Raw genomic sequence first — 71567 nt, forward strand, 5'->3', positions numbered from 1 at the left:
GCTGTCTGGTGATGGCCCAACATGTCATTTGTGTAGGCAATGCTTACAGCTGCTTTATTTGATACGTTATACTCTAATCAGAGCACTTTGGATTGTATGCATGTGAAAGGCACTATACAAATAAACTGACTTGACTGGACTTAAGACCAAACTGTTCTCGGATGCTTCCTGCTAACTAATCAAATGCATTTCCTGTCAAGATACCGTTTGTCTTTTAATTATTCTACTGTGTGTCTTTTAATGCTTTTTAGTTATTCTATTTCATGTACTTTATGTACACTTTAACTATTGTACTCTTATGATTTTTTTTACTTTTAATCGTAATCTTAACCTTAAATTTACTTTTTGTTTGTGTAAACCACATTGAATCACCCCTGTGTATGAAATGCGCTATATAAATACACTTACCTATCAACAAAGTTCTCACACAGCATGTGGCAAAAGTGTTAAATTAAACATAAAGGTTTACATAAATGTTTAAGGATATCGAGCCTACTTGGTACTTACACTTATACTTTATATACAGTACATATACTGATAGAAAAGTTTAAGTATACTGTTGTGCTTACAAAACTGCATGGCACATTCTCATTTAATTTCATTTTAGATTCTGATATTAGGGTACAACCAGAATGATTGAAATGGAGTGCAACGATAATAGGCAAACATCCTTTGGACAAAACATAGGGTATATTAGCCATCTATCAGCCAAAAAAAATCGATCAAAAATAAACCATGTTTGACGGTCAAAGTAAATTTCACGATTATTCTGTAGACCATTTAGTGCTTCTCACAAACCCAGATTTTCACATTGCATGCTTGTTTACAATTAATGCAAAATAGGCTAGGTAATGGCAAATGTTTATGCCTACAGCTGTTTCATTTGTCAAGATCAGGCAGTGAACCCCATGTTTTCTAAGTAAATGCACAAATATCTGTTTTATCCTATATTTTATGCAGGTGAGACTTTTTGAAAGATGTAATTATATTCGGGGCTAACATGGGGGTTTTGCCATGTTAACCTATGGAGACTGTCAGGCTGTGAGTCATAAAAGGCACTTATTGGACTGTGCATGGCCTAACCCACGTAAAAATAATTGTTCTAGATAAAAAAAAAAAAAAAAAAACAGCCATGATACATGATATTTCCATAAACGCGAGGCTACACACTTCACGATGACAACAATGAGTTGTTAACAGACAATCACTAAGATATATAACCAGAGTCCTTCTATTGAGGAGACACAGCACATCCTCTATAGCAATGCATGAGGTAAGTTTGTAACACCAATATGGCAGTTGTCTACACATATCCCGCCCCTTCCGCGGCAAAAAAGTCTACATGTGAATACATTGTGCCAATCATGTGGTGTGTTGTGAATACGCCGTGCTAATCATGTGTTATAATCTTGCCGCTGGAACAAGGTTGGTGTCGTGAAACCTTGCACATGTGCATTTCTGCTCAACATAGATCTCCGATAAGTGCCTATACAAAATGTTGAAATATGGCCACAAGTGGAGGGACTTGCCTACAAGGATGACCCAGCAGCAATCTATCTAAAATATCACCTATTTGAAGTACCATTCATGATATGTTGTTAAATATGGAAGTTGTGGAAAGTTTATATTATATGTTTTTTTTCATCCCCCATTTGTCCCAGACAGGTTTTGTTCAGACCTGAAAATGCAACTGTATTTGACAGAGGACAGATGTACTATAAATTCCTAGTAACACAACATTAGCTTTGTAGTGGGATGTCTTTACAGTATAAATGGCATTTAAATAAAAAACTTTAAGTATACCTTTTTTTGGTAAGGGTTACAGCCATTTTAACAGATTTGGGGGAAAGAATGCTGATATTTCCGCAGCTGATCGAAGTACACCCCTCCTTTTCTCTGATTGTGAAGCAGCATTTTGATTGCCTTAATTGGCTTATATTCATTTCCCCGTTCACTTTGCCAGGACTGGGCACAAACGCCAGACTTTTATTTATGAGCGTTCACACTGAGCAGAGAGCTAGAGGCACGTACAGTATATGGAAAATGTGCTTTTAGAGTCTATCACATTAGAATCGAAGATTGTCCCTTTAATGCAGGTGGTGGCTGGTTAACAGATAGAGTGGGCACTGGGCAGTGCTGTGTGTGTCGGGCCAGGCGGTGTCCTTGGGAATTGGCACCGAGCCGCGAGGTGGAGTGTGTCACACAGGATCCATGCTGCTATATTTCACATGTGAAGAGCTCCCTCTCTCTCTCTCTCTCTCTTGCCCTTCCTCCTCATTCAGGGCTCTGCTCCCTCTCTTCTTCATCCCTCTCCCTCATATACTATCCCCCCTTCACCTTTCTATTCATTACAGATAGAGGTATGTAGAGATACATTTTGCTTCTATCTTCTCTTCATGTCTCTAAATCTCATTCCTTCCCTCTTTTTCTTGCTTGTTTATACCATCCTCCTTCCTGCATGTCTTGTCTATGGGTCTTGTCCTACATCTCTCCTCCTCTTTGTCAGTCTCTGCCTCCCTGTTTCCCCCTGACCCTCTTGATTTTCGACTCTCTTGCTCTGTCTCAAATCTAGCGTTTCTTCCTCTCTTTCCCTTCCTCCCAACCTGTTCTCCCCTTTCGTTCTACTCCTCCCAACTCTGTGCTGCCCTCATTGTCTTTTTATCCCTCTCTCTCTCTCCTTCTCTTTCTCTCTTCATTTCCCTCCCTCTGTCCTCTTCCACTTTGCGTTTGAGCTTTTTAAATTAAAAAAAAGTTACTTCCCCCTCACTGCTCTCTTTCTATATCTCCTTTTCTCCTTCTCTCTCTCTGTCTTTCTCTCCCTCTCTCAATGCGCAGTCCTTCTCCCTTTGTTTTTTTTTTTCAGGCCAACTCTCTTCAACTGTTCCCTCTAGCCTAGTGTAAGCTCCAGTAATATTTGGCCAATACGTGTTAGTCTCAAGGCCAGGAATCAATTGTGTCTGTGCATGTGTATGTGTGTGTATATCTGTGTGTGTATCTCTGTGCGTGTTTGTGTGTGTGTGTGTGTGTGTGTGCGTGTGTGTGTGTGTGTGTGAGTTTGTGTGCTAAGGTGAGGGGGGGACACACATGGAAAAGGCTGATGACGCAAGAATTAAAGTGACAGTTAGGAGAAGTGCGGAGTCGCTTGCGCGCAGCTACCATAAACGGCACAATGCCCACCGCCACCACCACCACCATCACTCGCCCCAGAGCCACACACTCGTGTGTCCTGTCCTCCACTCCACGCTCTTCAGCACAGCCGAGTCCTCACACCAGCAGGAGGGACGACGGTGCGCAGATTGGGACAAATTAGGCCAAGAGGGAGGAGGGAGGGAGGGAGGGAGGGAGTGCATATATAAGAGAGAGGAAGAAAATATGGATAGATGGAAAATGCACAGTCTTCAGAAACCGTCCTGGATGATGTAACCATGTGTGCACCGATTTAAAGACAAAAAACATGATGCTTGATTTTTGAGAAGCGATAGTACAGTGCTCTTCTCTCTCCCTCCGACAGTCATACGCCAAAATGAAATGTTGATTTTGTTTGTTTCTTTCTCTTCCTTGCTTATTTATTTATTTGTGTTTCTGCAGAACCACAGTGATGTTACCCATTGTGCTCTGAATCCCCCGATGCCCCCCTCCCTCCCTCCCTCCCTCCCTCCCTCCCTCTCTCTCGCTCTCTTTCTAGCATTCAATGGTGAAGGACAGAGTACAAAAGTTGAAAACTTCATTTTTTTTCTCAGGAGGTTAGTGTATCAAATGTCATTCAATTTCCTTCTGAAAGAGATGCTTTAGTAAAGCTTTTTTTCTGCCTGTGGTAGTTGTACCAGCATGGGAAGAGGGGGTTAGGGAGAAAGGAAGGAGGGGGGGGGGGGGTGCTCAGTCTGATAAGTTTGTTGCTATGCAACCAGACGGTTCTGTATGAAAGCATTACCATCCTCGGCGTGCAGAAACCTGGGAGAGGCAAAGCACAGGGCGCTTCAGTGCTGAGATAACATGCACTCTGCCTGAATGCTGCGGCACTTCAGTGCGTAGTCGACATATTTCAAACAAGCCTCAATATCATCAAAACGGGAGGGTTTACAATTGTGTGGCATCCAAGTTACCCTGTATGTGTGTGTGTGTGTGTGTGTGTGTGTGTGTGTGTGTGTGTGTGCGTGTCAATGATACCTCGGGCAGAGAACAAAGGAAAGTGGACTAAAAAGGGTCTGTTGCAATGATCCACTTTTCCCATGGGAAATCCTCCACCAATAACAGAGTCATTCAGCAGCTCTCCCCTGCGTCCTCCACTGTCTTATCTTCTGTTTTCCCAATATCACATTTCAGTAGTTTAATATGTAATCTCTATACCCTCTCATAGCACAGCTTTGGTGTTATGTCACTTATATCACAGTTAAATAGGTGTGGTATGGTTCTTATTCTATATATTATATATTATATCTCTTTCAAATTTCATGAGAACATCATCAATTCATCACACTCGTCATTCGCGTCAATCATCTTCTCTTTCGTTTACTGTGCATGGGGGACTGTTTGTATTCAGCTTTCATACACATGATGACACACAGGAATATTCGTGTGCGCATTGGCAACAGAGAGCGCACACACACACACATAGGCAGTCAGACAGTCAGAGAGAGAGAGAGAAGGTGAGAGAGGGAGAGAGAGAGAGAGAGAGAGAGAGAGAAGCTGTACTATCATGATTCACCTGCCAAACTTCTCACCATCTCAGCAACCCCCTCCCTCCAGCCTATTAGCCATACCTTTTTGTACCAAGGACACAGACATGTCAACACATTGACCCATGGGTGCCAATCTGTGCTGGACATGTTATGTAACCATGCCATTTTCAATCTCTCTCTCCCTCTCTCTCCCCCCCCTCTCTCTCTCTCTCTCTCTCTCTGAATTTTCTCAAACGAAGCTTCTCCCTCATTCAGTGTGATAACACTGAACGTTCTGAACATAATTGAATGAAAAAAGCTTCAAGATAATTGGAATATCCAACACAACCAACATGGGTATCAAGCAGTTTATAAAATGGAGGATGTCTACTCGTTTCTCTCTGTGTGGTTAGAAAACAGGGTCACGTTTGTAATCCGCTTTGCATCTACTCCACCGTTTCACCATTTCCCTTTTTTTCGTCCTTATTTTAGAATTCGCAGTAATTGCAAACACTCTGTGGTATGCCTGCCCTCTTTTCAGAAATGCTGAAGCTGTATCTGTGCGTGAGAAAAGCAATAATGTAGAGGGATGCTTGCAGGTATGTGGGATTTGGCTGCAGGTATTATGCGAATCCAGTCTCTAAGAGTGCGGTTGAGGGGGATGGGGGAGTGGATGGCTAGGAGAGTGATGGCAAATGTGCCTGCTGACAAGGTCCATTCACACTGGGGACTGTGTGTTTGTATATTATTATTATTGCTGTCAAAGCACATACGCAGAACGCCCCAACACACACACGTACACACATACACACACGCACACAAATACACACACACATGTATACACACATGTACACACACAGACACACACACACCCACACACACAGAGGGCAGAGGCAGGCACATACAGGCAACAGCTCATCATGCATTAAATAGATAGTAGATACTGAGAAATACAATCAACACAGCTACAGAACAAACACACACACACACACACACACACACACACACACACACACACACACACACACACACACACACACACACACACACACACACACACACACACACACACACACACACACACACACACACACTCACACACATACCTACGAGACACAACCTCAGCCTAATAATGGTAGCAGTTCAGTTTTAATTAGCTTGTCCAGCGAGAGAGATTTACCATCTGTTGAGGGCCTTGCAATGAGATCGTGGAACACCTTCTCTCTCCAACTGAGTGTGTACTACAACAGCTAACCTCCTGGAAACGTGAAAAGGGACCAAAACGGACGGCTTGACCATGGAGACACTTAAGGAAGTGGTATGCGCATTTGTGCACGGCGAAGAGATGCGTGATTGCCGCGTGGTTACAATTGTTGGGGGGCACACGACCCCCCCACATACCACACCCCCCCCTCCCCCACCCCGCAAGCCGCGTTGATGATGCAATTCTCGGGGCACAGACACAGGACTTTACCAGGCCTATGAGAACAGCAGAAGCAGACAATCATTTGGCATGAGCAGTGCAGGCTATTCAAAAGAGCCAGTCTTCAGAACAGGCAGGCCAGGCTCTCAGTGGCCGTCTAGCATCGTAAAATATAGATTTGATTTGCCTATGGGACTCTGCCTGCCCCCTCTCATATCAGCCAATTCACCGGGACCCAGCCTTGCCTTGGTTGGTTGGTTGGTTGGGACGGCTATTGCAGAACTATATATTCTGCTCTAATAAAGTTTATCCCCAGGCAGTCTCTCAATATTATGAACTTTTTATTGGATCCTTTCCCGATGTACAGTATGCATCTGGAGGGTGATCCAAGCTTTTCTGCCCAATGGGAGTTCCTCTCGCTTGCCTGCAGTCATTTTTTCCTGGAAACAGGCAACACATTCTTGACAGGTACTTTACACAGTAGGCACACCGCGCAGTGCTTTTCCAGCCTTTCCATTATCTGACTGCACAAGGCCGGTCCTCTGCCAAGGCAGGGCAGAGAGTGAGTGACTCCCGTGTTATGGGTTGGCTGCATGTCAGCATTCATTCCGGGCCTAAGCCGAGGTGCTGCGGGTGCGTGAAAAGCAGTGTGTGTGTCTCTCTGTGTCACTTTGTGCGGCACACACGCCTCACAGAGATAGCGCAGCGCAACAGCGCACAGTGTGGCTGACCCGAAAGGTGTGAGTGGCCATTTTCATTTCCGGCCCTTTCTCAGCAAGGAGGCCTTAAAAAACACACCATACCCCAGTTCACTGAACCACAGGCAGGGAGAAGCGGTGAGAGTGGTGGATGGGGTGGGGTGGGGTGTGGTGGTGGTGGGTGAAGGTGGGTTGGCGGAGAATTTCCCCGCACTGGGTCCAAATTTACAACGATTCAGGCCACAGTGACAAGGTCGCCGGCAGCCCACTTCAGAGAGGAGTCGTTAATTTGAAATGATCGTGAGGTCGGAGGTAAAGTGCAGGTCGTCCCTCCCTCATCTACCCCCCCCCCCTGCTGCGTGACGGACTGATGCTTCTCCTCAAATGGATTGAACTTCGACCCGCCGCGAGGTGAATCTGTGGGTGCCGTGTGGACGTTTTACGGCCTGCCGCTGTGACTCACAGCTCCACACCACACCACACCATTGAACATCAAGTCAGTTTACTACTCCCTAAGCAATCAGCTCACACACCTCCTATTATTGGATGTATAGAGACATACACTGTACATTGTACTGGATATGATGGGTAACATATGGTGCAGCTGAAATCCGGCGCTCGACGGGGACCTTGCAGCAAGGTAACAAAATCCCATTCGCAATCCAATCTAATGAAATTAAGTCAGCGCATGGGGGTCTCTGTGTCCTCTGGATCCCATTCCGGTGATCTAGGGTGAAAGGTCACGTAACGTGGCGATGAATCCAATAGCATTCGGCTCACTAACGTAGCGCTTTGTGAGAGCCATAAACCTTTTAGAGGGGCTGCAATAAATCCTGCTCGCCTGTATTCACAACGACAGTTAGCGCACACCTGAGAGAAAGCTTTACCTCGATGGCACCAGGAAATCATGAGACAGCAAGTATGGTGAGCCCCCCCCCCCACCACTTATGACACCCTCCCACACACACATGCATGCACACGCACACACACAAACATACATACATTTACACTCACACACTCCTTTGCAAATGATTTTCTTCATTATTTATCACAAGAGGAAAAATCCTGAAAGCATGGAGACCACTCACTTACCCCGCATGCATAATTTAGCACTGGCCGGAGCAAGAGACATCCCGCATCCTGTCCCCACGGTGGGAGATGAGCGTAATCTGACGCGCAGGGCTAGGCTGCGGTGAGTGACCCACTCCCAGACTGACGTGGGCCATTACACTGTCCCGTTGCTGCACTTCTCCTAATGGAGAAGCAATATTAATGATTAGCCTCTCAGAATAAATTGCACTCCACTTTTTAACGTGATTGAAACCGGGAGAACATAAATCGATGACAATTTTACATGACATACATTAAGAATCTACTTTGTCAGATGCCCCGGCAGAGAAAGAAAGAGCGACAGGGGTTTTTTTTCTTTTCTTTCTTTGCGCTCTTTTGAAGGGTAAATTAAGAATGCCCTCTAACTGACGCAGGAATAAAGCCAGTCATTTCACTCTGCAATTCATCAAACTGATTTGTATAGCTCTCTGGTTCATGTGCATGTATCAATCAAGAGACACACGGCATATGAACTTTACCGCATCAAACTTGAACATTCATGCAAGGGCATATAAATTACATTAATTAAGAGCATCTATCATGCTGTACGCGCATCATAAATAATTTTTTAGTTTTAGTTTTAGTTTCTATGCCTTCCAGGTGTTGTCGCTGGTCTGACTGTTTGACTGTTTTCCAATTTGTCGTCAGTTAACAAAAAAGGTCAGGACTGCAAAAGTGGCCATCAATATAACAGAGTATCAGTGTAGGGGAGTACACAAATAATGGCCCTAATACAGCTGACTAGGATCATTAAACCTGTTTCAGTGAGGCGAGGTAAGCAATCTAAGCATCTGTCTACCAGGACCGACTGTTCTGGACACTGTAATCACACAGGGGTTGGATGAGCTGGCCAGAGATCTGCCACTTTTAACAAACGCACTGCGGGGCAATAACTGTCCTGAACACAGTATGAACTTCCCTGGCTCCCTGTATGCCCCCCTGTCAGCGTGCCCTCAATCATCTCCGCAGATCTCCGCAGCGCCGACGGGACACACGGAGCCATGAAGCCAGCGAGGGGAGTCGTGTGTCAAATGAAAAGACTGGCGACGCGGACCAAACTCTTCAACCCTCACCGCCCAGGGCACATGACATTTCCATGGTATTTGTGATGGCCGAGCTGGTGGTTGGTTTGGACATGCAGACAAATGTCAGCAGATGAGAAATGTCAATGAGATGGATATGGTTCTTCCCACATTTATCGATATGTGTGAGGAAACAACAAGCCTGTCCACACACCATTCCACATCTTGAAGGACGCAATTACAGTGCCCCACTCTACGTTATAGAAACACCTTCACTTCCGCGCAATTTCCTAAATTGTAGGGCCAAAAAATAACAGGGGAGGTGACAATGGGCAGGGGACTGCAAAACTAGCCTTATCTTGACTTCAAAAATGGTAGACGCAGGTTCCATAGAGGACTTTTAAGTAGTGCAGACAAGCGTGTGCCTAAAAATAGGTGTTTGCGAGTCAGGGAACCAGTCCCAGGGAAGAGCGATTGGCAACAGTTGAGGACGGCTCAAACTGGGACACTGTCAGACAGCAGGCCACACAGAGCAGCCAGTTGGGCCCCTGTGCTCAGGACACTGTGCATTGTGCACAAAACCAAACAACTGTGCTCGTCGTGAGCGGAGATGGATGAGATGGAGTGGGAGCACAAGCTCTGCGTTTTACATCTGAGGGTGATATCGATTCCGCTGTGTAGTCCTGAGGCCCTGGTAGTGCCAAGAAAACAGAGGCAAAGACAGGTTTGTCTGAGCGATCCTCAAATGACAAAGGCTGAAATATCAGCAAACGTTATTTTGCTTACCATATCTAAACATTAGTTATTATGTTGTATATTGATGCATGATTTTTCTCTCGCTCTCTTTCTCTCTCTCTCTCTCTCTCTCTTTCCTCTCCTCCACTCCTGTTCTCTCTCTTTAAGCTGACTCACTGGTCCTGTTTAGTTCTGCTTTCATGGGTCTGTCAGGTGCAGAGCAGCTTGTGGAGTCTCTCTCATGGCCTGTTCATTAATCTGCTCTGCCAGACTCTCTCTCCCTCTCTCTCTCTCTCTCTTTCTCTGTTCCTCTCTCTCCCCCTCCATCTCCCTTGCTGTTGTGATTAGACTTCTGCTCTCCTTTCTAACATCATCCCTGGAAAATGGAACTGGGGACAAAAAAAAACAAAAAAACTCTCAGTCAAGTTAGTTAAGGACACCGTGCAGCACTAGTGTCCAATCAGCTATGAGATGGCATACTAAGCATTTCCCTACCCCAGTCTCGTAACCCCAGTCTGGTTCAGTGACCAGGGTAACTAGCGCTGACCCAACTCCTCTCTCTGCACAGATGAGGTGACGGAAATAGACTATTACACACAGACCTTGAGAGGCATAAAGAACAACGATCATATCTCTTGGGATTTCTTATAGTTTGCTTTTGTTGTTGTTCTCCCCCCCCCCCCCCCCCCCTCTCTCTCTCTCTCTTTCTCTCTCTCCCTCTGCGTGTGTAGGGTTTTTTAACTGCTGATAAGGAGCAAAGCAATGAGTGCTCTGACTACACAGAAATTCCTCAAGTCATTCACCTCAAAGTAATGCCATATGGCATAGCCTTTAAGTGCAGCCAATTCTGGTGACATTCAACAGTGAGGAAGACATCTTGATTTTGCCATTTAAAAGATCTGTGATACACACAATGGACACTTGCCATTCATCCATATTATCATTATCATCCGTTGTAATGATGTTCCTGCACATCAAAAAAAGCAGCAAGGATAGAAAAAATAATAATCAAAAGATCCGTCTCCACATAGTGGTATCAGTGATTCAGCTGTTGCATTTTAAATGTCACAGAAGAGAGAGCATTTACCCCTTGGACAGCTTTGAGAGGCTGTGAGTAGTGGAGTGTGTGATGAAAAATATATGTCCCCACCCTTATTTGCCACCATGGCCCACACAATTTTGAGTAGACTGAGGTGTTTTGTTTTTTTGGGGAGGGTTTGGGGTGTGTGGCGCTAGTTGTTTATTTACAGTTAGTTTTCAGAACCGCTTCCCAGAAAATGGCAAAGGGGCTGCTGATACTGTGGAAAGGTCTGAGTCACCCCCAGGGCCACGGCTGTCTCCCGTCAGAGCCCAGCCCAGTCACTGGCAGAGCACAAGCTGAGGAGCCGGTGGAGGAGGAGGAGGAGGGTGACTGAAGTCACGATATCCCAGAACATTGACACATGAAAAGAAAAGATGAGGACAAGAGGGGACTTAAAGGTGCATATTACAGCTCTGCAACAAAATGAAGAGATATTTTTCTGATCTCATCCTACAGTTTCTGAGTGACATTCGAATGAGCTGATGTTTATATTCAAAACCAAGAGACCACTGCAAATCTGAATATGACCGCCAACTCATTCGAATGTCACTCAGCAACCGTAGGATAACCTCAGATAAATGTGCAGTGGTCTCTTAATTTTTTTCTAGAGCTGTGTGTGTGTATGTAGGCTATACAATAATAACAATATGCTTAGACTCTAGGCTGAGGCCCTGCCGTGAAAACTCAAGATTTTTTCTGAATACTTTTTTGGTTGCATATTTTTGGACTCTGCATAAACAGTTGCAATAACAATTCTCTCTGTTTGTAGTATTTCATGCTAGTCTTTCCTCAAGGAATTACTACACTTAGCTCTAACCCTAATCCTACAACAATTACAAGATGATGCTCCAAACAAAATACAAATACATAGCATGATTTTACATGCATGTTGCCAACAGTTGACAAAACACAGTAAGGCCAAATGAGAATGGTACTACATATACCAACCATGGAATTAATCAAATTATCGGGATGAAGAATTGTGTTGCTTTGTCCATGACAACCACCTAGTGGAGAACAGAATTCCGAATCGCTTTATTTCTCGAGTGTTTTGGCCCTTACGAAGAACCGTATCCCAAGCGTCCTTGGCAGCACAGTCCATGATGGCAACGAAAGAAAACGTAGCATGTAAAGTTAATCTGTTGGCTTGTTAATTGGCTAACGTTATATCAACTCTTTTGACGGCAAAAAATATGGTGCCGGTTATAGGATTTCATTTGTAGTTATAAAAGGAAACATTTGACTATTTTCTTGCATCGTTGGAAATGGCATCAAGCAACCCGTCTGTATTTCTTCTGATGATCAACGGGCAAATAGAGGGAGCCAATGTAAGCACTGGCTAATTTGGTCAGGTTAGCTTTTTGGATAAGACGTTAAAGGGCTTTGTGCTTAACGATCTAAGAGTCCAACTTAATTGCCTTTGTTCATTTTGTGGTGTATAATAATGAAACATGCCCTTGAAAATCACTGTTGCTAGTTGTATTGTGTGGCGTGAGTGGTTAACTTACAGCGCATATTAGCCAACCTGGATGCTTGCTAATTAACGTGTCTGCCTAACATAGTTAGTCCTCACAAACTGTAGATTTGCCCCTTTTGCTCGTGTAGTGGTAGAAATTAATTTCGATACAGTAAATTACCTGTTAGCTTTGTTTGTAAGAAACATAACGTTAGTCCTTTTCTTTAGTTTCCAGAGTACGACGACCTGTATTGCAAGTTTTGTTTTGTGTATGGTCACGACTGGGCTCCCACGTCGGTGAGTTATCGGCTTGGAAATGTACTATAACGTTAATGCAGTTCACTGCTTGATGGATGGACTGTCACTTATCGTTTCATTCCCTCAGGGTTTGGAGGAGGGCATCTCTCAGATAACATGCAAAAGCAGAGAATCACATAAGCTGATCTGGAACTTCCCCCTGGATATCACCTTTAAGAGCACCAATCCCTTTGGATGTGAGTTTGTCAAAACATCATAATATGTTTTAATAAATATGAAGCACACGGTTACTGGGAAATGTAGCCTACTCAACTTACCTTTCCCAACAATGAAGAGAAATGTCCTCACCTTCTCTTTGGTGAAGTGGCCAAATAGACTCACTTTATTGGTCAATTCTCACAGGGCCACAGATTGTGGTGAGTGTCTATGGTCCCGACGTCTTTGGAAATGATGTTGTCCGAGGTTATGGTGCCACACATATCCCCTTCACCCCTGGAAAGTAAGTGTTTGATATAAATAGATACTATCAAAAATAAACAAAACAGTTCATTTGAAAGGCAGGCGAAGTCCAAAGTCTAACTAAAGCCAATTTCATAACAAGGCAAAATCTAATTTGTTTATTTAACACAATGAGTAAATATTGGTGACTCACCTCAGTACTGCCGCTCAGTCAGAGGTGGTCATCATGCACATCCCAGATGCAGGACAAGAAATACTTAAAAAGGCGACAAACTGCAATTAAATGACTGACCTCAGTGGTGCCACTGGCCTCATGCTTTAATTCACGCACAAGACACTTTACTCATCGAACGACTCTACTTTTTGCCCATGATTTAAATAAGGGCCCATGGTCTTGTATAACTTAACTCCAATTCTTTTCTCAGACACACAAGAACTATACCGATGTTTGTTCCAGAATCCACATCAAGACTTCAAAAGCTTACAAGGTAAAATACTGAATTCTGAAAAAACGTGTGAAGATATTGCTAATGGCCCTAAAAGTACTCTCTCTAAACCAACAGCTCCAAGGAAACAATGTAGGAAACGTTTGAAGTACTTTCAGTACAGTCATTAGAGTGAACCATGTTTTGTGGTTACTTCGATTCAACCATTTTGATTGAAGCTTGTGGCAAATAAAACATCTTGTGGAACACAAATGGATTTCCACTGAATGTAAAATCAATGAATCACAAACAAACTTCTCTAATAGATCACAACAATACACAACAAATTCTTCAAATAGTTCAGAACCATTAATGGTTTCTTTATATGGAAATAAAAGCCACTGTATGGATTGTTGAATGTCTGTGGTCTGAGCTGGCTCTTAGAATTCATTTAGGGAAGGAAAGTAACTCCCATACAAAATGGGTTTTTAATGGGTCCTCTTGCAGCTGGCTTATGGGAAGACGTCCTGAGTTCACGGACCCAAAAGTGGTAGCCCAAGGAGAAGGAAGAGAAGGTAGGAACTATTTTGAACATCACTTTGACTTACCCTACATGGACAAAAGTATTGGGACATTTCGGGCCAGACGCCCCAGATGCGTTCTGCAAATTGCCTCAGTCACACTGAAGAAGGGCGTCTAGCCCAGTCGTGGCGCGACTGGCTGGGGCACCTGCACCGCACGCCGGCGACCCGGGTTCGATTTCCGCCCTGTGGTCCTTTCCGGATCCCACCCTACTCTCTCCCACTCGTTTCCTGTCACCCTACACTGTCCTATCTGATTAAAGGCATAAAAGCCCCCCCCCCCCCCCCCCCCCCCCCAAAAAAAAAGTCAAAAAAGAACCGTGGGTACTATCCATGAAGTTTCTATTGACCCTCAGAAGCACCCTTTGGAGGTTATGATAAAGTGTTGAGTTGTGTTAGTCCAGTTATTTATAATGCAAAGTCTTCAGTCTAACTAAAGGTAATTCAATAACTAGAGAAAAATCAGATTGCTAGTGGGCAAGACATTGAAGTGCAAACATTGATGAGTCAGCTCAATGCTCCCATATGGCATACGAGTCGTATTTCATGCAAGAGAACTTTGCTGACAACTTTGCCCGCCAAATAAATCAGCCCTGCCTTCGACTCGATCCAGCACCAATGAGCTAAACTAATGGAGATTGTGAGCCAGGCCTTATCATCCAACGCTCTCACAAATGCTCTTCTGGATCAATGAGGGAAAAATCCCAGACACTCAAATCTTGTGGGCAACCTTCCCAGAAGAGTGGAAGCTGCTGTCCTATGCCTATATTACAGAATGGGATGTCATAAAAGTCTCTGTAGATATAATGGCCAGGTGTGACAAAATGTTTTGTACGTACTGTATAATGTATAGTGCAGCCGAAATGTTTTCAGACCCTTTCACGTTTTCCCAATTTTGTTTCCCCCCTCCCTCAATCTACACAAAACACTCCACAACAGCATGTGTTTAGAGTGTTTTGTTAACTCACAAAAAGTAAAAGACTGAAATATCTTTGATGCCTGCAATTGAGCTTTGGTGCTACTTTGTGCTATCCTTCTTCTGTCAATGGTCAAACTTAGTCACTACATACTCCCTTGTTAAATGATATGTTCAATTCCCTGGGAATTGCTATTTTGTATTTCAAAGAATTTCAGTAACAAAAAAGATAACTGCTTAAATTTACCATGTAATAAATTGCAACAGACTGGTGGCTCACTCATGAAATCAATGTCTGTCTACAGTAACGCGGGTGCGTTCTCAAGGCTTCGTCACGCTCCAGTTCAACATCGTGACCAAGGACCTGAAGAAACTGGGCTACGACACCACCCCCGGATCCTCCGAGGCGCCTCCAGTCACAGGCCTGTCTGGAACGGACCAGCCATACACATTGTGATAGCCCTGCCTGACCAAGAGCAGCCTTACTGGCACCAATTACGACATTCGCACTAGCCGCTAAGCACCCAGAGGGGCAGCTCGAGTGCTTCCACAATGTCTTAAATCATTTCAGCGAATTATAGGAACTTTGATTTTTACTGTAGTACACTAGCAGTGTGTGTGCGTGTCTCACTGAAATTGATGAAGCAGAGGTTTGAGGTTTTTTTGTATATATTTATATATTAAATTGTGGTTTGTATTTCTTACTTCGAAGTATTTTGTGTGTGTTTTTGTAATGTTTGATTTACTAACACATTTATCCTGCATCATTCAATAGCCATGTAACATTTATAAGGCTAGTGTCCTTTGTGCACTCCTATGTTGGTGAGATCAACAGACTTCAAGCCCTGTGTGAGTGATACATTTTATTTTTACCATTGCAGCTACAGGTCCTTGATCGCTTGCTGCGCTTTAGATGGCATTAAAACAAATCACACCGTCCCATGTGACTTTCCTACAAAAACCATTACACAGAAATAAGGTACAGAACAATATGTTACAATAGAACAAATGATAAATTATATTATACAGTTATAATGCCAACAAGTCGAGCACATATCCATAAAAAAGCAGCCTGCTCCCAGTAATATGAAACGGTTTGGTAAATATACAGACACAGTAACATGGAAGGGGGAAAGAAAAATCAAATAAAACGTGTTTATGCATGTTCACAAGGTTAGTTCACCACAAGAAATGCATAATTAATACACTGTAACAGAAATAAGTGATACACAGGTAGACATCCAAAACAAGAGGTTCCAGGATGAGCAATGCATATTTTTGTTTGTACTTCAAGAGGAAATGCTGCAGAAATCAAAATGTCACATCACAATGTATTATTGACAGATTTCAATAGTTTGAATACAGTGCAGTCAGCCTGTTGTGTAGCTGTAGGACGATCCTCTGCAGGGATTAATTTGCTTTGAGGGGGAATGGTGGACATGAGACTCCAGGAAGTAGAGGTTCTACCTCATTCTTGTAACAATTCACTAAACCAGCTGATTCTAGTTAGCAGAACCCCTCATCCAGGTAGAGGACCTATTTATTTATTTTACATCTCCTGTGTTAAGTGCACAAGTAGAACCAATGCATGGTAGGACTTTTACTTTCTGAAGTCAGACGTCCACCTCTGTTTCTGTGTGTGTTATGCTCGACACGGATCAACAGTATTGTCCGCACAGAGCTTACCTTCCCCGGGGCGCCGGAGAACAACATGCCTTGGTGCGTCTTCCACTATGTCATGATTACACCCAGTATTTTTGCTAAGCTGTATAAGGGCAGCACTACCATGACGGCTCCAGTAGAGGCCACTAGCTTACAATTCATGGAAAACAAAAATGTTACTGGTTGTAAATTGGCAGTGATTTTCAGAGAAGTCATTCGGGCCCATGAAACGTCTCATCTACATAGGAGTTAGAAAATTCTCAGACTACAGCACCTCGTTTAAAATAAAAATCACGGTTCTGACTTTGGTAGCTATTTTCTTTTTCTTACAGATACTTAAGAGACGTTGCGAGGGTTGTGCTTGTAAGATTACACTACATAGCCACGAGGTGCCAAACTGACATGGTGCATCGGTAGGTTTTTCCACAGTGGTGTAACGGGAATAACTTCTCTAAATGCATCATTAACACATTGTAACAGAGAAACGGAGCAAAACAAAAAACAAAAAAAACACAAATGTCTGTTATGCTTTCAGGTCAAATAAAAACATTAAAGACGTGTTTCTTGAGAGAAGGGAGAGACATAAAAACCAAACTGATTTTTAAAATATCTGTTCATATGTGACCGAATGGAAAAAAAAGTTAGGTCCCTGGGGCCTGCGTCTGTACTCCAAAAGGCAATCTAGTGTATGGTGTGACCATCTCACATAGGCTAGTGAGCGTCAAAGCCCTTTGGTATAACTGCACGCGAGTGTGACCCCATGACAGGAGCCTTGGTGACCAAGGTCAATTTCACAGCCACCAAAATACAAACAGCCTCAGGATAAAGGGTGTTGGCCCATGAGCAAGTGGTGATATCAAAACATGGGCCACTTCTGCCCATAAAATATCAGTACAGAAATGACAAACAAACAAACAAAACAAAACAAAACAAAACAAAAAAAAGGGGGGGGTGGTAGTTCTAAGACTTACAATTCATGATGGACCAGATGACAGAACGGAAAGAGAAAAGCATGACTTAAAAAAAGAAAGAAAGACAAAAGACGATCGAATCTATCAACAGAGTCCCCCCACCAACTCTTCATCATACCAATCTTCTTCCTGTAAGCGGTTTAAAAGAGAGGAAAGTCCCAAGGCCCATACACTTAACAAACATCAGCAAGATGACCACGTCAACTGATTTAAGAGATTTCCACCCCAATCAGTTCTTGTCGTAATGGCATGAACTAACTAGCGTTACATTTTATTTCATGTATTTCTTTCTCAAAATACAGTTACAGCTACATAAACCGTAGGAGTGGATAGGAGTGATTAGTAGGCTAATAATGTTGAGTAAGATGAATTAGGACCTGATGATATTTTTCTTTTAACACATACCAGCTTTTCCCTATTTCCCTTTGTTCCTTCTATGACAACAATATATATTTTTTTCCAGAAATATAAATAAAAATGAGGATTACTGAAAAGAAACCTTTCAGAATGTTTTTGATAACTCACTTGTTACAGATCACCTTATGAAAAGCTAGGCAGTTGAATACTAAAAATTAGTATTGATTAGCTCTGTCAAACAGTCGACCTTTTTAAGAGAAGAAAAAAGTAGAAACAAAAGCTGTGCAAAGAGTCGAGCTTTACGGTAGCACTGAATCGAAAAGAAACCCACTCACCCCATTCTCAATCACTCGGGATTGCAAGCAGTAGCAAAACAGAGGCTTTTTTTTTTGTAGAAAAGTATAGCCACGTTGGGATATGCAAACCGATTCCCTAACATGCATTCAAAAAAAGGGGGAAAAAAAGAAAAGAAAATAGAACTCATTTTAACTTCACTGTGAAGTTCATACCCCAACACTTCGGATATTGGACGCCACTTGCTAACTCATGCTAGCGTACACTTCCTCCAAGTCCTCATCAAACGAACACACAGCGTGTGCCGAGGGATTTTTAGTCACGCTTGGTACAAGTGCCACATCCTAACAAAGAAGTTGATCATTGTTTTCCTCAGGCTAAGGACTAATGGTGAGTCAACAGTCAACAACAACAAAAAAAAAACTGAAAAGTGTATCAGAGGGAAAAGGGTAAATAAATCAGAGCGTGTGCAAAATCCCTGCGTAGAACATTAAAATCAATACCACTGTAAACTGATAGGGTTTCTCTATACGGTGTCTACCTAAGTATCCTGTAAATACACATAGTGTATATGCACTGACGTAGAACATATATAGTTTTGCTTTGATTAAAAAGGGTTAGCTTTAGTGAATACAATGCTTTCATACGACGATTAAAAACATAATTATTGAATTTCAAAGCCTCTTATACAAAGAAAAAGAAGCCCTCTAACAAGATTTTTTTTGAAAAAAAAAAAGAAAAGAAAATCTGTACCCCTTTTGAATTCAACGCTGGCTTAACGGAAAGCTGCAGCACATTTCAGAGGGAGAGTGTGTGAGGGCGGGAGAAATAACACCTACAGATACACAGTTATCATCGATGGTTTGAGAAAATTTAGAAAAGGAAAAAAAAAAAAAACGAAATTCAAAACAAAATAAAAGAAATACCAAATCAATGTATGGTACCTGCTTCTGACAGACAGAGAGAGCTCCCCTGCCTGTGTAAAAACTGTAAACACCAGTGCTGCTGCTCCAAAAAAAGTCTTCAAATAGCACAATGGTCTGGACTGAGCTGAGAGAGGGGGAAAACTGGGGCCAGGGGGATGCAACAGACTATGCTGTCTATACCATATCAGAGGGGGTGCTGGGGAGAGAGTAAAAGGGTGGCTTTAGCAGGTTAGGGTGTGGTTCACAGAGGTCTGGGGTCATGGGTCAGGGAATCAAGGGGCGCGTACAGAGCTCCGAGTGTTCCTCACAACAGGAAGGGGTTGGTGGCGCCACCACCAGCCTGGGCGGCAGGCCCGGCGGGCTGCATGCCGCCACTAATAAGGGGCTGGGGCAGAGACATGGAGCTGGGGATGCCCATGGCGGGCATCATGGGTGCCATGGGCGCCAGTGGGGCCATGGGCGCCATGGAGACGGGGCCTGCAGCAGGAGCCATGGAGGAGAGGGGCAGGGGGTCAGCACTCCGCTGGGACAGGCCGCCAAAACCGGGCATGGGGCTGACCCGCATCTGGTTGAGGGTGGGGGGCTGCGGCTGGTTGATCTGGAAAGGGTTCTGGGGTGCAGGAGCAGGGGCTGGGGCAGCACCTACAGACAGACACAGACAGACAATAAACAATTACACCTTCTAATAGTCACTTGAGAGAAATAATTCACTGGCTGCTCCATAAATTTGAAAACGTCAGAGAGAGAATGAGAGACAGGCAGACAGAAAACACAGAAAGATTTTTCTTTTTTTCGATCCAGTGGGAAATTCAGTTCATTCGAGTCTGGCTACTAATTGGAAGGGACATGGCAACCCAGGATTTTGTCGTTGTTGTGGTGGTGGCGGTAGCGGTGGTGGCGGTAGCGATGGTGGCTGCACCTACCTCCTGTCAAAAGGAAAGGATTGGGCCCAGGGGCCGGCAGCTGTGGGGGCTTGGTCACCAGAGAGTCCAGGTTGACTAGCGCAGCGTTGGGGCCCAGGAAGGACTCGGGGGTTTTCCTCATGTGGGCGCCACCGGACTGCATGTCAAACAGGTCAGGACTGCCAGACATGCTGGTGTATGTGGGGAGCCCATAGCTGCCTTTGCGGTCGCCTGCCGTGGAAGAAGAAAAAAAGGAGGACACGCCAGTTCAGGTCGGCAAATCAAACCAAGCAAACATTCAGGCCACATCTTAATTGTTAGACACAGCACTTACACCAATGCTGTAAGCTGTATTACATAAGAGAATAAGCTCCCTGTATAAACCACTTCACAAATCGGTAAAAGATTTAATCAAAGTCTGAATCCAAAATGACTCTACAACTCCAACACAACTTGTTGTGAAAGTGATTTATCTGAAAAGTATCATATCAGACTAGAAATGACTGGGTCTGCTCTTTGCTGTCTGCACTGGCTCATCTTCACCAGGCTGTCATTTCGGTCAGCGCTGACTCACTCTGCCACACATTATCATCTTAAGTGACGAGAGGAAACAGGGTGGGGGTGGGGGGGTAAAGCGCGGGGTGTAAAGAAAGGGAAGGAAAGCTGTGGAGAGGAGAGGAGTCAGCCAGGTAGGCATGACGGAATGGGTGATTCACACGAGAGGCCGCTACCTCAGGAGCCAAGTTTCAGCAATCCCCAGCCCAAGGCTGATGGAGGGCGGGAGAGAGCGTGTGTGTGTGTGTGTGTGTGTGTGTAAGTGAGTGTGTGGGTGTGTGTAGGGGGGAGATGAAATCTCCAGCCAGGACTGATGAGTGACTCACCAGCTGCTGCCGAGTTGCGGAGACTGTCAAACTCGGACAGGTCCTCTCTGGAAGTACCGTTTGATGTGCTGAACAGGTCGAAGCTTCCTGGAAAGGCAAATAAATCAAATAAATAAATAAAAAAAACATTGTTATAATCGCCAATCATCAGCAGCTTGTCAGAAACCAAAGATGTGGCATAGATGAGTCCCTGGCTACAAAAGCGTTCTGCACGTTCTGGTAGTGACGCCAATGCTGCCAAGTGGTAACGTGATTCATGTCCTATTCTGGACTCAAATTTCATTTCCCATGTAACTCGCCCTGTGTGTCAACTTGAGATGGAATACAAATCCTCGCCTAATTTGATTTCCTGAGCTGGTCTTTTGAATGTGGTTCCAACTCTCAACGGTGACGGTGACAGCTGCAGAATACAAGATTTCCACTCATCACCTATGGTAATAGCTAGACTATGTGCAGTAGTACACAACAGCACACAGAAAAAAATCATTTAGAGGAACACAATAGCTCAAATCAATATGAGTGTGAGAGTATCTGTGTGTGTTTGTGTCTGTGAGAGAGAGAGAGAGAGAGAGAAATAAAGAGAGAGAGAAGAGAACCTGTTGCAGAAGCTTTGGGGCCAGCAGTAGACCAGGGATCAGCTGCAGGAGCAGCAGTTGGCCCCCAGGGGTCAGCGCTCTTCATGGGGGTGACTGAGGCAGAGGCTGAGGCCCCTGCTCCGGGCCCAGAGAGGCTCCACGGGTCCACAGTGGCAGCTGGCTTAGGGGCAGCACCTGGAGGGATGGAGGGGGAAAAAAAGAGGAGGAGAAGAGATGAAGGGAGGCACAGAGAGGAGAAGAGAGAGAGAGAGAAAAAAAGAAAAGAATTGAAGAGCCAGTCAGAAAGCAGGACCAAAAAAAAATCTCAATATCATTCATTGGCGGCGTGTAGAACTGTTCATGTTCACAGAATGGCCCAAACATTTGTCCGCTCAATTGATGTGTTCGCTTTTGACAAGTTCTTTTTCACGCTGCCGCAAGCGTGGGAATTGAATCAATGGGTTGTAATGGGACTCATCTGGCAGCTGGCTACCGAACACTCGTGGCCCTTTAATACAGTGGGAACGAAAGCGACAGGCACTTTTGGCGACCTCTACCTGCTCGCCACCACCGTGGCCATCTGCTGATTGGACCACACTACGCCACACAGGGGCACTCTTTCCACAGCTTCCACTCCGTTAGCCGTAGCTCAGCTCGGCTCAGCAGCGGGCAAAGGTAGCACCAGTTGTCCACTAATCTGGGAGAGCCTTCAGCACCAGGCCATCGACGCCCGCCTGCTTCACGCGTGCCGTCATGGAATAGTGACCGAACTGGTTTGCATATTTTCTGATACCAGTGAAAGTAGACGCCACAGAGGGTCATGGGTGGCCCCAAAAATGGTTGTGTTGTCCCCTTGTCCCTCTGTCTGTCTGATGAGGCCTTGTTTTGGGGGGGGGGGGGGGGGATGGGATAGGCAGGGGTCGGTTTTGAGGTGACGCACGGGAGGGACAGTGGCGGGGGCTCACGGCGGGCGGGTAGGCAGACAGACGGGCGTTCCACCTGCAGATCTGCATACTGAGCCTCTTTTGTTTGTGGCCCGCGCTGGAATGTGCCTCCACCGGCCCAGCCGCATTTCTCTGCCACACACACACACACACACACACACACACACACACAGGCAAGGTCTCACCTCCACAGAAAGGTGAAGGAGAGAAAGAAAGGAAAGAAAATACAGGACAAAAACACATAAACAACAAAGAAGAGAGATATAGAATACACATACAAATATACAATATACTTATTAGTAAGAGAGATACAAAGAAAGAAAAAAGGAAAGAAAGAGCCAGCAACAGATGAAGAGGGACACGAGAGCAAAGGACAGACAAATTGACAGAGATAGATGGGCCAGGGCAGGCGCAGTGGAGAGAATGCAAGGAAGGACAGAGAAAGCCAGCAGAGAGAGGGGGATAGAGAGGGAGAGCGAGAGAGAGAGAGGGACGAGGGAGGGACAGAGAAAAAGAGACAGAGACAGACAGTGCCTGTGCTGGCCTGGATGACCGCCATCAGTGTCTGGTAGAACACCCCGTTCAAAAACACCAACGCAGACAGACACAAAGAAAGACAGACAGACAGACAGACAGACAGACAGACAGACAGACAGACACACACACACACACACACACACACAGGCAGGAGACTAGCCCGTCTCCACACTGTGGCAGACAGACAGACTGGCTCATCCATAACCCTCATTCATCCTCTGAGCAAGACAACAAAGGCTGCTTCCTGTATATGGATTATATCCAGTCCTAAGATAAAAGGCCTTTCTCCATCGAAGGTCCCTTCTAGTCCAGGACTAGGCTTATTCCACGAGTCTCAAACTGGCCCCATTGACTTTCAAACACACACCTGCAGAAGACACAACTTCATTCTGCAGAAAAAAAAGCCAGTGCTTGCCCCATGCCCTTGGGACTAAAGCTATAACAGTCATTAAACATCGTGACATGTCCCCCTGAGCAGAACATATGTCCTCCATCAAGGAGGTTATGTTTTCACTGTTGTTTGTTTTGTTCTGTCCATCAGCAGGATTAAGCAAAAACTGCATGGCAGATTTCAGTGTTTCTCAAAGATTTTTTTTTTTTCTAGCAGGTGGTGATACATGCCAGAAGATGTGGTTAACGAGCCATGGTGGTATTGAATATTTTTTTAACATTTAAATGCATCATCAATCAGGTGCAATTTGCAAAGAAATTCAGAGGTTAAACTTGCTTATTTTCAACTATGGATTTTTAAGCAGATTTTTAGGTGCTGTTGCATGGGCCATGGAACCTAATACATTTTTTGGAGTAGATCAGTCCTACAATGGATGGGCATCACACATTAAAAGCAACAAAAGGGTAATAAAAAGGATCTATTACACAAATTTAAGGAGCACTTGAAAAGGAATGCCTGCGAATCTTGGACGTGACATCTGTGCTTCACAAACACACACCCACACACCTCCTCCTTCAAACCACACACACTTATCACAGCGCTATTCTTAGCCTCTCCTCGGATCATAACCGACGACATCACACAGTGCAGGGTTTGAGTGTGTGTACTCGGCCTGATGCATTTACACACGTCTGAACATAAACTACTTAGGCTGTGACACACTCCTGTCAGTGTGTGTGTGTGTGTGTGTGTGTGTTCACATTTATCATCGTATATGGCCACAACTAAGAACATATTAATCTAGAAATAATGTGTGTGTGTGTGTGTGTGTGTGTTTACGTTTACAACTAAGCATCTGGAAAGAAGCCTCCAATTCTGAACAGTCTGTGTGTGTGACTTATGACGTGGAATCAGTTTGAGATACCTTTTCATTTATGATAAATATGGTTGTGTTTGTTTGAAATGTATGTAGTGAATGTGTGTGTGTATTGAGAAGTAGCTGCATAGGACTGATCTTGCCTACTTGTGCCTACTGGCTGTCTCTGTGTGTGTGTGTGTGTGTGTGTGTGTGTGTGTGTGTGTGTGTGTGTGTGTGTGTGTGTGTGTGTGTGTGCCTGAGCTTATGCGAGGATAAGTCTGCTGTCTGGAATTTCTCTGTGCCGTGCTGTGTACACCATCTGGGTATTTATCAACGCGTCTCTGCTAGTGAGAGTAACCTGCGTGTTTGGAAATGTTTATTAAGTGTGTATTTATGTGTGTCTTATGTTTGTGACTCTACTGTGTGTTTATCTACCTGTATGTGCTGTGTTTATGTTCTGTGTGTCAATGTGTATGAATATGTGTGTCAGTTTCTCTGTGTTTGTGTGTGTGTGTGTGTGTGTGTGTGTGTGTGTGTGTGTGTGAGAGAGTTTGTGCAGGAGTGTGTTTCTATCAGCTTGTGCATGAGTGTGTGTGTGTGTGTGTGTGTGTGTGTGTGTGTGTGTGTGTGTGTGTGTGTGTCAGTTTGTATGAGTGTGTGTGTGTGTGTATCAGCTTGTGCATAAGTGTGTGTATGTCAGTTTGCATGTGTGTGTGTGTGTGTGTGTGTGTGTGTGTGCATGTCAGTTTGCATGTGTGTGTGTGTGTGTGTGTGTGTGTGTGTGTGTGTGTGCGCGCATGTCAGTTTGCATGTGTGTGTGTGTGTGTGTGTGTTTGTAACTCTTTACCGTATGCCTGCCAGGGGTCTGGCGCTGCAGCTGCTCCTGCTCCTGCTGGTGGTGGTCCCCAGGGATCAGCTGCCTGATCGGCAGCCCCCTCCGGCAAAGGGGCCATCAGATCCATCAGAGACGACTGGGGCTGTGGCGCGCACACACACACACACACACACACACACACACACACACACACACACACACAAAATGAGTCTGTGAGTAAACACGCGCACTCACTCTTAATACAACTCTCTAAACTCCCAGGCACATATTTGCAGTGAACTTTCTGTCTTGCGTAAACCACTTGTATCAGCTAAACGCTTATCGGCTGGCAGATGCTTTCAGTTGGGCAATATTTTACTCATTCTTGCCAAGCGCTTTGTAGGATCATTTCATTTTCCACCCAAAGACATCTGCGGCCCAGCGAGTAGCACATGCATATTATATGACTGCGCTTTCTATTATTTCTCCCTCTGCTGTTTGGGAGGGAAATGAATGACCTTCGCGTTGCCAGCACTTGACTTAAGGCAACAGAGCTGTGTGAGTTTTTTTTTTATTTTTATTTATTTTTTTTATTTTCTGCTGTGTGCTACCGCTGTGATCAGAATCAATCATGTCTTGGTGCCCCAAGGCCTGTGCTTGTGTACCACCACTTGATCAAATAACTCCGTAAGCTGGGCAAACTGCTGTTGTGTTTTTTTCTTTGCTCTAGGCAGTGGGCGAAGGCAAGCAGCACTCGCATATCCACATCCGTCTAAATGATGTCGTCTCTTTGCCAGTGACAGCCTGAATTAGGAGAAACTATGTTACCATTACGAAAACAAGTTGTGCTGTGGCCAAGCCGTCAGGGATGTGGAGAATGGTGGACTTGGTCCATGCGGAATAATTAAAATTCCACACAGCTTAAGCCAAGGCAACGGCCAACAGCTGAGTTGTGCAGTCAAGTAAGGGGCAGCAATCGCATCAGAATACTGGACAGTTCTAGAAGTTAGGGAGTTCTAGGAGAATCGGAATCCATACTAATTCCCCTGCACTTAGTGCACTATCAAAGTTAAGGTAAAGGTGCACTTGTTTCCAAGGGTGAATATTTAATTTCGTTGTTGATCTACAGGTTACATGTGTTTGCTTAAAGGTAAACCATGTTTAGTCAGACTGATCTAATTGAAGTCTGCCTTGGCTTGTGTAGTGATCTATACTGAGAGTCTGTTTATGGAAGAGGGTCTACGTATGTGCATTCATGATGACTACATACCTCTTTCTTTTTCTTAATCAGTTTGCCGGAGTTGTCTTTCTTGCTCTCCTCCAATGCCATCGCCAGCCTCAGGTCATCCCCGCGTCGCATTCGCTCCTCCTGAACACACACACACACACACACACTTAGCTCTTATTCAATTCAAGACTGTTAGGGGAATTGAGCACTCAGACTCTCCAATAAAACAGTAGAGCTTTGAGATGAAAGCAGAAACCCACCAACTGACTGCATACAGCAGACAGACCACAAGCAAAATAGGCAGACCTCAATCAATGTATTTGACTGATTGGTCAAGTCAAACCTACAGCACAGGACTTAAGGACCTGATACACTTCACTGTTATAAGCAGATAAATTAGCAAATGAGATGAGGCAAAAACAGCTATCAAAAACATTCATCAAAGCTCTTCAGGGCAAATAATAACTATAAAAACTTTAAGAAGTTTATTTCTGATCAGTCAGCAGTTATACCAGCAAGACCTCATTACACTGGGCAGCATTCGACTGCCCAGTCTGCCTCTTCAAAGATAAACCTGTTTATATGCATCTGATGATGATGAGCAACTATGAGGAGAGGCTGCAATATCATAAAAGCAGTTCAGTTGGACTGCCACAGGCTTCATCAACAGCGTGTGTTTATTTTCCATCAAGCACAATCAATTACGGGCAGGCTGAGCCGTTTTGACGGGTGTGCTGCCGGGGGGGCCCGGGGGCGAGCAACATGCAGGCATTTTTGGTGGGTCATCTCGAGCGCTCGCTCAATTTGTCAGAACGCCAGGCCCTGGCATCCTCTTTCCCCTCTGTCCACTCCAGATGGGGCACACAAAGCCTGCCATTCACAGCGGCCCAGAACGAGGAGAAGAAAAGGAACAGAGAGGGAGAGAGAGAGAGAGAGAGAGAGAGAGTGTGTGTGTGTGAGAGAGAGAGTGTGAGGGAGAGAGTGAGAGAGAGTGGACAGGAGGAGGAGCAGGCGGAAGGGAGAGAAACGACTACAGAGGCTTATCTGTAATTTAGCTTCAATCTCAGTTTCTTGGTTTTTTTAAAGGAGTGTTTCTCTTTCTTTTCTTACTCAGGATGGGATAAGGGCTCGATGTCCATGACGCCAGCCAGCCTCTGTTAAGCTTCTCTTTGACCACTGGTGCCCTTTCAAGGAACATTGGTCACTAATTTGTACAAGCACGCACACACAAAACAGAGGTATGTAAATAGCTATAGCCCACTTGGCGCGATATGAGTTGAGAGTAGCATTCATATTCACTGGAGGGGTCAGCTGTAGGTTCCTCTAACACACACACACACACACACACACACACACACACACACACACACACACACACACACACACACACACACACACACACACACACACACACACACACACACACACACACACACACACACACACACACACACACACACACACACACACACACACACACACACACACACACACACACACACACACACACACACACACACACACACACACACACACACACACACACACACACACACACACACACACACACACACACACACACACAAAACTGGAGCAGAGCTTCCCAGACAGAGGAAGTGGCTTTGATAGGCCATAATGAGCTTCATTCAGAATGGTGGAGGGGTGGAAGTGGGAGTAATAGAGACGGTCTCTGAGAGGGCGGACATGAAACGAGGACAAGCCAGAGTCATGCTGGGAAGAGCAGGAGGAGGAGGAGGAGGAGGAGGAGGAGGAGGAGGAGGAGGAAGAAGGGGGAGAGACGTGATTAGTGCTGAGGCTCCAGATGACCTGGGAGCCCTGGGACAGGACGGGTTGGAGGCTCTCTCGTTTGGGGGCGACCCGCTCGTCTGAATTCATGCAAAGCCAACGAGGGGCCACGGAAAAGGGGCTGGTCGCAGGAAGACTCTGTGACTGGTGAGTTTATAGTAGAGATAAGAGAAGTTAGCTAGCTAGTTAGTTAGTCGTTAACTGTAAGATAAGTTTGGTATTAAGGATGGTATTAACCCAAATTCTTCAAATAATAATAATTTAAAAAAAAAAGCACAAACAGGATCGAATCAGACCCATGATTTCAAAGGTGTGCTGGGATTCTGATTTGTTCCCGTCACAGGTAAAGCAACACAGAGGAACCTCAGCAGATAAGAGCTATAAAGCACACTGGGGCACTATTCAGGTCACAGTCAGAAGAACTATAATAAAGGGAATACCACCACTCACATATGCAACGACCATAGACTTTGTAACGTTAATGTAATTTAATGATTACAGGTAGACTAAGCACTGGCGACAAAACCAGAGGAGGAGAGAACCGACCTCTACCAAACCAGGCTCAAGGTAATCCAGGTGTAAAAGGGGGGGGTTGAATCCTGAGGAACTTGGGAGCAGCAAGAGAGGCCTGTGCTAGAGGTCCCGGAGGCTGAAGAGGGCTGGGCTGCAAAAGACAGCAGGAACCTCCTATGGCGTGCCTCGCTTTCACACACTAACCAGCAGGGCCTGCCTCCTATTTCCACTTGGAAATCCGATCCAGATGTCCAGATGCATGCATGCAGTGTGGCAGGCAGGCATGCAGGCGTGCTCACACACACACACACACACACTCAAGAGACTCAACAACAATTCTGATAATATATGCCATACTTCATACACAAAGTAAACCCTACGAAAGATATATGAACTCATACTAACCAAAACCTTATGTAAAGTTCACATAAACACAGCATGTAAGACATGCAACACGACAATTCAGCCTGACATGAGCCCATGCAAGCACACGTGACTATAGACACAAGACACTGGCAAAATATCAGTCCCTAGAGGGAAAACCACAGGGAAACCAGACATCACCGTGCCAGCACACCCAGGTGAGTCAGTCCAACAGTCACTCTGTCCGCTAGCCAGTACTCCTCATTTCCTCGTTTCCTTCCTGCTTCTTCCAGCCGCCCCACTGAAGCTCCTCCACAGCCTAATTTGTACTCTTGTTTAACACTCGCCTTATTCCTGTCTGCTTTCACTGGAGGGGAGGGAAGTACATGTGTGCGTCTGCGTGTGTGTGCGTGTGTGTGTGTGTGTGTGTGTGTGTGTGTGTGTGTGTGTGTGTGTGTGTGTGTGTGTGTGCGTGTGCGTGTGCGTGTGTGTCTGTGTGTGCGTGTGTGTGCGTGTGTGTGTGTGTGTGTGTGCGCGTGATGGTCGGCAGATCCTCTAATCTGTAATCAAGGAGCATAAACATACAGATGGGTGGAGTACTGTAGTGTCGGACCCCCTGTCCACCCACCCAAAATCTTCACATAAAAAAAGAGAAGAAAAAAAAAATAACTGCACAAATAAACGGCGCGTCAGTCCAGGGCCAAGTATTACTAGTGGGGCCCCATCTCTGTAAAAGCACTCCGGAACATTCCAGCAACGCATGGAACTCAGGTGAGATAAGGTACAACTACAAGGCTGGACCCAGCTGGGGAGAAGCTTGCATATTTGAGGGCAGAGTGGACAAGACATCCGAACCCAGTGGGTGATAAAAAGTTGAGGTGGACTACAAATAAAAATGGTTGGTGTGATGTTGTTTAAGTATTCACAGGGGGTTGCAGGCAGTAGCCCACATAAATGAGAACACTCCATTGACTTGAATGGGATTTCCCAACGTTCTACCGGTCATTATTTCTTGATAGATGACCGCTCCGAAGGTATAATGACCGCTGCCAATGGCAACGGGTTCACTCCGCTAGTTGTTGCGGAAGCCACGAAACGGTAGCCAAGTCATTGCTAAAGACACATTGAGATGAGTTTCTTTTCTCGTTTTGGCAAGTAGGCGTATAATAAGCGCGATAATGTATAGAACGCCAGTCATTATCGGAAAATAATTCCCTTCAGGACGAAGCAAAACCCCTCCGCTGTGCGTCGGGGTTCAGTTCATCCTGTCGGGAATTATTTTCCGATAATGACCGGCGTTCTATACATTATCCCTTACTTCACACAAATGGCAAGCTTGTTCATCTCGCTCACGCTGATGACATGAAGGCAAACGTCAAAACAATTTGTGAAAACATATTTCAAAACGTGCCACATCACAGGTGAAGAAGACGTAGTAGTGTGTAGGTGTGTTTAGGTGTGGCCTGCTTTGAAGTAGGTGTGTGTAAAGCGGTACGCAGGTCATGGGACGCATGTGTGTTACCTGTTCGGCTGCCTCTCGGCTCATCGCCAGGGCCAACTGCAGCTGGAGTTCCTCCTCTCCGCTTGTCTGGGGCCGCGCCTGTTCCAGCTCCGAGCCCGCATTAGGGGACGTGGCTGAAACACACACACAAACACATAGACACACACACGGTCATTATCTGTTGTGACTCAACTCACACACACCCTCAAACACCACAGGCATACACAAACACACACACCCTCAAACGCATCAAGCATACGCACACAATACCTGTTCCAATGTCTTTTATTTTTCATACATATGTTGACATGTGTGCGCATCCAACACCTCCACCCCAGAAACAAGCACACACACACATCCTCCACCACATATTATACATATCAGCAACTCCCCCCTGATTCCTTCCCATCATCGTCTCCACCTCCATTTATCAGTGCTGCTGTGTCCCACCCGGTCTCCAAGGGATGGGTCAGATCCCCGGAGATGCTTCCATCATGGACAGAGACGGCAGGGGGCTGGGTCGGGCCTGGCCAGCAAAGCTGACCACTGCTGAGCTAAGGGAGGGTGTGTGTTGCCGGGATGGGGGTGGGGATGGGTGTTAAACACTTCATCAAGGACAGGACAGTGTGTGTCCTTGCCTGGAAGAGTGAGCCAGAGGACACTAGTGCTGCTGGACTGTGAGTCACCGCTTCCCCTTTTCGTCTCTGCCTGATTCCGATTAATAGACATAAACTGCGTCAGCATTTCAGCTGCCCCCACCACCACCCCACCCTTCCTTCTGAGATGGTGCTTTAGCTCAGACCTCTCGTGATGAAAACCCTCTCTTGAGCGCACAGCCAGTGAGCTACAGGGGTCACGTGGGGTCAGGTTGCCTGCGCTAAGCCAGTAACACAACGGGAAACAAAAGCGGTGCATTAACAGGCTAAATTGGGTAGGCGTGCGCGGACGAGGGGACGTGGGGGGAGAGGCTGGCCGGGAACAGGCAGCAGCAGCAGCGCTACGTCTGCGGGAAGGAAGGACTTCTAATCTGGGGCTGGGCCGATCCTGTTGGAGCGCGCCGCCGAGGGATCTCCTTTAAGCCCAGAACACTCATGGCAGATACATGGGATGAAGGAACGACAAGGTGAGGGAGGGGAAAAACAGAGAGTGGGAGGAGGAGAGGGGGAGAGAGAGAGAGAAAGAGAAAGAGAGAGAGCGAGAAAGAGAGAGCAAGAGAGAGAGCGAGCAACAGTGAGAACAAGAGAGCGAGAGAGAAAGCAAGAGAGCAAGAGAGAGAGAGAATGACAGAGAAGTCAGAGATGAAAGTCAAAGAGCATTAAAAAACACTGTGTTTAGACAGTTGACAGAGAGAGAGAGAGAGAGAGAGAGAGAGAGAGAGAGAAAGAAAGAAAGAGAGAGAGAGCACATAACAGGACCTTACAGGGAACAGCACAGAGGAGAAGCATTTGTGAAAAGTGACAGCCAAGCAGGCGGCCAGGGAGCCTGTCTAGTAGCAGGGAGCACGGGTCTGTCCCACGTGGAGCGCCCGTACGTGTGGCCAGCGGCTGGCCCTGATTATAAGCCTGCGGCTGCACCAATGGAGACGCCACTTCCTCTGCCGTGTTATTGGATTAAGGCAGAGAGGCCATGTGCTGGCGGCCCTGAAATAAACACGGGCCACTCGGGGCCCAGGGAGACACAGGCCAGACCGGACAGACAAAACACACACACACACAAATAGAGGGGGGTGAGGAGGATGAGTTGTAGGCAGGACGCAGGACACACACACACACACACACACACACACACACACACACACACACACACACACACACACACACACACACACACACACACACACACACACACACACACACACACACACACACACACACACACACACACACACACACACACACACACACACACACACACACACACACACACACACACACACACAAAGTGGGAGGTGAGGAGGATGGAGGTGTAAGATATGGATGCCAGCTGGAAAAAAAGATAAAATACACTCCCACACCCACATAAGTCCACATGATCATAAATGCCCACGCACACACACTGAAGGAAAGGCAGAATAGAGGCAGGCAAATTTAACAAACAAACATGGATTCTCGTAACCACACACACTCATAATAGAGGGGAAAAGGTGCAGGACAGGAAGGAGCAGGGCAAGCGTAGCCTCTATCTCTCTCTCTCTCTCTCTCGCTCTCTTTCTCTGTGCTTGGCTACTGGCTCTGATGGTTTACCGGAAAGGAAAAGGAGAGGAAGCCGAGAGAGAAGGGGGGAGGGGGGTGTACCATTACAGTGCACTTCCATAGGACAGAGAGAGAGATGACAGACGACAGAACTGGGTCCCCACTGATTTAGACATCTGTTTATGAGAGAGAGAAGGAAGAGAGAGAGAGAAGAGGAGAGTGTGTGTGTGTGTGTGTGTGTGTGAGAGAGAGTGAGTGAGTGCCAGAAAATAAAAAGACTGAGTAAGGCCATATGCACACCGTTATGATCCAAACGAGAAAGAGGATCGACTATTTTAAAAAGGGAAAAAAGGAAAGCAGAGAACAAACAATCGGAGTCCATTTCTCTCCAAGACAACCCTACACCAGATGAGAGTCGGGGAGTGTGGGAGTGGGGGGGGGGGGGGGATTGTGGCTAGACAAAGCTCAGACCTGCAGAAGCTTCCTCATCAGTCCCCACTGGTCCCTCTGGCGCTGTGGAACAGAACAGAAATCAATATCATCCCCAGAGTGCCTAACCCCACCAGCTACGCTTCACCCGCCAACACTCCCATTTCAAGTAACAGGGGACTGTGCCCTTTGGTTGGGGGGTGGCAAGGGAGCACCTTCCTGGCATGGGGCATGCATTCTGTGAAATTGGCATGTGGTTAAGGGAGCAACACGTAAGCATTTGATAGTGTGAGAACCATGCCAAAGGCAATTTGAACGCGTTCGAGTGTGAGAACCATGGCGTTGTTTAAGTAAGAAAAAAAAAAAAAAGAACGAGGTGGGGGGGGGGGGGGGCAGACCGCTGTGTGACGTGATGTGAAATGGTTGTGAAACGTCATGGGTGACTCCTTTGCGCCCGACCTCTCCTCCAGTTCAGCGGAATAGCTAGAGTGTGAGTCAAAGGCAGAGCGCAGGCCAAAGTAACAGATTACGAAGACAGGGTTCACGGGAGGCCATTTATAAATTCCTTCACCCCTCTTGCTTTCCCCTGTCACTGCCAGGGCTCGTTTCGGCCTCCTCCAGAGGACACCTCAGAGCAGAAAGTCAGTGTCCCTCCTGTCACTGCTGTTCAACACCGATGACAAAGACCTCGGCCACATGGAAAATATGCACGCTGGAGACAGATAGTCATCTGGAATGGTTGTTATCTAAATGGGCGTACTAGTAACATCATGCACTTCACGCTGTCCAGTTCGTTCTATAATCCATAACACTTGGCCCCGAGTCAAGGTTCCATTTCCAGTCGGGTTTGTCTACATGTCTGTCGTAATGATTCAACGTTGCGTTTTTTTGCTCATAGCGTAGAATGAGAGAGATATGAAGGCTCTCTGTAGAAGCAAGATAAGAAAGATAACTACTGTTGCACGTGTATATGAATACGAATACCAGAGGCATTACAGCTGATTGCTATTCTTTGGCAAGCGTTCAAAACATACACCTGCTGGCCGGTCAGTCAGGGGCCTTTGATCCAGGATTAGTGGTATTGTAAAGATATCCTTAGGAGATCTACTACTACTACTACTACTGCTACTGAGACGGCAGTGAAAGCACAGCGAGTCTATCTATATTTAAACCTTCAATTCCTCAACCAAGCAAACGTGATGGAAGACTACTCTCACAGGTGTTTCGTACACTTTTTTCGTGACGGTAGATAGAGGAAGTGGAGCGGACAGCCGTGGAGGCGGCTTGTCGGTAAACGGCGGCCAACTAGTGCAGGTGTTTCCATCAGCTGCTTTCCATAACGCCAGCAAGGCGTCTCTAGGCAACAGCACCACCAGCAGCAGCACCAACACCACCACACAACACCTCCTCCCCCTGATCGTGACAAACTTCTCAAACAGAAAACAACCATTGCATAGATATGCACATTTTTGTTCCATTCGTCACAAATTCGCCCACCATTTAGCAAGGCCGCGCAATTTGACTTGAGCGCTTTCCCACGGTGGCCATCCCGTGTTATCCAGAGGACAAATGGCATGGAACGCAAATAGCCCTTGCAGTGGCATAACTAAACATAGCCGCTGATCTCCCTGACTGAGCGAGCTTTGTTTGGTTATCTGCCTTCAGTGATGAACCAAGAACTTTGAGTATTCTTTACGGCATTCCATGTTCTGTGTCACCTCACCTTATATGGTCAGAGCATGACAGGGGGAAGTGACAACACATAGGACAGCCAACCCTGTAAATCAAGGCTAGCCTGAGTGGGCTCATATTTCATGTTCACACACACAGACAAAAATCTGTTTCCCTTGCCGATTGCTTCTAATATAGTAAGGATGAAACATTAAGTTGAGTTCAACTTTTAACCTGCCCTTGTGTACACTGTACATCCATTCATTCATTAACAGGCTTTACTACAGAAATGATGTTCTGAGAGATGAACTTCTGCCACTGCTACCGCTACAATAGGCTTCGGAATACGTGGGCTGCTTCTGTAAAGAGGAAGTGGAAGTGATTTCTGTAATTTTCCAGAAGTATTGCAAATGACTGACCGCACTCAGCTGAGTTTCCTGTTGCCTCGTATATGGAGCAGAAAAACTCTGATAAGATCAGAAGCCCTGTGCCAAAACAGCATTTTTTTCTAACCTCTCCCGAAAGACTCTTGTGTAACTGAAGGGCCATTTGCAGAACAATACCCGGAAACATCTACAGGAATGCAGAAAAATTCCACAGTTCACACCCCAGCCTTTCTTCCACAGGGCTAACCCCGCTCCCCCCGCCAACCAACCTTCCCTCTCCTTTGTTAATGACTCAGCTGCTTACACTTCCGCTTCAGCTTCAGACTCTTCTATTAAAACCCACACACACCAGAGCCAACAATAACACCTCCCAACCCCCCCCCAACACACACACACACACACACACACACACTCTCCAACAATTCCCTCTCAAAACCCACCCCTCCCCAACTGCCAAAGTGCTGTCACAGGCAATCTACTTCTCCTTCTCTCTCTCTCTCTCACACACACACACACACACACACACACACACGGGAGTTGCACGAAGGAGGAAGGAAGGCCAAAAGTTGTGCAGGGACAACTTCAGCACACTCTCTCTCTCTCTCTCTCACTTTCTCCTCAGTGTCTGAACTCCATTCACAGATTTTGAGGGGTGAGTTTTGAACGCCGAGAGCCAACACAAACTTTCCCCTCCCCACTAACTCTCAAGGCCTCTGCATAATTCAGTCGAACGGCCCCACTTTTGGGAAAGCATTTGAAGTGGTAAATCAAGGACTCGATCCAGCCCCGGCTCCCTTCCCTCCCTGCTGCTGCCATGCTTATCTCCTCCTGAGAGCCCACCGTCGTGTGGCCAAAACCCTTGGAGACATCTGTGGTGAGGCTCCCTGAGAAAGATTACCAAATTCTTTTGTCATGTAGGGAGTCAACGGTGGGGGGATGGGGAACTTGGAGGTTTTGGAGGAGGAAGTGGGGGTTGGGACTGTGTGTGTGTGTGTGTGTGTGTGTGTGTGTGTGTGTGTGTGCGTGCGCGTGTGTGCGTATGTCTGTCTGTCTGTCGGGGATGGAGGAAAGAAGGGGTGTGTGTGTGTGCTCGTGTGTGCGTGTGTGTGTGTGTGTGTATGTGGGGGGGGGGGGGGGGGGGGGGGGGTTATCCTCCTTCCTCCTGTTTGGCTCAGCACAGTGACCCCGAGCAGAGAGCATGGTGCCTTCAGGGGGTTCAGGAATGTGCTCTTCCTGCAGGACAGGGGGAGATACCGACCCACGAGACAGCAGAGGCCTGCTGAAGGCATCCGAGGCTCATATGTAGACGTGAGCCTTGGATGCCTGCAGCAGCCCTTCCCGTCTCCATAAGCTGTGTGGGAGTGTGCATGGACTGGTGGTGGGGGGGGGGGGTTACGATTCACAGCACTAGCTCAGCACAGGGCGCATACGACCAGCTGACATGCTAAAGGTGTTCCAACCCCCCTTCCCACCACCCACGCACCCACTCCCTCCCTCCCCTGGAGTCCGTCAGACCACCACAGACATGCAGACTCTCCCAGTCTCCTAGCACTGCAGATTAAAGGATTAGCACATGCAGCTAACTGCTCTCCAGTCCAAAGCCTGCCTGATGAAGTCATGGCCATAGCCCATGGAGAACATACAGTTTGAGGACTGGGTTGGTTGGGGCATGGGGTGGGGTTGAGGTATTTACATGGTGAAACGGAAACAACAGCCATATTTGAGGCACTGCAGTGGTTGGGAGGGTATTGCCAATCATGGTGGCATCATGGTGACAGCATGGGAAACCATCGTGGCTTTTTCGCCAGAAAAGACTGAACTATCCCAGATCCGAAAATAGCATGTTTATTCTGGGATGCCGCAATGGGACAGCTTCTGTGCTGAGAGATGTTTTGGAGCAAAGACCCATCTCTCGATTCCCGTTCCCGAGCACAGACATGTCTGCTGACTTCTTTTGCGGGGCAAAAACCTGTGTCCGAATCCGGTGTAGGGGTGCCTTCAATCAATCGAAAAAAAACTGGAATCCAGTTGTGATCCAAGCTTTATCTTTGTCTGAGAGGCTGAGGCGAGGCGAATAAAGTGAGATGAAATCATCAGTCACAGATGAAACGATACCGAGACTGCTGAGACACACTTGCTTTAAGGCACCGATGACGGACAATTCTGTCTGCGATCACAGGCTGAACACAACGGGCGACTGGCTTAAAATACTCCCGTCTGTCTGAGCGCTTGTCCATGCAGGATGCCCTGCCTGAAGGGCTGGATTACAGACAGGCTCGTTCTCTTTGATGCATCAGTCATTTTTGCTCAGCGTCATTTGTGCGGACAACCCACGTTACTCCATCACACTACAGAACTACCAATAAGAGCATGAAACATACAAAAGCTTAAAAAGCGTCTTTACACGCTCCAGTCTATTATTTGTAACTATTGCCTCAGTGCTTAATTAGAACTACACAATATCAACACTACTACCAACACCTGCCTGGTACATAAGCACAACAAACAAGGCATTGTGCAGTCATTTCTTTCTGTCATTACTTACCTCACCTTTAAAACACAAGCCAATGTAGTCAATACACTCAACTATACCACCCCTCCCACACGCACACACACACACACACACTCACACACACACCATTTAAATAAAAAGAGACACACTTAACCTGGAGAGCCTAAGGGCTATACTGTATACTCACATCCATGGTAGGAGGCGGGCGACCCCTCAGAGCGGCCGTACTCCTCCGAGTAGCTGGTGGACAGGTTTGGCTGGCTGGAGCCGCGCCCGAAGCCCATGCTGCCGCTGTTCCCCACACTGGTGGCCACCTGCGCCATGCGCTCCTTGGTCTTGAGCGCCTGCGAGCGCTCGCCCTTCAGCCGCTCCTCGTCCTTCAGCAGCGACACCAGCTGCTTGGACTTCTCCCGCACGTTCACGCCCTGGTCCTTGCCGTCGCGGTCCACGTACTGGAAGTCCTTGAGCGTCTGGATGGCGAAGATGTTCTCCTTGCACTGCAGGGCCACGCGCTCCGAGCCCGTCTTGATCAGGTAGTCCAGGAGGGTGAGCGCCTTGTAGACGTGCCGCCAGTTCTTGCCGTGGTCGTTGAGGCGCTTCCAGATCATGCTCATGATCTCGGAGAAGGCCACCACGTTGTAGGTGAGGTCGGCGATCTCCGACATGAGCGAGCTGGAGGGACCCCAGGGGTCGTTGGAGGTGGCCTCCCGGACCTTCTTCTCCGCCTCCGAGTAGTTGTTCACTACATTTTTCATCTGCCTGCGAATAGTTGAGCTCGGCATGGTGATGGTCTTTTAGTGTGTGTGTGCACGTGCAGAAATAATAAAAATAAAAAAGTAGTAAAAGTAGTGATCGCTTGTCTGCCTTGTCCGTCCAAAAAAAATAAAAAAGGACTTTCTTTATAAGGAGTTCACAAGAAAGGGTTCAACAGTTCTTTTGTGTTTGAATGTGTGTGTGTGTGTGTGTGTATGTGTGTGTATGTGTGATTTGGGAGCGTTCAGAAGTCCAGTTCTGTGTTCCGTGTTTTAAGAGTATCCCTGCGCTGTAGCAGAGCCTGTTATAATCATTTCCACGCAGAGAAGGGGGTCGGCGCAGCAAATTCCTCCATTACCTGAAATGCAAGACAAGAGCACAGAGGTGATGCACTGACTGAAGCAGAATGACATGTTCTGCATGAGAAGGCACTACTCCCTCTCTCTCTCTCTCCCTCTCACACACAGACACGGGTACTCAAATCTAACTTTCCCAGTGCTCTGCTGACTCAACAATTCTGTTGCTTGTTCATTTAGTTTGGGCGGAAACTTCTGTCTTAACCCCCGTGCTTTCCACTTTGTTCAAAACTGAAAACATAAACAAACCAACAGAAGTAGGCTGTAAGGCAAGAGAAAAAGGTCCTAGTGCAACTATGGTAATGTATATGGACTGGAATATGTGCAGCTAGGAACAAGGCATGCTAGCAGACTTCCTGTCTGCACCTGCACTTCACTACTGTTAAAACGATCCCACCAGTCAGATAAAGAGAAATAGGTCACAGCTGTTCTCACAAACAAACACACACACACACACACACACACACACACACAATACCTCTCCTAGCTAACACAGACTTGACATGTGGGCCTGAATCCAGGTATCTGGGTTGAAATATCCTAGCAATGTGTGTGTGTGTGTGTGTGTGTGTGTGTGTGTGTGTGTGTGTGTGTGTGTGCGCACTGACAGAGAGCGAGCTAGGGAAGCTCCATGCTTGAGATTGTTTCTGTGACGCATTGTTACAGTAATTGAAGACATTGACTGCAACTCAGCGCATGAGCATAGGCACCCATTTACCACTTGTGACTGCATCACACACACCACATCAATACTGCATGCTGCGAGAGTGAGTGTGTTTGTGTGCGTGTCTGTGTGTGTGATGAAAAGCATAAAAAATAGTCTGAGGTTTTGTCACGCATCCTCGGAGGTTCAGGATGCAGACACCCTCGATGTCATCGCACAGGCTAGCTAAATATAGCTCATCAAACACGCCCATTTCCCGATTCTGATTCTGCTCCTGGGAAGGAACATCAGCGAGGTCTGCATCGCATGACTTAGCACAACTGAATTTCTAATGAAACTCTATTGTGTCATCGCCAAAGAGGTTCAAAGGCTGACAGCGTAAAAGGAAGAATCAATTGAATTGCTTCCCTTATCGGACAGGGCAGCGCATCAACGTTCGTCAGTAATATCCTGAGTTGGAAATATGACACACATTTTATGGTCTGGTTTGCCTGGTCATCCTCCTACCTACAAGGGTGTTGTTGATACGATGAATAAGACTGTGCCATCTGTTAAAGAAAACCTAGCATACCAGTTCACCTAGTTCATGAATTTTACGTTTGAAATTTTTCGCAACCTCGACCACACGGTCCATAAAGCTAATAGAGCTGATAAACTTGCTCCCACACAGTTTGCTCTGAATAGCTGGGAGCCACGACCCCCTGTCTGAACAGACCATGGGGACTGCATGCTTCCTGTGCTTAGGCTTGGAGGACAAAAAGGAAGCCAAAGTGGGCAAGGGAGAGGAAAAATAGATGAGAGGGATAGCCGGAGTGCCCTAGCAGGGCCATGTGCTCCGGTCGAGACAACACAGGGAGCTGTCTGCTGCCGCATCCCGTAAAAATTCATTAAGAATCACTGAAAGGCGACTCCCACCGAGTGCTGGACTCTCCCCTGCCTGGCAGCCACTGGGCCCTAGCTCCCCCCTCCCTCCATCCCGCTCCCCTGGGCCTGCATACGCATGAATGCCGCGAGGCCCTAATGAAACATCTGCTGCTTTAATCACCTATTCAGAGCCAGCGTATAACAGGAAGAGAGGGGCAACTATATCACAGCAGAAAGAAAGCTCTACTGGCCCAGAAATCTGTGAGGGGAGGGAGGGATGGATGGATGGATGGATGGAGAGAGGGATGGAGAGAGGAGAGGGGGGTCAGGGGACCCAGGAAGCTAGTGGAGCACACAGAGCCGGATCTGTGTGTGCGTGGCTCCACAGGCCAAGCACAGCATGGGAAAAAGGCACAACACTAGCAGCCTAGCAGAGATGTAGTAGACAGTGTGCTACAAGTGCACCCTGGGACAATAGTTATGACAAATATTTGATTGCATGCAAGTGATTGCATCAGTGTTGGAGGTTTTGGCTACATTTGGTATGGGCTTACTTTAAATATGACACCAGTCATTCACATGGGGCTGTTGGGAAATGGCAGTTTGCAAGTGGGTGCTTGCTACACTGACAATAAATTGTGAGTCACACATTAGCCTAGAACAAGTACAGACTATTGTGCTATGGGTATGCAGCAGTCTAGATCACAACAACTTCTCGTTGCCTGATAAGAGCCTGATGGTGACAGAAAAATTGTCAAATTGTTTTCGGTTAGTGTGCCAGCATACATTGTGCGGCCCCACGTGAATTACCCATGTGTCAACATGTCCTTGATTTTTTCAATCTGAGTCATCTGAAAAATACATACAAAGTTGTTGAAGAACTTCATGGACCCTAATGTCAAAAGTTAGCCCACTTTTTTAAAAGCGACACAAATCCTAAAATGTCTTTAGAAATATTATCAGGGCTAATACTACTCAAATGTTTTTTTTCTAGGGTCAACAGATTTAATCAAACTATATAGCCAACTCAATATTAGCAGTGTAAATAACAGTGCTGCAACCACCTTGCTCTATAATTTGGCAAACCAAAGCTGAAGATAGCACCTTTACTGCTAGTGCTTTAGCCACTGTTGGCTCGACAGGTCACATGTGGAGATAAGAGGAGGTTCTGCCACTGGGCAGGATTGGTCCCCGAGGTCTCTGTTGTGAATACTAACAACGCTGCGCTAAAGCTTGATGTGCCACTACCGCACAGGCGTGAAGGGCGGCCCGGCTGCCCTGATAAGGCTGGAATCCACACACACTAGGACGGACAAGTGGCTGCAAGCCTGCAAACTGCTGCCGAGAACAACATGTGGGGGCGAATGGGATCAAGCAGACGAGTGTCTGTCTGTGCCTGTGTGTGAGTTTGCCTTGGTGTATATGTGGCAAGGGGGTGCTGAGGTGTGCAGCCACACCCTACACTTTCTAAGATGAAAGGTGACATAACAGTTAGTGGATACTTGTAGATGGCTGTGGTAATGGTGCAGAACTGGGAGAGGACAAATTCCCAAGTATCAGTGAATATGGGACCAAAAACTGCAGTGAAACTGCATCAGATTCTGGGTGGCCCCTCAAGGTAGTCATTTGTAATCTATCCGGTTTGGTTACTCAGATTTGCTATTGCTCAATAAAGGGATTGACATTTTCAGACATTTGGCAAATAGAAACATAAACTCAGATCACGGATAAATATAAGAGTCAGTAACCCTACACGCTGTAGATTTTCGATTGAAATAATCAATCACACTTGCAAGGTAATGTTAGCTCTCAGAAATGGCTTGGTCTAAGAATCAACATACCCACCCTACAAGCTAACAGTCACTTTACCCATTGTCTCACTGAGAACCCGTGTGCCCTGCAAGACAAAGCCAATGATCCCGGGACGGGATCAGGCAAGAGATGCATCTGTCACCCCCTGACCACACAATAGACAAAGATCTTCCACGGACACGGGTGCGTTCAGACATTCCAAAGAAAAGACGCAGGAGTAGGCTACTAAAAAGCCCACATTGATCACTGGACAGACACTGACCCGCTGTAGTGACGCTAGCCGCGAAGACTTAAACATTCCGAAACAGGACATATGTCAAAGGACTGGTAACTGGTGATAACCACTGTCGTAAAATGTACAAGACATGTATTAGTTTGTTTACAACACATCAACTTAACGTTAACGATAATCCACACTATCCTGAAAACAAGTTGAAGCACAACCAACCTTGCGACCCTGTCATAAATTGGAATGGCAAGACGGTATATCACCATATCGTCAAAGGTTATCTGCTAATGTCTCTTCGACAACTAGCTGCTACACTACATTAAAACAATTTGGAATAGAAGATTGTCAGGAGAAAGGGCGAGGACACCATGATTGCATACTAGCAAGCTAACATTAGCAGCATTTCTCGTCGGCAGCCAACACTAGCTAACGTTAGCCAAGGTTCATAAAGCGCGCTAGCTAGCTCGGTCTCGAGCAAGGAGCTAGCTAGGACATCTACACATCACTCCCATCAAAGTTCAGAAAGATGCGGTCCGATAAGACAAGACAATTCATCGAGTTATTTATTTCAAAATTAAGTTACTTAAAGTTCAGCATGGATTAATATCGCATAATCTACATATTAGTAAATCCTTAGCCGCACCTGCAAAACTGCATAAGCAATGAAACTTGGGAAAAGACAAATGAACAAAACTTCAGAGGACCTAACATTGGGATGCGTGCTAACGTGTTAGCTGCCCCTGCTAATAACTTAGCTAGAAAGGAAAACATGTCAGTTATTTGATTTAAAATCGTTTCTTAACAAACACATAAAGTTGTATGTGTACATCTTGAACGACACAACAATTTGTTGATTGTAATCTAAGACATGTCGTCTTAGATTTATCCAATCAACTGGTCGACGTAAGCTATCCACTTCAATGGCTGCTTTCGATGGCAAAAGTTAGCTAGCCTAGGCAATAGTTGCTAGCTGATAATGTATTTCCAGTACCGCCTGCTAGCGTTAGCAAAGCAACTTCTTTCAGAATAAACGCTTGCATGGCTACGTAAAGTAAAAGAAGACTTTGAAACCAACATATATCCCAAAACTACAACTACTCAACAGTATGCTAGCTGGATCTGTTCAGCACTGCGCCTGATGAAGAAATTGCTCTTCTTCTGTTAGCGACAGCATCACATAGCTATGTTAACGTTAACGTTACCCCTTTAAAAGCAAAACAGTAACTTACCAATCCTTGAGTTGAAACTCAGACCAGTTTTCGCCCGGGAATACAACCCGGCATAAGTTATGTAGCTCAGTGACTATACAATAAATCAAGTAAAATCTAAGTTTACTTGCTAATTAAACTTATTTATTATTCGGAGAAAAAATCATAGACGCTCAGTTTTAGTGTTTATGTGATTAGCGGGCTAGCAAGGCTACACGTCTCCGGTTGCACTGGGTTGTGACACCCACACTGCCCAACATGGCGGACAGACAGATACATACGCTCCAGGAGGGGGCAGGCGGCAAAGGGTGTGACCATAGACGTTAATGCAAGACACGGTGAGATGACTGAAATAATCGTCAAACATTCAGCTAGAAATATAAATGTTAAATGTACACATGATAGCGGCTTACTGGTCCTCTCCGCAGTTCGTTTATCAGCAAGCTACTTGTGGTAAACTGCACTTAATTTGCACACATCAAATCGAAACATTCTCTGTAACAAAGTATCACAGCTGCTTCATTTCTTTAGCATCTCGTGGTTGTCGTAGACCAGAGTCTAGCAAGTGAAGAGTGATAACCCCGTCAGCCAACACAAATAAACTAATTGTCAATAGGTAGCTATAAAGTTTTTACCATTTTTAAAGACAGCAAATGAAAAAAAAACAAGGTTAGCTTATGTGACATGTAGATGGCGGCATTGATTAAAATCAATGACTATGCCCAATCAGAATGGACTGTCGGGCCTCTCTGCGTGGTGTAGCCTATTACTCTCATATGGATTAGCCAAATAAAGACTAAGCTACTTTGAGTTTGTACACTGACTTTGACCTAAGTGTAAGTTAAAACAATACTGTTAGTGTTCTCCAAATTAACACTGATCAGCAAAATTGATGCTCGTGACAAGGGCCTATTTTCAGTCAACAACAAGTGCAGCAACAGTTAAGTAGGCTAGCCTATGCCTAACCCCCAAACTTTCATGCAAACAGATTTTGTGACGCAAATGCAATATTAAGTTATGGCAAGCGATGGCTTATTGCCTATTGTTATAATATGATCGGGTCTGGCCTGGTGCAGGGTCAGCTACATAGGCCTAGATAATTCAAGATAATTCGGTAATTCTGTGAAAAGCCTATAGAGGGCAGTATTGTATTTAAATTAATGAGTTAAACACTTGAAAGCAATTTCCTCAATTTCCTCCACTCCCATCATGTAATGAACTCAAGTGACCTTTGATAACACAAAAAAACTATTAGAAGGACTTAACATTTGTATGATTACAATGAACCTAATTTCCTTCATAGCATACGCTAGATATCAGGACCACAGGCTTTCAGATCTAAGAGGACGGAGAGTAGGCTCCTGGGCAACTCATTCCACCAACATGGAACCGCTGATGAAAAGAATCTAGAAATTGACCTAGCATTTATGGTTGGTCGACACAACAGACACGCATCAGAAGACCGCAGAGGGCGGTTGGGAATGTACATCTTGATCAATGAACTGAAGTAGCCAGGAGCAGATCCAGTCAGTGTCCAAAGTGAGAGATTTGAATTTAATTCTGGCCACTATAGGGAGTATATTATAGGCCTACAGAAGATATCACAGAGTTTATCTAGTGTCAATGAGTTTTAAGTTGTATCACATCATGTACTGCTTGCTCTGCCAAACGTGTTAAATAAATCTCTTTATGGTGCACTCTAGTGCATATTAATAGCATAAAAAGAGACTGCATTAGATAAACAGGTTCCTACGGAGCCCGTGAAGGGTCAGGTGTGTGAATATTCTTGAATGCACTTTTGCGTTCCCTCGCAATACTTTTTGCGTTCCCTCGCAATACTTTTTGCGTTACCTCGCAATACTTTTGCGTTCCCTCGCAATACTTTTTGCGTTCCCTCGCAATAACTTGTATGTGTTCCTGTCAACTTGGGCTCCATGCATTAGCCCACCATACAGGTTTACATGGACTGCAGTTCAACTCATGGATAATCTGGACATTATTAAGTTTTACTTTAACCTGGGGCTCACATAGGCTACAGCAATATACTGGCGGACTTGTCTGTGAGACACAATGTGATTATAAGCATGAAAACTCTGAAGCGTCTGCTAAAGAAAAACGGCTTGTTTCGGCGCAGCATGAGAGTTGACAGCGCATTAACCTGATTAGCCTAAGCTAGCCACTGTACGGAGCCCAATGTTAACTTTTGTTTACATCTCAGTAGTTTGAGATTTCAGGGGAGACTTATATTTGGCTGCTCCAGGGCCGAGGTAGGCTACTTGAATTGACTCGGGTTAACTCTCTCCTTCACAACAGCAGAGGGTTAATAATTTGCACAGTGGTTTGGATCAGAGAATTTATGTTGTGATCTTTATTATATAGCCTACATTCACATCACTCAGGTCCCTGTAACATGCCTCTCTCTCTCCCACTCCAATCTCACACGCCAACACGCACACACACACACACACCCTTGTTCCCGCTCTACCCCTCCCACTCTGCAAATGGAACCTGCGGCTTAAGGGCATACAAGTTATTGCGAGGGAACGCAAAAGTTATTGCGAGGGAACGCAAAAGTATTGCGAGGTAACGCAAAAAGTATTGCGAGGGAACGCAAAAGTATTGCGAGGGAACGCAAAAAGTATTGGGAGGGAACGCAAAAGTTCACTCAAAAATATTCACACACCTGACCCTTCCCGGGCTCCGTAGGTTCCAATATTGAAGCTGATATTTTATGGAGGAAAACTTAAAAGAATGTGTTACATTACTACCATTCTTATGACACATGCACAGTGCCCTCCAAAAGTATTGGAACACATGCTAAAGTTGACAATATAAAATCATCTTTTGGAAATTGATCTTAATGACTTAAATGAAAAAATGAGGAAATATTCAACCTTTAAGTGAAACTGAACTAACTGAAATAAAACCATGCCAATCTCTTGCTATGGTGAAGGGTTGTGATGATGTGGGGTTATTTTAATTCCAAAGGCCAAGGGGACTTTATCAGGGTGCATAGTGTCCTGGATCCGTGAAATAACTGGCCTTTAAAAATGAAAAATCTGCCTGCCCAATGGGAATTTCACATAGGCGTTCCAATACTTATGACTCCTGTATTTTAAGGAAAACATTTATTGATTTATAATACATTATTCATTCACAAAGAAAATTGATGTCCTTATAGGTTGAATATTTCCTCATTTTTTTCATTTAAGTCATTAAGATCAATTTCCAAAAGATAATTTTATATTGTCAACTTTAGCATGTGTTCCAATACTTTTGGAGGGCACTGTATATCTTGGCTAATATTTCTGTTGTTTTGTTGTTTTCTTATTGTTGTTTTAGTGTCTAAAACTTAAAGGGGGTGGGGGTGCAGTAAGTACAACCAAGGTGGCAAAGCCCTTGCGGTGTTCAGCCTGTTCCAGCTTCAACTGCTCTGTTCTCCCTGGCACACATTCATTTGAGTAGCGCCATGGGGTTCGGAAAGTGAACAGTACTCATCTTCTGACAGACCCTTTGGAGCATGAAGCCAAACAAGTCGTGCGTCCAAAAGAGAGCAACACACAAAGTACTGTCTATGCATTTGTTTTTGTCAGAGAATAATGGGTCATTCCGTGTCAACTCACCCAGTGCCGGAAAGTGACCCTCTCCGAAAAAATCTGAAATAAATCACAGGTGTTTGTAGACTAGACCTATGCACAAATCTGAAATAGTATACCTGGATCACTAATGGTTTAAAATATACAGCCCTTTGAAGCTTCAAGTCATTTTAAGCATTGTGGTGAACAGTCCTTTTTGGTCAACTTGCAACGTTATTGGTTCTTTTGGTATTTCACACACATCAGTGAAACTATGTGAATGGAAGCACATTTTCCTGTTGAATTAAGAAATCTAATCAGATGAGACGTGTCTTGTGTAATGTCCCCTCTGCAAAGCTCTGAAAATGGCTATAAATTCATTATGTGAAAAGACATCATCACTTTTGAAGGCTTCTCATTCGAAAGGTATGTGCCACAAATTTCATCAGGTTTTTTTCCCACTCATATATGGACTATAAGGTCATGCCCATGCATCAACTTTGGTTGTAATCGTTGTCATATTGTCAGAGCATTTTGTTTTAATTGGGCTTGATTTTCAAAAAGCCCATTTTCATCCTATCATTTCACCATGTGGACAGTTAACAGGATTTTTTTTAATTTTACCATATCACATTCTGTATGTGAGGATCATCTGTCCAAAATTTGGGCTTGTTGCTGAGTTTCTTTATTGGAGATATGATTTTTGGAAAATATTCTCTATAAATCCCCTGAACTTGCATTGGATCTGCAGTATCACTGTGCACCACATGGGGTGCTCTTTTAATACAATGGAAGTCAATGGAAGAGTAAGAGATTCAATTGTTTGCTGCACATATCCAATCTAAACACACATTTTATGGTTCATAGTTGAATTTCTCCAAGTAATGATTGCAACATGAACAACATACTACTCATAAATAAATCTTATTTAGCTAAATAAAGTGATCAAGCAAAATATACACACATAAGACTGACTGATCATACATGCAGCAAGAGGATTTAGCTTGCCATCTTTGTAACAGTTTTCTACACCACCATAGAAGTTGGAAAATGAAAGTCATGAACATTTTCAAGAAAAAAGGGGTTTCAAGAATTCAGTGCCTTGTCAGATGCAGAAAAAGCATCAGATGCAGCCCCCCCCCCTTTAATGTTCCTTCATGACATTCATTTTCCCACTTCTTTCCCAGATAACATGGAGACAAACCACTGATCCACCTTGATGCTCTTTGTCTCTCACAGAGGACTGCATACCAAGCATATAGGCCCCTTCTCAACCTCTCTCCTCAACTCTGGAGGAAGGTCATCCAGGCTCATTCCCACTGATCTAACTAACACTGGATATACTATCCTATTGTTGCCGCCCCATCATTCTTTATCTATATCAGTGGGAACTGCCAGAGATGGCAATTATGCTAAATCCTCTTGCTGCATGTATGACCAGTCAGTCTTATGTGTGTATAATTTGCTTGATCCGCTTATTTTCTCTAAATAAGATTTATTTATGAGTAGTATGTTGTTCATGTAGCAATAATTACTTGGAGAAATTCAACTATGAACCCTAAAATGTGTGTTTAGATTGGATATGTGCAGAAAACAAGTGAATCTCTTACTCTTCCATTGACTTCCATTGACTTCCATTGTATTAAAAGAGCACCCCATGTGGTGCAAAGTGGTACTGCAGATCCAATGCGAGTTCAGTGGATTTATAGAGAATATTTTCCAAAAATCATATCTCCAATAAAGAAACTCAGCAACAAGCCCAAATTTTGGACAGATGATCCTCACATACAGAATGTGATATGGTAAAATTAAAAAAAATCCTGTTAACTGTCCACATGGTGAAATGATAGGACGAAAATGGGCTTTTCGAAAATCAAGCCCAATTAAAACAGAATGCTCTGACAATATGACAACGATTACAACCAAAGTTGATGCATGGGCATGACCTTATAGTCCATATATGAGTGGGAAAAAAACCTGATGAAATTTGTGGCACATACCTTTCGAATGAGAAGCCTTCAAAAGTGATGATGTCTTTTCACATAATGAATTTATAGCCATTTTCAGAGCTTTGCAGAGGGGACATTACACAAGACACGTCTCATCTGATTAGATTTCTTAATTCAACAGGAAAATGTGCTTCCATTCACATAGTTTCACTGATGTGTGTGAAATACCAAAAGAACCAATAACGTTGCAAGTTGACCAAAAAGGATTGTTCACCACAATGCTTAAAATGACTTGAAGCTTCAAAGGGCTGTAGTTTTTAAACCATTAGTGATCCAGACATACTATTTAAGATTTATGCATAGGTTTAGTCTACAAACACCTGTGATTTATTTCAGATTTTTTTGGAGAGGGTCACTTTCCAAATGTAGCTGAAATTGGGTGATTTGACACTACACGGAATGATATGACCCTAATGTTGTTCATGGTAAACTGGCAGAATGCCAAGCAATGTTTATTTCTCTAAAACAGAGAAGAATATTAGTGTTGTGTTGTACATAGGGTGCAAGAGAACACATTGTATGTAATGTGTACCACCATATCTTACCCACTGAGCAAAAACTGGTCCAAAATATGTCCAGAAGACGTGGTCGCCGAACTCCAGAAGACGTCTTCAGACTAGCCAGAATGAACGTTTTTAAGACGTATTTCCTGGACATTGAATAGATGTGTTGTTCTGGGTGTGATATAGGCGTCGCTTGAAGACGTCTGAAAGACTTAATTAGACATCCAGAAGACGTCCTCAGAGTAGCCAGAATGGCAGAACGTCTATTTGCAACTAATTTGGCGGTCTATAGACGTCCCGTATGGGGTCAGGCTGGACTATTGTCCCAATGTCATTTATTAACTGATTCTGGCTGTCAAATAGACGTCCAGATTATGACCTTGCAGAACGATTATTTGCAACTAATGTTGGTTGTCTATAGACGTCCTGAACCGGGTCAGGCTGGATTATTGTCCCAGTGTCATTTATCAACTCATTTTGACTGTAAAATAGACGTCCAGATCACAGCCTGGACAGACCACTGTTTTTTGGACGTCCATAGACGTTGCTTGCTCAGTGGGTAGTAGCACTATTCTGAATGGTGAAAATACCTCTGCAATTGAAGACTATCATGTTCAGCTACCATGTGGGGGCAGTAGAAGTCTGTTCCTCCCTCTCCCACGGATGTCTCAGTTGTGTGAGACCCTTTGCTTCGTTTTTACAGTTCTGTATCCGGCTGCACCGTGAGTACGGCTTGATACATTGAAAGGTGAAGTTGTGGTGGCGTAGTGCTTCTGTTAACAGGATGTGAACAGCGCACATGAACACACCACACACACTGCCACAGGTCAAATGAGAAACCAGAGAAACAATCCACCCACTTATAAAGACCACACAAAAAACAACAGACAATTGTTCATCTGTGAGACCCATTTGCTTTTGTAAAAAGGAACTCAGAATTGGTGCGATGGTGCCCAAGTTGCATTTTCTTATTGACACATAGTGCACAGCATCTATTTAATCTCTAGCACAACCACGCCTGTTGTTTTGGGCAAACTTTCCTGTTGTTGTGACTTTGTTGTTATTTGGTAGAGGAGCTTGTTGTGGGAGAGGACTTCACGGATGGGATGTGAGTGCATTGTTATTCACCTCCCCTTGATTTCCAAGAAGCCAGACTCTGCTTCCTGCTCCCAAGGTTTTTCACCCCCCCCCCCCCCCACCCCCACATTAAGCGTATCATAGGAAACACAGGGTTGTTTTGGGGCAATAGAAATAAAAGTGCGGCGTGTAGCTCAATAGCAGTCTAATGAGGAAATCAAAACATATCAATGGCCAACAGGCTTAGTGATCAGGCCTAGGTTATTCAATATTGGCAACCCATGTTCTCATTGATTTGCTACGGTTCTTAAAAACGCGTGTGCAGTTGTAGCCGATGTTGGACTCCTTTCTGAATCTAAATTGGGGCCTGATGTCAGGCCAAGTCAGCCAATAGGAAGAGGAGTGAGTGACTAATCCTTCCTGACAGTCTAGAGTGATGCACAAACTATCTTTTTCTCACTTGATGAATTTAGGCAGCCTTAAATGTTCCCCTGGATGTGGTTTTGAACAGGAAATACGGTTTTCCCCCTTCACCCCCTGCATTTTTCACGTGTCTATTTATTGCCACTGCCCGCGCGATGTGCAAGTGCCATCGCTGTTGCATGACAGCCATGCGTCGTTCAGCCAGCAATGCACATTGCACCTGAGAGAACACACATTAGTGTTGTTCAGCCATCTGCGAGTACTAGGCACACACTTTTACAGTCCAGATACAGTACGTGTGTGTGTGCGTGTGTGTGTGCGTGTGTGTGTGCGTGTGTGTGTGTGTGTGTGTGTGTGTGTCTATGAACACGCACTCTTTGACTGGTTTGATCCTTTTACACACACCAGTGAGTTACAGTGAGGTAGAGAGCAGTGGCAAATGAGAAATGCCTCTGATAGAGTACTTTTGTGCCATCATTTGACAGACCCTCCCTCACAGTTTGGCACTTTTTTGTGGAGAAGTCCACTCCATGCCAAATGATGTGAAGGAAACCTTTTTTTCAAGCCAGTTCGCACCAATTTGATTTGCATGATGCCTCTAGTGGAGTGTCTAGGTCGCTAGGTAATTTATGTGTAGTTTGAATACTTAATGAATCAGAGTTACCCATACGTTCTGCCCCTTGATGTCTGACTTGGTTTGAGACAGACTTCTAGTCCCCCAGATGCTTCCGGTGTTTTTCAGTCTTCAGCTTCATTCAGAGATATGGGACATGAATTTTCCCATAACCTTTAACTGCAGATTTTAAACTATTTTTTGCTTAATCGTTTTACCCATAACCGTTTTATTATCCTGGTTTTTCATCGCCTTTTCACCCACTAATCCTGTGAGTCATATGCTTTGCAGACAAGCCACTTCCTGTCCTATAAAGTGGATGTATTAGCACGTCACAACACAGATATCTGCAGTATTTCTATAGTTCAAACATGGGTTGAACAAACAATACCATCAAATATGAGCACTATTCTTAAATGAAGCTGATGCGCAGCCTCAGGATGAGCTTAGTTTAGCTCCACACATTCATTGTATTGCGCTCCTATGCCTGCAAGGCACACACCAAAGAGAATTGATGAAAGGTTCAACAGGCCTTGTTAGTGGTTGCGAGCATTAACTTCACAATCTCCAGGGACTTTAAGAATAATCAAGTTCCTTTCTGGAGATTTCCATATATACGGAAATGTCAAATGATATACATATTTAATTACGGAATGTAGCGTTATAAGGGCTTTATCTGCCCTCTGCATGCTGTTCCAGGTGGGCAGATTCAAATGGAGTCGGATAGATAGAATCAGATTCCTGCAGATGAGGTAGGGATCATTTATTGATGACAGCCAATGCTGGGATCCATTAAAAGGGAGGAAATTATTATGGATGACTGTTCAACATGTTACGTCATGGCACATGGGAGGAGAGTCTACCTTGAGGGCCCTAGCAAGTAGAGCAGATATGTTTTCTTTGATACTTACATTCTCTTAGATTCTCTTAGATTTTTTTTCTCCAAAGCAAGGGATGGTGACATAGTCATACTTGTGTGTGTGTGCGTATATATGGAATAATGTGCTTATCAGTCATTGTGTAGGCTAGATCATAACTTTAGTGGCTAATTTTAGTTATGTTACTTTTTGGACAGCTAGGTTCTCATTAATTCATCAATGAGAGGGCCTTTGCTCTCAATCAGTCAGTCAGATCAAAACTAGATCATGAAAAGGAAACGCAAACGTTGGTTTGGGCCACACATTGTGATTGTGTGAAAAGTGATGTTGGACATGGAACAGTTGTGTACACATTTAGGGAGTTTTTTGTTGGGGGAGTAAGCAGAAGTGTGCAAGAGGTCAAGTGTAACTACTAAACCAGATCTTTTTCAACAGTAGTCATTGTTCTTATTTACCATCACAAACATCTAGAGGATGCATGTTTGTTAACTGAGAGCTAAAAGCATCCGTTTAAACTACACACATAGTTATGAATCACATCCTGAAAAGATGCAATTGCACAGACATCACATGATGAAAGCGCAGTAGCACAAATATTGTGTTCCCAAAATTGCAAATAAAAGGAGCTGAAAATGGCATTTATTGCACAAAACAGTGCACTTCTTTCTCTCTCACACGGGTAGTTTTAAACACGTTCAGTTATTGGATCAATCTTTTTCTTTTAAAGGAGCTATTTTTGTTTTGAAAGCAAAAGAGTTTTGTCTCTGGCCATACATCAATGACAAAACTTCAAACAGTCCTCTTTTAATATATTTCAGGTTGGGTTTCAAAATAGAAACAAAACAAAACGCATAAAAAAGTACATATGCATGAAAAATCTGAAACCACGAGTCTACATAATGCGAAATAAGAAATATTGTAACATGATTATACAACATGCTTAACACAATACAATGCATGCGTAACATGTTGAAGTGATTCATGGTCTTATTGTGCGATGCCCAGCCTAGTGCTCACACTCACGTAAGGGAAGTTTTTGTGTGGGGTCGTGCATTCTATTCTCCTCCCTCTTTGTTCTGTTTTTCCTGTTTCTCAGTTCACCACTTGTATCTGTGTGAGAGAGAACACATAACACAGACAGGAACTGCCTCCCCCTCCCTCTCTCCCACACGCTCTGTCAGTCTCTCTCTCTCTCGCTCTCTCTCTCAGTCTCTCTCTCTCTCTCTCTCTCTCTCTCTCTCTCTCTCTCTCCCTGATTTTCTCACATGCTCTCTCACAGTCAGATGTGCCTCCGTCGGCTTAGTCTTTCTGTCTCTCAGTGTGTGTGTGTGTATGTTTGTGTGTGGTGTGTGACGGATCGCACGCCAGTTCATCAGCGAAGCCAGCGAGCGTGGATGCCCTCTCCTCCTCCTCCTCTCTCTCTTCTCCCCCTCTCTCTCTCTCTCTCTCTCCGTCTCTCTCTTCACTGTGTGCACTGTTGCAGCTGCTCATAGCCCGGCACCTCTCTGAGGCTGTGTGGATCTCTCGGATCTCCCTCTCCCCCTCTGTGCCCTCCCTGCTGCTCTCGAGTCAGGCAGGACAAGGACCCAGGACCCAGGACCAGGTCAGGCTCCCCGCGTCTCCCCGCGTCCCCCCACGCCGCCCCTCTCTCCCTGGACTCCAGCATCCACAGCGGAGGGGGTCCCAGGATGGAAGCGGTGGCGCTCTACACGTTCCGGGCCACAGAGAGCGATGAGCTCAGCTTCCAGAAGGGTGACATCCTCAAGGTAAGAACGAGGCCTGCAGCGCCACGCCGGCATCCATCAGCAGCCCTCACCTCTCAAATTCATCACACATACCGCTGGCACGGCTAATTAAGTATGAAGATTGCGGTTGTGTGTGTGTGTGTGTGTGTGTGTGTCTGTGTGTGTGTGTTTGTGGAAATTAGTCCTGTGACCCGAAACATGTTCACTGAGTGCTGCTGGTAAATTACATGAAAATGTAGCTCATAGATATTTCAGAGGTGTAGTGTGGTAGATTCATTATGGACTACAACGTGTCTACAACGTGTACACAGAAACAAGAGTAAAACTGAAGATTGTTCACAGCCTCCTGCACACACACACACACACACATAAACAAATACTCTTATACTGGTTTATGTTGTAGTGTTGTGATAAACTTCTATTGGCCAAGCTGTGTTAGAACTGTGTAATGATTGTTGCATTGGTTTCACCAGATTACTAACATGGAGGATGATCCTAACTGGTACACAGCAGAGTTGATGAGCAGAAAGGGCTACGTGCCCAAGAACTATATCAATGTAAGACCACACACGTAAGTATCCGCGCTTATGCACTACGTGGGCAGTACCCCCCCGTGGGCTGCCTATATTTCTCTGGAATCAGTCTTTCTTTCTCGCACGTTGCGAGAGGCCATGATCTTTTACTGCGATACGTACCGAGCCGCTAAGTGTGATGTAATCCTACATCAAACAACATCTGCGAGCTGCATCCTGTGCATGCATGGCTTCTTGCTGTGAGATTTCCTCATTCCCTGTTTTTTAACACAACCCTAGGTGTGACTTTTTGTCTTCGCAAGAAATAGCTCAGAAACTCACATGAATTATTTAGTGAGCATGCAGCGTAATGCTGACACATGCAAAAAAAAAAAACTCATCAATAAAGCAAAATTTATATGCACTGAATTGACAGTAAATGCAGATATAATATATCTTATGTCTTCCTACATTCTACTTTATGGTGATATAAACTAGGTTCAAAAGTAATTTAATATGTGACATGTTTTGGCAGACTTTCCATTTAATAACCACTAGGGGCCATCCAGTTAATATATGCTCTATAACACTGATTAATCTTATTTAACATGATTTGGATGACAATTATGGATATGATTAAAACATTGTTTCTCAATAAGTTATTATCACATCATGGCAACTGGTAACATGGCGGGCCACTTCAGTTATGTGGCTGTGTAAGCTACCACAGCTATGTACAACATGGTCTGTATGGTAGTCTGTAGCTGAATACACATGTAGTGTATGATACTTCAGCCAAATACGGACTCTAGGTAGCTCTAGGTGGCGTTGAGGCAGCATGAGTGGGCTGACTCTCTGTGCATCCTCAGGTGGTTCGCTGGCCGCATCTCTCGGAATGTAGCGGAAGGCCGCTTGAGGCCCCGGGAGTGTGGAGCCTTCCTGGTGCGGGAGAGCGAGAGCGCACCTGGGGAATTCTCCATGTCTGTCAGGTACGTCATGTTCACACTCGCTCCAGCAGTTACTCCCTCTCTCTCTCTCTCTCTCTCTCTCTCTCTCTCTCTCTCTCTCTCTCTCTCTCTCTCTCTCTCTCTCTCTCTCTCTCTCTCTCTCTCTCACTTTTGCTCCGCTGTTTCTGTGTTTCTGTGTCTCTGACTGACTAAGTAGAGCTGAAATCTTGTCGGAGGAAGCACATTGTTATATTGGGCTTCGTTACTCTTCACTATCTGTTGTTGGAAATTACTTAAGGGCTTTATGGTATCACTATTTTCTTTTAGTCTAGTTTAGCATCTTCCCCCGCTCGTGTCTTGGCAATTACATTTCTTGAGAGGCTAGAATCAGACAGCCAGCTCTCAGCAGGGTGGGGGGGGAGATAATCATTGAAATTCATCCAAGTCTCTGTTCCTCTTCTGCTTTGTGGGCTCACCATATACTAATTGTGTCTCGGCGGTTACTAACAGCGGGCTGGGTTGGGGCGGAGTGTAGTTTCGGGTGGATGGTCTCGGATCCCCGCGGAAAGGGCCTGCGAGGCAGGCGATCCGGCTCTCAAAAATCTCCCCCCCCCCCCCCAATCAGTGCAGCCGTCCTAGGGCAGCCAGGGGACCCAGGTGTGGAGACAGCCTCTCCTGTTATTGTGAGATTACAAGTCTGTGTGGCGCGCCGCAGGAAGCCGGAGCTGCCAGCCTGTCGGCATGTTCTCCTGGAGAGAAAGAGAGAAAGAGAGATGGAGAGAGTGAGAGGGAAAGAGAGAGAAATGGAGAGAGTAAGAAAGAGAGAAAGAGATGGAGAGAGTGAGAGGGAAAGAGAGAGAAATGGAGAGAGTAAGAAAGATAGAGAGAGAGATGGAGAGAGTGAGAGGGAAAGAGAGAGAAATGGAGAGAGTAAGAAAGAGAGAGACAGAGAGAGAGATGGAGAGAGTAAGAAAGAGAGAGACAGAGAGAGAGATGGAGAGAGTGAGAGAGAAAGAGAGAGAAATGGAGAGAGTAAGAAAGAGAGAGAGAGACAGAGAGAGAGGGATGGAGAGAGTGAGAGGGAAAGAGAGAGAAATGGAGAGAGTGAGAAAGAGAGAGAGAGAGACAGAGAGAGAGAGAGAGAGGGAGGGAGAGGGAGAGAGAGATGGTGACGCAGTGGCTGGCTGCCTCTGCTCTGCTCTGCTCTGCTCTGCATTCCATCAGAGACGGCCGGGTTTGGTTCTGACAGCATACCAATCAGTGACAGGTTTTGCAGCCTGGCCAAAAAAAACATGGCTACTTGGGGGCATTTATTTCCTCCTGTCCCAACAACAAATTACATAAAGCGCGTTGCGGGAGTCATCAACCAAATGGGCTTTCATCTGGGGAGATGGGGGATTATCTTGGGCGATTTTAATTACGCAGGACATAATGGATATTACATATATAACACACCAACCTAGACCTATCCTGTGGGGGGACACCTGTAAGCATAAGCTACATCAGCCTCTACCAAAAGCACATTACTTATGGGGCTTTTTCACTGCAGGGTATCAGCTCACTTTTTTTGGTTTTCCATTAGCAAAAACTGGTACCTGGTACCTGGTGCTATTTTTGGTATCACCTCCGTTGAGGTTCCAAGCGAGCTGAGCCGGTACCAAAAGGTGACGTTAATGACATAACAATTGTTTTCTTCAGCGTTGCTATGGCAATCGGCTAGCTTATAGGGGTCCTTTGTTGCAGTGGAAAATGAACACCCGGTACCAAAATCAAGTGGAGTAGAGCGAGGTGATACCATGCAGTAGAAAAGCCACCTTAAGGTGTATTGGCATGTTGGTGAGTCATAGTGTGAATGGCTGGGGATTTTTTAGATGCTGGCACCACATGTTTAGCCCTTGCTGTCTGTGCAAGATCTGGGACAACTGGAGGAAGTGTGGAAGACTGGAAAGAGGAAGTGGTCTTAAGGAAGGCCGCGCTCTGTCCTTCTGTTACGACCTCGGCTTCTCCTGTTTGATGAAGTCTGCTCTTCACAGCAGTGTTATAAATATAACGGCTTCTGTTGCCTGCTGCGGTTGACACACTTCAGCACGAGTTTGTCAGCTTTTCCTATGAATTCATGATCCTGCTGCCCCCCACCCCCCACTTCTACAGCATCCGTGCTTCTCGATTGCTTTGGGCTCTAATTAGAATTCAGCGCTTTCTTGTTAAGACACGGAAGAGCCACAGAAGATGAGTTTACTTATTTTTATCTCATCTGACAAAAGTGATCCTGTTCAAAGGACTAAAGACTGGCCCTAACATTCCTGATGGTGATGCTGAGCTAGATGTGAAGAGCCTGTTAAATATGGATGCAGTGAATTCGGAGCAGAATCATGAGATGAGAGGCTTGCTTTTTGTGTGTGTGTGTGTGTGTGTGTGTCTGTGTGTACATGTGTGTGTGTGTGTGTGTGTGTGTGCACGTGTGTATGTTTGTGTTTATGTGCGTGTTTATGTGCGTGTGTGTGTGTGTGTGTTCAGTCTCAGAGCCCCGATGCTGCCAGATGTTTTAAGAGACGTGAAAAAGCTATTTTCCAAAAATGTTCCATTTTCCTCTTCCCAATGTGCCGTGACAGTACGTCGATGGGGAGGGGGGGGGGTGGCGGGGGAACAAGCATCCACATTAAAACCTCGTCCCTCTTCACACTTCGCTCTCGTGGCTCTATCAGCTTTGGCGCAGGAGAGGGGGGAAAAAGACTCTTTGGTGAGGTTCGCCGTGTCACAACAATAACGGGAAAGCCGCTGTGCCGCACATGCGCGTGTTTGTGTGTGTGTGTGTGTGTGTGTGTGTCTGGGGCTACAGTGTAGCGTGGTGGCCCACGTCTAAACACCACAGCGCTGGAATAATTAGTCTCGGGCTCGATGAGTCAGCTGTGCCGTGTTAAGTGTGCCATCTGCTTTGAGTGAAAAACTGGGACGCAGAGCATCTGGGATGGTGGATGTTATAGTAATTATAAATCCAGGCCCCCTAAAGCCATAGCCTGATGCGAGGGCGCCCCCTCCACCAGATGGCAGTAAGGCCAATCAGCACGGCCACGCATCTGTCTAATTTATGTTTCGACAATTATTGCATTGATTTTTTTTTATTTTTTTTTATATTCTTTTTAACACTGGCTTTGAGTTGAGTGGTTTCCAACACACCCTTTGATTGTTTGTTTTTGTTATTCCAGCGATCTTTATGGTCACTGTGTACTTTGTACTGTAGAGATTACTGTCTCCATTGTAATGATGATGAGGACAAAGGCAGGTCAGGGCACTTTGGCTGTCATTTCCCCCGTCAAGTCCAGACGAGGAGAGAATGCTCACGTGTGGCACGGACAGTGCTGGGTGGGGAGGGAGAACCCGAGGCGATGCCTAGTGTTGGCGCGCTAGCTCTCTGGAGCCCAACTTCTCGGGGGTTGGCTGAGGGCACAGTTTAAGGTGGACGGCGGTGGTGACCGTCACAGCGATTTCACACATTTTCTTGCTCATTAGCCAGGAGTCATGAACTAGCGAAATAACTTCAGAGTCAAGCCAGCCAGCCCACTTCCAGTGTGTGTGCGTGTGTGTGTGTGTGTGTGTGTGTGTGTGTGTGTGTGTGTGTGTGTGTGTGTGTGTGTGTGTGTGTGTGTGTGTGTGTGTGTGTGTGTGTGTGTGTGTGTGTGTGTGTGTGTGTGTGTGTGTGTGTGTCTGTGTGTCTGTGTGTGTGTGCGCGCGCGCGTGTGTGTGTGTCTGTGTGTGTCTGTCTGTGTGTGTGTGTGTGTGTGTGTGCACGCAAGCTGGAACTGAACTGCTTTGATGCTGAGGACATTGTATGTAGGTCACTGGTAATAACACTCGCTGGTTGCCAACGGTGCTACCGGTGTTTGTGGGCAAACCAATAACTTCATCCCAGTATCCCAGATTGGCACTGAACCCGGGCTAGCCATATACCCCCCCTCCCCCTTCTAGTTCTCTCACTCTTTTTGCTTTCTTCACATATTTCCTCTTTTTATGCATTCTAGAAACAGACCTCAGGCCCTCAGACAGACATATCAAGGCCATTGATCTGAATCATGCACGACTGCAGTCTACAGACTGCAATCTACCAGCATGTTTTTTACACTTCTTTTGAAAAGAGACCGAAAATGGCCAACCTCTGGCTTTTTGCCTTGAGTATCAGTGATCTAAATCAGAACTGCACACTTATCAACTGCCTCTGTGAAGCACTGCCAAGTTTTATCCCCATATGCTTCTACGTGAGTTAATTGAAAAAAAAAATATTTAAAACGAGTTTTAGCCAATGTTTAGATGTAGAGTATCGAATGCGGCTTGTACAACTTTCCAGAAGCACCCGAGGGGAGAACTTCGGTCTCTCTGTCTCTGGGCTCTTCTTCTGCTTTCTGCTTGGCGTCGGCGTGCTCTAATTCTGCGGCGTCCAAAGGCATGATTACACACGCAACGAGACGCTTTGCCAGATGAACACCAAGGCTGAGACAGCGGAGGAAAGCGACCACGTCACGTGGCATAATTGTGTGTGTGTTTGTGTTTTTTTGTCATTAATGCAGGGAGGAAGCACATTGAGACGTGTTTCGATTGGCGAAACAGCTCCGTTAAATGCTTAAGCAAATCGCGCTGGCATATTGCATTTGATCAGAGCAGCAGAGCCTTGTGAGGATGGATATGGTTCCGGCATGGGGCTTTCATACATCATTAGCGTCTCCTCTGTCCTCAGGACATGGTGCAAGTGTAGACTATAAGTATGGGCTTAATCACTCCGGACAGGGGGAAACAACACAAAGCCCGGCACATACATTATTAAAGGCATTGGTAGGAATCTAAATGGACGGGTATAGGCCCTCGCTCCTCACGCACGCCCGCCCCCCCCCCCCCCCCCCTCCGAGCCCACCGGGGTGTAACTCTTCTCACCAAGCTGCCTGGCAATAAATCACCGGTCTGTTTTCTCACTCCTCTATGTGAAAGTGTACACTCACGGAGAGCTTGTTTCCCCCTGGCCAGGTGCCTTTCAGCGCAATGTACGAGTACATTGGATAATGGGCAAGGCCACAAAGTGGGGGTTTTAAAAGCTGTACCGGACACAAAACGGTTGACACAAAAGTGTTCCGAGGGGACCCTCAGTGCGATCAAATTTCTTTAGTGTGTGTGTGTGTGTGTGTGTGTGTGTGTGTGTGTGTTTCAGTTCAGGTAAGACGAAAGCTGGGTGTGTGGGAGAGAGAAGGCAATGGGGGAAAGTCCGTTATGCTTTAGCTGTTGAGAGTGCCAGCTCGCTTTCGCCGGATGCACACACACACAAAGGACAAAGGAGCTCAGTTCAGGCCCAGGGCTCCTCTGGGAATGGGCCTTTTTTTTCTTCAGTTTGCTCACATTTGCAGAACTATCGTGTGGGTCCTTCACACGCCTGCTTCAGCCTCAGTGGTTCCTCTGTGGAGGGCCAGGTTGGGCTTTTCAAACGGCTTCAACGATCACTCTTTGTCTCGAAATGCTAATATACGGGACACGGATCAGTGCAGAGAAGCCGTCCATTCCCCTCGCTACCTTTTCCACTCGCTGTATTGATTCGCCAGCGGCCAGAACTGAATCACTCAGTCAATACAGTAGGTCACTGTCTCCTGCAGTGACCAGAGACGACTCGCTTCCCTGACCTATTTGTCTATGACAGACCAGAACCTAACTGTCAGAGTGCCCTCAAACATTCTGTTGATAGACTATCTTCAAGGTTCCAAGGAATTTGTAACTAGTAGTGGTTCTTGAGTATTTGTTGTGGGCATCTTGGCCTCTCAATAATAAGTAATCGATCAATTTGTTTGTAGGTTCCTAGTTAGTTGCAACCAATTGTAGTTTTCGGGTATTTGCCAAAGGTGTCTTTGCCTCTAAAGAGAAATGTAACCGTGAAATCGCAAAATGTGCCGTCCTGCCATACCAAGTGAACCAGAATGGCCACTTGCTTTAAGAGTTAAAAAAAAACAATTGTAGTGGTGAAAGTCAGATAGGTGAGAGGGAAATACATCACAAATCACAGCTGATCTTGATGCACTGTTTTGGTGTGCTGTCTCGTATAGCACCGCCAATTTATTTTCCTCGTGAGGCAAAAATAAATAAATAATCAGCACCCTGGGCTTAGCGCAAGTGATGGATTGCATGGGACATTACAGAGATTACCGTGCAGTGGGTTGTTGATACACAGGGCCAAACCTCCCTATTTCCATTACTGTTCGACAGCCAGTCTCATAACAGCTAGATCACCCATGATAACAGTGCAATCAATCTTAATGCTTTGAGCAGTGGCTATGGTGTTGTTGCGCAACACAACATTTGTTGTAAACACAAAGGGTTTTACATTTGCGTCATGTTTTGCTGTGTGACACATTTTAATAGTTTATTAATTTTCTGCCCCCTTCCCTCTCTTTCTCTCTCTCTCTTTCTCTCTCTCTCTCTCTCTCTCTTAATTCCTTTTTTTAAACAGTTATGGGGACCATGTACAACACTTTAAGATCCTTCAAGACAGGGGATCCCATTATTTTGTTTGGGATGAAGTTTTTCCCTCTCTAAACCAACTGGTGGAATTCTACCGAACCAACAGCATCGCAAAGGAGAGAACTGTGTTCCTGAGGGACAGTGATCACTCAATAAGGGTGAGTATCTTTTACCAATTATGCTTTCTCTTACCATAAAACAAATATATCATATATCAAGATATATATAATATACAGTATATAAATAGACTCTACACCAAAAACATATCCACTGAACACATTTTAGCAGAAATATAAAAATGATGTCATCTTTCAAAAGACAAGAAAACAAAAAACAAAACAGGGCAGTTTTTTTTTTATTCTATTCTAATTTAGCGCAACCCACCAACACCTAACTTGCATGCGGAGTGACAAACCACATTGAAAGAAAAAAAAACACAGCGGCACAGATAATGTGAGAAGAGGTGAGAGCTGCTTTCAATGTCAAGCTCAGACCTGTTGCTAACTGTTGTCCCATCCAGAAGTCTCAACATGAGTCATTTCACAAGGCAATTACAGATCAAAATCATTAACTAAACACTTTGCTGTAACATGATGGGGGTTGACTGAACATGACAGCCCAAAGAAGCTGAAGTTCTCATATGAACAGTTACAAAACAGATAGACATCTGTGTCCGGATGTCTGTAAAATAAAATACATTCCATAACTGACTATTTTTTTTAAAGAGAGATTTTCATCGAAAATGGAAACACACAGGATGTGTTTTTGTTGAAGTCGCTGTGAGACAACAGTGCGACAAACAAGCCGCCTGGGTTTCGCCTCCACGTGTGGCGTGGCATGTGACGTGTTGCTATTTGTGTCCTCTTGCAGCGGCCCCGACACGCCCAGGCCCTGTTCGACTTCCACCCCCAGCACACCTCCCAGCTGCGCTTCCAGCGCGGCGACGTCATCGACCTCCTGGACTGCTCCGACTTGCAGCGGTGGAAGGGCCGGTGTCACGGGCGAGTGGGCTTCTTCCCGCCAGAGTACGTCCAGCCGGTTTACCACTGACCACCAGGGACGCACGAGATAACAGTAGTCTAGCAAGCAAACCGGTGGTGAACAAGGAAACCGACGTATCTTCCATGAACTGCTCACTGAACTGCTCGTCCATCCAATGCACTGTCATAATTCAACTGATGAATGGTCAATGGGTGATATTGGGATTCATTGATAATGATCCAAAAAAATATGCTGCGTTAAAAGGTGCAGTCCGCGATTCCCATCCCAGAGACTTTTGTCAGATTCAGTGAATTGTTCCTCACATTCCTCCAAAAAAAGCACAGTCCTGGTTCTGTAAATGGCTTGGACTGGGACTTGGGCTGTAAACAATCCCAGCTAATCAGGGTTGTGCTTCAACAGCACAGAGGAGAGGGATGTCATTTGACAGGCTGTTGATTAGAATCAGAATCAGCTTTATTGCATAAACAACAAGGAATTTGACTCCGGTTAATCTTTGCAAACGTAAAAGTACAACACTCAACAATAACATAAAACAAAAACAGTAAGAATAGAATAAGGGGAGTAAGTTTATGTATAAGAATAAATACAGTATGTACATTAGATGCTATGGGTGGGATAGGGTAATGCCAATTGTCCGGAGGGGGGGAGTGCGGCCTTGTTGTCCCTGTCAAGGTTGGGTTGCCACACCCCAACAGGATCTCAAATATGAACAACCTGTGACAAAACCAAAGCGGAACACTGGACTGCATCTCTAAGTTGGTTTATCTTACAACATGTCAACACAAATAAGACAATAAGACTGTGATATTATGATATTATTATGATGAATTTACATTGACATTGGAAAGCTTTGAGGAACATTTTCAACATTAGTAAAAATCAAAACGCTTTCAATGTTGACACTAAGGATTATTTGCAGTGTTGGTAAAGGATTGTATTTCTGTGTGAGAGAAATCAAAAACCATCCAAGCACAGATACCAAACAGATTGTGCAATTAGGTCTCATTAGTAGTCGTTTGTTTGCTTCTGTATGATTGGTCCTTTACTATAATTGAATCTAATCAGTGTTTATTCGTATTTATTAACTGTACAACAATCTATTTACTGTTTCTCATTCAGGGACCTGGATATTTGTGTATGAGATTACTATTGCTTGTAAATGTTGTTACTGTAAAAAACCTATCCCAAAATAAAGTATATCTAAGTTAGACATAAAGTCAACACACATTGAACAGAAGTTGATCAACTGAGAGAAAGAAAAAAAAAAACGGACTAATGAACAACACCATTCACCAGAGATTCAGTTTCTACTAAAAGATGCAAAATAATGCCAATGTTTAGTTTCTCTGTGCTGTGTAATCACAATGGGAAAGTCTATATGTTGAGAAAGGGAAATCCCCCCCCTCCCCCCACCCTTGGAGTATGGGCCCCTTTCCACTTTCCCCGAAAGCCACTGTCATTTGGGTGTCAAAGCTTTCCTACTGTGCAAGATTTCTGGCTGTTTTCGAACATCTGTGGGAAACCCCATTTCTCCCTCGTTCTGTGGGCTACAAGTTGACCTGAAATGCTCTCTTCCGGATGTCCCAGCAAGCAATGAAGCAGTGAACCATATATTCATTAATTACGGTGCACAGGACCTGCACGGCGCTACTTTTAGAAACAGTGGGCATGTGTAAAACCACATAATTACCTCCACCAAGGAGCTGATGTTTTAGTGCCGTTTGTTGATTTGTTTGTTTGCTTGTCAACAGCATTGCGTGAAAACTACTGGGCCCACTGTCATAAAACTAGGTGGAGGGTGTGTAGCGTGGGCTAAGACAGAATCCGTTCAACAGATCTCAGATATGGGATTTTTTTTTTTTTTTTTTTTAATTCCAGTTCCAGTAGCATTGCAGGACAGAGCATTTAGCTTTCATTAAGGTCATCCAGTGTGTCCTTGTACTTATTCATGTGTTTATTTTTAATTTGCGTAACTAATGCTGTTTATGAACAGCAGTTTAAGCTGCAATCACATGTTTTATAAATTGAGGGCAGTGCCATGGTCAGTCTTAATCTTCTGATGCCATCCTGCATTGCAAACTAAATGCAATGAGACATTCTGGATTTTCTGTCTCAGCAAACAATCAGATGTTCCTCAATATGTGACATAGTTAGATAGTAAATATAGAATCAGAAACATGTCATGTCATATGCATAAAACCCCAGACATTTGAATTTAACTTTTTCAAACAAACTGGACCTATTCAAGAGTAGGGTGCCGTTATTAGTACACCTCGCCTTTGGGAACTTGAACTGTTGCTTTGAAGGTCTGACTCCTTCAGAGTGTTCACTGTTATGTGATTTGGTGGCCTAGCTAATGAAACATGACCCAAATTACACAGAAAGTGATTGTTCAGGCCATTGCGCAAGTCACAAATACTGATGTCACAGCAGCCTGCCCAAGGCTAAGTAAGCGACACTGTCTGGAGCCGAGAACTTGGCGCTCTGTTTTTGGTTTTCAACTGCCGGTACATAGCTTCAGGTGAAACCAATTGTGGCGTTATCTTTTTAAACTGAACAGCAGACACACTGTTGGTTGGATTTCAAATAGAAATGCTTACCCTGGTCTGGCCTATGTGATCTTCTAGGAGTGTAGCTACATTCCCAGGGTTCTATGTCCTCAGTGTTCTGTTCCCAGGGCCCTATGTTCCTAATTCAGTTGTCTGTCATCCAAAACTATATCATAGAATCTTATGGAAACATATGGCATAGCCTACTGTATATTGGTGCCTATTACAATCTGACATATTATTTTATTGAAGCAGTGACCCTTTCAGATTTCCATTTTTGCCAAATTTCCCCTCATATTTTGCACTTACTACAGAGTGTACTTGTTTGTGTTTTGTTTTGTTGTTTTTAGTGGATAGCCTATAGTTGGACTTGGTGGTACATTTAGTGTGTGTGTGTGTGTGTGTGTGTGTGTGTGTGTGTGTGTGTGTGTGTGTGTGTGTTCAGTCAGGCAGCAATATGCAGTTTGTGAGGGGCATTTCATTTTAAAGTCACGAATGTGTATCCTGAAAATCAAGAGAATTGTAACTTTACAACTTGATTCACAAACCAATATTCCACATCTTACATCTTATACACGTTTATAGTGTGGCCTGTTCTTTTAAAAAATGTTTACAGAAACCACTGACTTTGATGTGTTTCTTTCCTTCAAGTTCGCTTAAGGCTATGGGCCTATTACATTGAGAGCAATACGGCAGTGCTGGGGATAAGTAAAACCCTACGAGCTCCATATTATAGTGCTACACTTTGCGGTCATGTTCATGCCCCAAGACAGTAGCGCTAGCTGCCTGGCAGCGCTAGCTATTGGCAGCAGCAACTTGAGGTGTAGCCTGCCTAGGTAGAACGATTGGTTTTGTGTGCTCTTTACCATTTTCTTTTTTGAAGTTTCAACACAGAGTAAGGCATTATCTGTAAGGACACAAACATTTGACCACTCCCTACTGGTTGATCTGATCTATAAGGAAAAACTGGGTCGCAAAAGCCATAGGCAAAGAAACTGTTTTTTTTTCTTCTTCTCCTTTTTTCCAAAACGTGATGATTATCCTTGCAGGAATGCGCGTGTGACCTTTACAGCTGTCTCAGGCTAAATCTGCCAATGAGCTTGTCTAAGTTCTGAAAAAAAGGTTAAGGCATGCTGTTGTCTCAACCCAGCCCAATGTTCTTCCAAGAACTTGCCATTGGGAGGATTTTGGTCACATGACTAACGTGTACCTGCCTTTACCTGCTTCTATTCCCTTTCGGGCCAGTGTGAGTCAAATGGCCTGAGTCCACGGAAGGAGAATGACATTTAAGTGGACTCGAATTTTTAGTTGATGTCATTTCTGATGACATGAGTAAACTATATGTGAGGCTGTAACATTTAAATCGTTATATATGTAGCATATTTATTTTAATTTAAAAGGTAACGTTTGATAATGGCTTTATCTCAGATTCAATGTATGGACAATGAGCACATTAATCCGCGAATTAATGAATCAAAAGCCGAGTTTCTCTACAGTGAAGAGCAACGAGTTGCGTTGGAGAAACTTTTTCAGGATGGACCGGCGGCATACGAAGCACACCTTAAAGCGCAAGGCATGCGGGGCTTTTTATCAGAACATGAACTGGAATATCTGACTAGAACTGTGACGGTATACAACCCTGGTGCTATTACAGGCCATGCACAAATTAACGGAGCGGTAGAGGACTCTAGAGTGCCTTCGGAGTACTGGCCTGATCGTTCTGACCATTCCCTCAGCGAGCTGGAACTGGGCTGGCCAGACATCACGTCCTACCGAGGAGTCACCCGTGCAACTGTTTATGCACATCCACCAATAGATGGACAGCCGCACATTAAAGAACTCGTTAGAAAGACGATTACGCAAGCACAAAAGGTACGTTTTTTTCATGTCTATACCTTTGCAAAAAATAATAATATTTATTGAAACAGACTGAAATAGCCTCTGTCCAAGCACTGCCATGAAAAAGATGAAGAAAAGTTATTCTCCTTATAGAGACTACCCAGTGACAATGACATTAGGTCAGGGGTGTCAAATATAAGGCCCAAGAGCCGGATCAGGCCTGCCAGCAGGTTTCATACAGCCCCCAGATGTTTTGGGAAGGGGGGGGGTGTTCATTGGGCCTATCATATGATACATTGATTAAACCTAGCACTATAAACCATCGTTGGGAAGGAAGAGGTTGAAAAAAACTGACATGGAAGAAGGGTATTTCAAAAGAGCAGTACAGCAGACTGTATACTTGTTTGCTCATCATCAAGCAACACTGTAATACACATGCAGAATAATTATAATGATACCGTCCCATGTCTAATATAAGTTTGACAGCTTACATTAGTTCTTCCTTTTAACTTTTTGTATTTGAATGTGACTTTACAGCTCATGTCATGGAATAAGTTGTCAGTTGATACTGTTTTTGACACTGAAACTGTTGACACTGAGAACACACACCTAAACTCCAACTCCAAGTTGTTATTAATTCACTATGGATTCATTTTTATTATATGTGTTTATTAGTATGATTCCATTTATTATGGCTTTAATTTTGTATCCTGTCATTTCTGAAACACCGGTCAAACACACGAGTAGAACTCGCTTTGCATTAAAGTGAAACAGGAGGCTACTTCTTTTGGTTTCATCATGATTCTGCACACACAGACACAGACACAGACACAGACACAGACACAGACACACACACACACACACACACACACACACACACACACACACACACACACACACTTATCTTAAACAGTACATGTGGTCCTTTCCATACCAGGTCATAGGAATCGCAATGGACCTATTCACAGATGTGGACATATTCAAGGATCTGCTGGACATGAGCTACAGGCGGAGGGTGGCTGTGTACATTCTCCTGGACGCCGCCGGAGTGCCCCACTTCCTGCACATGTGCCAGAGAGCAGGCATGCACAAGGGACACCTCAAGGCATGTAACCTCTCTTGTCAGCCTATAGCCTTTAGGCCTCCGCCTCTCTGTATAGTTTTGAAGGTCGCCTCCTTAGTTGTACCAGGTTCACAGGTTCACCAAGTTTTTTTTTTTTTTTTTTTACACATTTTTGAAAAATGCCACACAGTAAGAGGTCTGATGTGAGAGTAGATGTTTGGTATTCTAACTATTACACGAACAGGCATCTTGAGTTGTCATCACATGAACTCAAAACCTACAACCTGTTAGTGTTTCCATAATTGAGCCATGATTTAAATGATGGGCAAAATGTCTCGTGCACCAACTAAATATTGTGGCATCTGGGAGCATTGAGCTGATCAGCCAATATTTGTGCTTGATTTCTTGATTGTGGTTTTAAATTAGCCTTGGCCTTGTTATTAAATTAGCTTTAGTTTGACTTTAGACATTTTAATGAGGGCTCTAGAGTTCGCTCAACTTTTCCATTTTATTCATATTTATATTTGTATATAATGAGAATTATTTTCATTTACCTACAATGCCCTTACATTGTCTATGAACTGAGAATAAAACATGAGCGGTACAGACGGACCTGGTGAATTATGGTTTGACTTGTCCTGTGCGTCACTCTGTACTTTCCTCCATTGTTGACTGTTTGGGCCTCAAGGCCCACAAGCCACATCACCAGCCCTGGTAATGAAACTCTTCTGTATTTATGGAATTGATTTTAATCATTCCAATATGAGTCACGTTGCTGACACATCTTTGACGTAATTATTTTCTGTGGCAGGAAAATGCGATGTGCCACTGAATAACCTGAGGACAAGTGGCTTGATTAATAAGTCCTTAATATGGTCACAGAGTGTACCGTTATTTTGTTTTATCAACAGGACTCATCTCAGAATGATTAATTGTTGAATGGGTTGGATTGAGTGTGTTCATAATTATGGGAAAACAGCACAATAGGATCCTTTTCTTGGTTTGTTCTGAGAAACTCCCTTGAGAGTTAATGCATTCTCTTGTCGAGGTGTGAAAGCTGTGCAGTATTCCTAGCACCTATAGTGACAGACTTGATTTACTTACTGCTTTTGTTTGATTATGTGGATATGAGTTGTTTCTGCAAATGGTTTGTTTTTCCAGGAGGGAAAAGGTATTACTTCACCTCACTCATGTTCACAAACAACATTTTCATTTCTTTTTCACTTTCTCTTTCATTTCTCATTCAGAATTTACGGGTCACCTGCACTCGAGGCTCAGAGTTCTACACTCGCTCTTCAAAGAAAGTTTGCGGCGTTTTAAGTCAGAAGTTCATGTTTGTCGATGGAGACAAGTCAGTGTCCGGCTCTTACAGGTGAGATGGTTAAAGTTTGGTGTTTTTCTGAAAATCAAAAATGAATTACTACCTAATTACTTAACCAATCCAACCACAATCCACATAGCAATCCATCGATGATTGACCAGTCCAAAAAATCTAGTTTTGACCTCATGTTTATTCGTGGTGTGATTTCAGCTACACATGGACTGCATCCAGACTGGACCGCAGCGTTGTCACAATGGTCACAGGTCAGGCTGTGGAGACCTTCGACAGGCTGTTCAGGGATTTGTATTTCACCTCCAGAGCTGTGAACCTTTCCGACATTAAACTGGAAGAGGAGCCCGAAGTGGAACCTATCCATCACACTATCCAAAATCCGCAAGTCGCTGCTGCGCTGGCCCGCAAGATGTACAGCGCAAAATATGCCCTGGTGTCCAATTCCTCTCTAAAGAGCAATGGGACTTACTCTGGCAGGAACAGCTCGGGAAATGCAAATCCACTGCCGAAACTTTTCCGACTACCCAGACAGCTGGAGGAGCCGAAGATCCACCCCTGGTTGGTGGACATGCAGCGGGCTAACATGATGAACTACCTGCCGACCTGGCCCGAGCCAGATCCGCCGAGCGACGTCATCGGCATCATCAACATCCGCGACACCAGCAAGCCTTTCCAAGCGCACCTGATGCGCTCCGAGCTCTTTGAGACGTCACAGGCGATCCGATTCAAGGAGCCGCTCCACGTGCCCGAGGAGCCTCTGCCCGACGAGGCCATCCCTCGCACACGCCTTGAACTGGCAGACGTTCTCTGGTCCGCCCAGCCACTGAAGACCAAGGGTGAGGGACTACGGATTGCCGATCTCGTAGAGAAAGCACCACTTAGGCCACAGCATGAGCAGGACAGTGTGTTAACTCCACCAATAGGAAACCCGAGAATGGTTCCTCTGAATGTCATTTATGAGTGTGAGGGCCACACGGCTGGGGTTAAGGGGGAAAAAGAACCACAGGTGAATGCTGAGGTATTTCCTCATTTTACCAAATGTACAAAATGTGCCGCTTTATGTGAGGGGACTGACATTTCTGTCTTTCCACAGGGTCCTAAGGATCTCCGCTCAGCTCCTGGCTGTGGCGCCAAGTCTGAACGTTCCACTGCTTCTAACAAACCCGGCAGAGGAACTGGAGGCCCAGTCAGTAGCCCTGAGAAAACCAGAGCCATGAACACTGGCATTGACAGGACTGACAGCAAATCCAGTGTTAATGGCTCTCGAGCACAGTCGGCTAAAACACCCTCAACGTCAGATAAACATGTTCAGTGTAATGGCAATGTGCCTGTTAAATCTAAGTCATCTGTACATATAAATGGACTGCATACACATTCAGAGAATGCACATGGTAGAAATGAGAATCAGCAAACTGACAAGAAGCACATTCAGAGCAGCAAGACTATTAAAGAAGCAACCCCTCATTCCATGACGAATGGTGACACAAACACGTCAAAACCACACAAATGTGAGAACAACCATCTTAACGGTATCGACAATCACCAAAACAACTGTATCAAGGAGCCAATTTTGTCTGGACAGAAAGAG

General features: G+C 45.0%; 4 protein-coding genes across 6 annotated transcripts in view; 3 read left to right on the forward strand and 1 right to left on the reverse strand.

Annotated features, from left to right (window-relative positions):
* Positions 1-11814: 11814 nt before the first annotated feature.
* b9d1 (B9 protein domain 1) lies at positions 11815-15526 on the forward strand. Its single transcript, XM_062531346.1, has 7 exons — positions 11815-12055; positions 12412-12480; positions 12569-12677; positions 12844-12940; positions 13326-13388; positions 13833-13900; positions 15128-15526. Exons 1-7 carry the CDS (start codon positions 11993-11995, stop codon positions 15277-15279), a joined length of 621 nt encoding a protein of 206 aa, XP_062387330.1. The 5' UTR covers positions 11815-11992; the 3' UTR covers positions 15280-15526.
* A 146-nt stretch (positions 15527-15672) lies between these two features.
* epn2 (epsin 2) lies at positions 15673-43659 on the reverse strand. Of its 2 annotated transcripts, XM_062531339.1 has the most exons (10): positions 43444-43659; positions 37724-38647; positions 33010-33051; positions 30368-30480; positions 26206-26304; positions 24969-25098; positions 21412-21585; positions 20816-20902; positions 19956-20165; positions 15673-19674 (listed from the first exon to the last, which is right to left on the reverse strand). In XM_062531339.1, the coding sequence occupies exons 2-10, from the start codon at positions 38316-38318 to the stop codon at positions 19337-19339; spliced, it is 1788 nt and encodes a 595-aa protein (XP_062387323.1). In that variant the 5' UTR covers positions 38319-38647; positions 43444-43659; the 3' UTR covers positions 15673-19336. The 2 variants fall into 2 exon arrangements, with proteins under 2 accessions (XP_062387323.1, XP_062387324.1); XM_062531340.1 differs by lacking the exon at positions 33010-33051.
* A 10093-nt stretch (positions 43660-53752) lies between these two features.
* On the forward strand, positions 53753-63502 carry grapa (GRB2 related adaptor protein a). The gene is made up of 5 exons (XM_062531345.1): positions 53753-54266; positions 54719-54816; positions 55627-55746; positions 62183-62351; positions 63064-63502. The coding sequence occupies exons 1-5, from the start codon at positions 54189-54191 to the stop codon at positions 63241-63243; spliced, it is 645 nt and encodes a 214-aa protein (XP_062387329.1). The 5' UTR covers positions 53753-54188; the 3' UTR covers positions 63244-63502.
* Positions 63503-67018: 3516 nt separating this feature from the next.
* fam83ga (family with sequence similarity 83 member Ga) overlaps positions 67019-71567 on the forward strand; it is a 7868-nt gene continuing 3319 nt past the window's right edge. The window contains exons 1-5 of one of the 2 annotated variants that reach the window (XM_062531333.1): positions 67019-67616; positions 68521-68688; positions 69894-70018; positions 70178-70985; positions 71073-71567. The exon at positions 71073-71567 is cut by the window's right edge and continues 984 nt beyond it. In XM_062531333.1, coding sequence (XP_062387317.1) covers positions 67158-67616; positions 68521-68688; positions 69894-70018; positions 70178-70985; positions 71073-71567 — 2055 coding nt within the window. In that variant the 5' untranslated portion in view covers positions 67019-67157. The remainder of the gene's footprint in view (positions 67617-68520; positions 68689-69893; positions 70019-70177; positions 70986-71072) is intronic. The other variant, XM_062531334.1, reaches the window with a different exon arrangement.

The sequence above is a fragment of the Sardina pilchardus genome, chromosome 3, assembly GCF_963854185.1.
Source record: "Sardina pilchardus chromosome 3, fSarPil1.1, whole genome shotgun sequence".
In the NCBI taxonomy this organism is placed as follows: Eukaryota; Metazoa; Chordata; class Actinopteri; order Clupeiformes; family Clupeidae; genus Sardina; species Sardina pilchardus.

Excerpts from the sequence above, each read along its gene's own strand:
- b9d1 (XM_062531346.1), top strand. The coding sequence starts at position 11,993 with ATGGCATCAAGCAACCCGTCTGTATTTCTTCTGATGATCAACGGGCAA. Across the intron at positions 12,056-12,411 it reads GGCAAATAGAGGGAGCCAAT|TTTCCAGAGTACGACGACCT; the intron begins GTAAGCACTGGC and ends CCTTTTCTTTAG. Across the intron at positions 13,389-13,832 it reads AGACTTCAAAAGCTTACAAG|CTGGCTTATGGGAAGACGTC; the intron begins GTAAAATACTGA and ends GTCCTCTTGCAG.
- epn2 (XM_062531339.1), bottom strand. The coding sequence starts at position 38,318 with ATGCCGAGCTCAACTATTCGCAGGCAGATGAAAAATGTAGTGAACAAC. Across the intron at positions 30,481-33,009 it reads TGATGAGGAAGCTTCTGCAG|CCACGTCCCCTAATGCGGGC; the intron begins GTCTGAGCTTTG and ends TGTGTGTTTCAG. Across the intron at positions 20,903-21,411 it reads CCCCAAAGCTTCTGCAACAG|GAAGCTTCGACCTGTTCAGC; the intron begins GTTCTCTTCTCT and ends TTGCCTTTCCAG.
- grapa (XM_062531345.1), top strand. The coding sequence starts at position 54,189 with ATGGAAGCGGTGGCGCTCTACACGTTCCGGGCCACAGAGAGCGATGAG. Across the intron at positions 54,267-54,718 it reads AGAAGGGTGACATCCTCAAG|ATTACTAACATGGAGGATGA; the intron begins GTAAGAACGAGG and ends TGGTTTCACCAG. Across the intron at positions 55,747-62,182 it reads GAATTCTCCATGTCTGTCAG|TTATGGGGACCATGTACAAC; the intron begins GTACGTCATGTT and ends TTTTTTAAACAG.